At 28.7% G+C, this 61,782-nt stretch overlaps 4 protein-coding genes and 1 long non-coding RNA gene across 9 annotated transcripts; 4 read left to right on the top strand and 1 right to left on the bottom strand.

Moving 5' to 3' along the window:
- Nucleotides 1-1,435: 1,435 nt before the first annotated feature.
- LOC149947348 (peptidyl-prolyl cis-trans isomerase D-like) lies at nt 1,436-5,592 on the top strand. 2 transcript variants are annotated; one of them, XM_090171952.1, is made up of 11 exons: nt 1,436-1,596; nt 1,659-1,796; nt 1,859-1,965; nt 2,029-2,235; nt 2,290-2,412; nt 2,471-2,577; nt 2,639-2,728; nt 2,793-2,850; nt 2,917-3,003; nt 4,826-4,868; nt 4,931-5,592. In XM_090171952.1, the coding sequence occupies exons 1-11, from the start codon at nt 1,533-1,535 to the stop codon at nt 5,017-5,019; spliced, it is 1,113 nt and encodes a 370-aa protein (XP_090028078.1). In that variant the 5' UTR covers nt 1,436-1,532; the 3' UTR covers nt 5,020-5,592. The 2 variants fall into 2 exon arrangements, with proteins under 2 accessions (XP_090028078.1, XP_090028079.1); XM_090171953.1 differs by having other exon boundaries at nt 2,029-2,220; nt 4,931-5,590.
- A 251-nt stretch (nt 5,593-5,843) lies between these two features.
- LOC149947347 (uncharacterized) lies at nt 5,844-7,062 on the top strand. 2 transcript variants are annotated; one of them, XM_090172518.1, is made up of 6 exons: nt 5,844-5,935; nt 6,009-6,129; nt 6,201-6,421; nt 6,476-6,589; nt 6,652-6,803; nt 6,866-7,062. In XM_090172518.1, the coding sequence occupies exons 3-6, from the start codon at nt 6,275-6,277 to the stop codon at nt 6,903-6,905; spliced, it is 453 nt and encodes a 150-aa protein (XP_090028644.1). In that variant the 5' UTR covers nt 5,844-5,935; nt 6,009-6,129; nt 6,201-6,274; the 3' UTR covers nt 6,906-7,062. The 2 variants fall into 2 exon arrangements, with proteins under 2 accessions (XP_090028644.1, XP_090028645.1); XM_090172519.1 differs by lacking the exons at nt 5,844-5,935; nt 6,009-6,129 and having other exon boundaries at nt 6,311-6,421; nt 6,495-6,589.
- Nucleotides 6,704-37,244, bottom strand: LOC149947345 (NEDD4-binding protein 2-like). Of its 3 annotated transcripts, none has more exons than XM_090172516.1 (8): nt 13,000-13,240; nt 12,154-12,297; nt 9,423-12,083; nt 9,126-9,360; nt 8,746-8,896; nt 8,461-8,673; nt 8,108-8,400; nt 6,704-7,627 (listed from the first exon to the last, which is right to left on the bottom strand). In XM_090172516.1, exons 1-8 carry the CDS (start codon nt 13,025-13,027, stop codon nt 7,582-7,584), a joined length of 3,771 nt encoding a protein of 1,256 aa, XP_090028642.1. In that variant the 5' UTR covers nt 13,028-13,240; the 3' UTR covers nt 6,704-7,581. The 3 variants fall into 3 exon arrangements, with proteins under 3 accessions (XP_090028642.1, XP_090028640.1, XP_090028641.1); XM_090172514.1 differs by lacking the exon at nt 13,000-13,240 and adding an exon at nt 12,489-12,720; XM_090172515.1 differs by lacking the exon at nt 13,000-13,240 and adding an exon at nt 37,078-37,244 and having other exon boundaries at nt 6,705-7,627.
- On the top strand, nt 15,462-19,375 carry LOC149947346 (uncharacterized). Its single transcript, XM_090173121.1, has one exon. It carries the CDS (start codon nt 15,462-15,464, stop codon nt 19,341-19,343), a length of 3,882 nt encoding a protein of 1,293 aa, XP_090029247.1. The 3' UTR covers nt 19,344-19,375.
- Nucleotides 37,245-41,556: 4,312 nt separating the features above from the next.
- Nucleotides 41,557-42,884, top strand: LOC149947344 (uncharacterized). The gene is made up of 3 exons (XR_016480450.1): nt 41,557-41,802; nt 42,112-42,237; nt 42,302-42,884. It is a non-coding gene; the product is annotated as an uncharacterized LOC149947344 (long non-coding RNA).
- Nucleotides 42,885-61,782: the final 18,898 nt, after the last annotated feature.

Here is a 61,782-nt window from a genome sequence, read left to right as displayed (position 1 = left end):
ATACCAAGAGGGATAGAACCAGGATTACGTTTTTAGTAAATAACTCTGAAATGCGGAAATATATCTTTAGTGGTCATCTCGAGAATTTAATACCACTAGGGACAATTCTTCCGAGGAGAGGTATATTTTAGCAAGCTTGCCAACTTGTTTCATTATGGTAACACAGCAATTACATTTTTACCTCTTCGAGGGGACTTTGTACCCTAGGAGGGGTTATACAACCACCGTGTCTGTCAGGCCTGCGAACGCGTTCGCATTTTCGGGGCAAAGGGTAATCACTGCGTACCCAGTTTCTTAGAATCAGGGAAAAGGTTTTTCCAAAAGCGCCCTCTTTTTGTCATTGGGTGTAGTATAATTTTTGAATCAGCCGGGACTCGAACCCGAGCCCTCTTACACGACAGGTGAGCGTTCTACCGCAGAACCACGGATACAATTACGCTTCACTGAAAATTAAAAACTCTTCCGAGGAGAGGTATATTTTGGCTTGCCAACTTGTTTTTATCTAATCCTGTTGAACGCTTTTTTACGATTGTTGTAATTTTTATAAAATATCGTCTGCTGTGTCGTCCGCAGCTAGCCTTCCCGCGTGCTGTGACGTCGCGATTCCGTTTATCAACAAAAAAACTCTGCTCTTTCAATCGTTGAGTTTGTTGAGTTAACGACTTTAACGTTGTCAAAAATCGTTCAGTGAAAAAAAGTTGTCAACGTTGAGGGCTTTGAGCTTCATTGAACGTAGCCACAAACAGACTTGGAAATAGTGATATTTTTTACGGGGGCACTGCGGGCCCCGGACCCCCCTTAAGTTTATTTTTATTGAGAGCCACTGGCCCAAGCGGTGGGGGGGGGATTAGGGGGGAAAAAATTAAAATTAGGTAGGGAAAATAGGAAAATAAAAATTGGTTACGTTACTTACATAACATTTATTAACTTTAAAACAAACAAGTATATTATAATATCACACATAATCATTTGTAACGCTAGATCCCGCTCTCGTATAGGGTAGGAAAACAGAGTTTCAAAAACGGCGTACAAATCAATATGTTCCAGAAATTTCCGTAAAATGTTTAATAAATATTTTTTAATTAAATTGAGAGCCCCGGTGGCCCGCAACCCCCGTTCGAATGATTTATTTCAAGAGCCAACTGATTTTTATTAAGAGCCATTGGCCCCAAGACTCCCGCTAATTCCAAGTCTGGCCACAAACTCGTTTCGCTTGCGTCATGGATTATAATCTAATCCATGGTTGCGTATAGAAATGGCTTTCAGTAAAACAGGCATGGCTCTCAGTAAAACCGTCACACTTTAATTAATATAAACTTATGACATCAAAATTCAAAGATTTAACGTCGCCATAACAACTCCACTAGTTCTTAAACTCGCCGCTCGGGTCTAAAGGCGATAATCAGGGTAATTTGGTTATTAATTTGTTTTGGTACCGAGCGGAAAACTAATAATAGTTACTTAGTGGAGGTTTCTGTAGAAGAAAAATAGGATTTTCCAGAAAAGTATACTTTTTGCACTTTTTTTTCAACATGGAAGCACCAATAAATGGAAATCCTCACGTATTTTTTGACATAGAAATTGGCGAAGAAAAAGGTTATTACATTTATTTCAAAGCCACATTTCATTTCAATTACTTGTAACCCAATATATTTTAGCTGGTAGAGTTGTTTTTGAATTGTTCCAAGATGTCACACCCAAAACAGCAGAAAATTTTCGTTGTCTCTGTACTGGTGAAAAGGGAATTGGAAAAACAGGGATACCTCTGTCATACTTGGGATGCACATTACACAGGGGTTTGACAAAAACATTATTAAGTAAAAATAACAATACTTAATGGTTCCTAATACTTTACTAGTGATACGCAATTTCATGGTCCAGGGAGGTGATTTTGTTAATGGCGATGGCACAGGGGGTGAAAGCATTTATGGAGAAAAATTTGAAGATGAAAATTTTGAGTTAAAGGTGTTATAAATATTGTTATTTTGGTCCTTATAGTTTGAGTCCTAATCAGTGTTTTGTAAACAGCATGATAAACCTGGTTTACTCAGCATGGCCAATGCAGGAACAAATACAAATGGCTCGCAGTTTTTCATAACTACTGTTCCAACAGCCCATCTTGATAATAAACATGTAGTTTTTGGAATGGTTAAAAAAGGGTTTGGTATAATTCAGTCATTAGAAAGTGTCCAGACAGACAGCAATGACAAACCTTTTCAAGTACAAAAACAAATTGTATTTAGTTTCAAGTGGAACTTTTTCTTAATAAATATAAACATACCTTTACAGACAATTAGAATATATAATTGTGGCCAGTTTCAGCCTGGAGAAGACTTTGGTTTGGTTGACAATGATGGCACGGAAGATGTTTATCCACTTTATCCTGATGATACTGATATAGATTTTTCCAATGTAATATATCCTTGTTTAGTTTAATGCTTAATAATTAATATTTAAATGGTCCTTGAAGCCTGACTTAATTATGCAAGTAGCAGAGAAGATTAAAGCTGCAGGAAATATCTTCTTTAAAAAAGAAGAATATTTAACTGCTTGTGGGAAGTACAAAAAAGGTCTTAGGTAATATTGAAAGAATAAATAATTTTATTACAAAACTGACTTAATTTTAAAAAACAAATAGGTATTTAAATAAACTGCACGAAAATAATGAATTATCACCAGAAGTAGAGAGAAACGTCCTAACAGCTGTTTTACCTTGCATTTTAAATAGGTTAATTCTATATTTTGTTCATATTTGTGTTAAAAAAATATTAAATTATTTTCTAATCTCACAGCGCAGCTTGCAAACTGAAAATGAAGCAATACGATTCCGCTTTAGATGATTGTGATGAGGTTCTTATTTATATTTTAAATTTATTTTGGGTTATTATTTCTTATATTCTCTAAATATTTTAACAGGCATTAGATATAGAGCCAAAGAATCCTAAAGCATTGTTTAGGAGGGGCCAAGCCTACCATGGGAAACGTGACTATGAAAGAAGTTTAGTAAGTATCTGGATCCCGACACAGTTGGCATTACAAATCTAAATCAGCATTGACAGGTTTTGAAAATCCAATGATAGCTGAAGATAGCAATAGCTATGAGAGCCATTTTCACTATGCGTCCCCCACTTTTATAATAATAAGCTAGGCTATTCAGGGGGGGGGGGGGGGGGCATAATCCCTGGAGCCCAGCGAAAAAGGGCCTAGCATGCCTTTTAGGGGCCAATCGCCTTACCCTTCACCCCCCTTCCCTTGAAAATTTCAGTTAGAAGGGCCCCAGGGCCTGAAATGTCACTGCATGGCTAGCGACTTTTAATGCGTTTAAATCGGGTGGCCAGGTTACTATTTTAACGAAGGTTGTGGCAAAGCCCTTCATGCCCCTTGAGCAAACAGCACCAAAGAAGTTGGGGGGGAAAAGCTCTTTGACCGTTGGTCTTGCAAACTCAACGCAGAAGGAGTTCTGAGATTTCTATCAGTGCCACAAGCTGAGATCAAACCCAGCTCTTCTTGCTTGCGAGGCAAAAGTGCTAGCCACCCTGCCTTACTGCTTTCACGCCCCCCTTTCTAGCCATATCTCAAAAATGTCCTCTTTACTCTCCGTGAGAGAGGGGGAGTGACAACAGTCACAGCAACAGTAAAACCTTCCCCATTGAGACTAGTCTTTCTTTCAAACATTGGATCATACTCTTTAACTGGTGAGATTAGTCTGATGCGTGCACTTCTCTTCATCCAATGCACAGAGTAAACCACTCACATAGAGTGGAAGGCCCTATGGAAGTGCATGAAACAATTTTCCGAATGGGCCAACTTGTTTTCGAGGCGTGAATAAATATAGTCCAAAGAGCGATGGTATAGTTTTTAAATTTTTTAGAGTATAAACTTACTTTTTATCCAGATATTGTACATAAACTTTATTTCACGCCTCAAAAACAAGACTTAGCGTACGAAAAGTGTTAACAAGTTTCCCTAATAGTCTCCCACTCTATGTGAGTGGTTTACTCTGTGCATTGGATGAAGAGAAGTGCACGCATCAGACTGATCTCACCAGTTAAAGAGTGGGGAAAATTACAAAGGCACGATTCTTGTTGTATGTTTATTTATAAGTCGTACTATCATAATAAAAACCTTTAATAACTACGATATGATAATCTATTTACATTGTTGGGATAGTACTTATATCTCATACCAGGGGTTTGGATAATTTTATAAAATAACGCGTGAGGCACCAACGGGTGCCTTAAGATATCGGAGATCACTGAGAGTAGTATGACAATGTAAATAGACTATCTATGTAAATAGATTATCATATCATAGTTATTTAAGGTTTTATTATGATTGTACGACTGATATTGTTGTATTACTCTCAGTGATCTCAGACATCTTAAGGCGCCCCTTGGTGCCTCACATGTCATAATCTACAATTGTCCAAACCCCTGGTGTGAGATATAAGTACTATCCCAACAATTCTATAACTGGAAACGTCCTGTTCATGTTAGGGAAAATGCCTCTTAAAATTTGAATCTATCGAACTTATACTGAATATGTTATATTCTAACTTATTCTAATTGAAGATTCTAAACTTGCTTCAAGCCATTTCAAATATGAAGCCCATATTGTTAATAACAATTAAATATGGTTGAGAAAAATAACAAATATCAAAATTATTGTATGTTGCAATACATTCAGGCCAAATTATCAAAAATGGTATTCCATTTGAAATTATTGTATGCACCAAAAATTCAGTCTTAAGATATAATATAATTGACTGGCGACATCAGTTTCTGGAGACATTAACCTAAATAAAGTTTTGCACTTCTTTTATTAGAAAAGTTTACAAGAAGCTCTCAATTTATCACCTAATAATAAAGGTGAGTTTCGTTTAACGACATTTTTTAATCGGAGTTGAAATATTGAAACTTGTTATTCTTAGCTATAATTGCGGAACTGGCAGCTGTTAAAGGCGAAATTCAAGCATATAAAGCGAAAGAAAAGAAGGCTTATTCTAAAATGTTTAACTGAACTTTTAGTATGTAGTACTGTTAGTGTTTAATCATAATTTTTGTTGGTTTTTTTTTATATTTTTTAACTAGGCTTATTAAATTTTGTAAAAAAAAGCAAATTTGTTCAAAAAAAAATTAATTGAAGTTTTATATTTAGGCTGCAAAATATATTTTCTATTCAATTTGTAATTTGGGAAAATGTCACATTTTAAAAGACGGGTGATAAGGTTTTTTTAATCTTGGCAGCTAAATTTATTTTATTTAAATACATTTAGTGACATTTTATTTTCACTGCTCTAAACAAAACCAAAGTAATAAAATATATGCAAAACAATACATTTGACTTAAGATATATCGCAGCTGAATGTGTGACAAATTACATAGTTAAGTGACAATCTACATTCCTATTTATCTATGCATGTTGAAGTTCACTTCTTAAAAGTAATAGCTGTAAAATTTTAATATTACAGTACAGTTATCCCTATTTGAAATTGTTTTTAGAATATCCTGGTTGATTTAATTATTTGCATTAAATTATCAAATTATATTGTATATATATAAATTTTATAACAAAACATTTTCTCGAGTTGTAAATATATATAAAAAATTTACTTCAGTTGTGTATTTACCTCATAAACAATAAAAAGTTAATTTTTTCTGCTTGTACAACATTCTTAGAATTAAATAAAAATTTGGTATACAGATGTAAATTTAAACAGAAGGAAAAAGGATGCTTCCTGTCTTACATTCCAGGGAATTATTTCAAAAAGGAAGTAAAGAATTTTTGTATAAAACAGGATGACACATTAGAACCATTTAATTATATTTCTCAACTTGCAAAATGTTCTTTAATGTGATACTGATTTTAGCTCTGTATATTTCATGCAGTAACGAATCAAATCTAATAAAACATGAGCTACATAATATTGTAATATGTTTCATTACATTAACAATTATTTTTGTACTTGGTGTAGAAGCTCAATAAAGTTATTTTATAATAATAGTCAGCAAAGGATTATGAAGATTTCATAAAAGATTACCTTAATGCTATGAAGGAGGATTATGGAGATGATTTTCATTTGGAGGCATTCAGTGAAGAGCTGAACCGTCAGAAACGATTTAGTAATATGTATTATTACGATTTTTTGTGAGAGTATGTAAGAATCTATAGTTAAAAATTGTCTTGAATTATAATTTCAGATAAAGAGTGCCAGTTAGAGAAACTATATAATGTTAATTCCGCCTGTATCTGCCAATCAGGTCCTACTAAAACAATGGTGGAGTTACCCATGATTAATGGTGATCACTCAGGAAGTACTCTTCAAATTCCACGCTGCATTGCGATTGAGCGATGTAGCTCATCCTGTTCTATGCCGACTCAAAAATGTGTTGCCACAAACACCACAACTGTGAAAGTTGCGGTATGTTTGAAATTCAAAAATAAATTAAAATAATTATTAAAAAAAACAATTAAGGTTTCAGTTATAAGCACAGGAGAAATTAGTCAGTGCAAAATGATTGATGTTGAAAAACACTTAAAATGTGCCTGCAAATGTGACATGACAGAAAAAGATTGCAAACAATATCAAGTATAAAATTATTTTTAAATATGGCAGCATATAATTTTTATTACATGTAAAGTTTATTTCAGAATTTTGACGAACAAGCTTGCAAATGTCGCTGCAAGTTACTACCACGCATGTGTCCAAGACCTAAAACAGTGAACAGAAACAAATGCAAATGCGAATGCCCAATTATTAAGGAATGCTCAACTGGAACATATTTTGATGAAAACAGCTGCGAGTAAGTCAATCCTATTTATTATTTACAAAGTTACAAACTCATTATAAAATTTTTATTAACAGATGTATTGAGGAAGAGGATAACAATATAGATTATAAGTAAAAATTACTGAAGGTGTTTCAATCCAGTCACCATTATTATTTAAAAAAAAGTTAACAAAAGCAATAAAGAAACTAGTTAAAATTGAGGAAATAAAACCTGATTAAATTAAGATTTAATACTTTTTGACATATTGAAATTTAAAAAATAATCTGTTCATTGACAATGATTGCATTATAACGAGCAAAGAATGTTAAAGCTTTAAAATGAATTATTTCATTATTTGAAGGCACATTTCTTAATTAAAAGACTAGATACATTCATGTCAAAACTCTCCTAGATAGCCACTTGCAAGTGATTAAAAACAATACTTAATTTTGCTTTTGCAAAGTATACAAGGCTTCAAAATCTTAAAACTTGGCTCTATAATGAAATGGTATTTAGATTGTTCTCTAAAAAATTTTGACATTTGGTCTTATCAAAATAGTTTGTACAAAACTAGCATGTCGATTTTGTATAAAATTTGTATTATCTTATGAACAATCTCTAGGTTAAAATATAATTATGCCTCTGAACAATGGATACAAGATTATCGTTCTTATTATAAAATTAAGGGGTGCCATGATAAGTGATATCAAATTAACATGGATGATGACCATCATAAAATTTTTTTTCTAACTACAATAAAATTTAATACTTATCTATATCTATACATTTTAAAAATACATAGCAAATTTGACTATGAAATAATAACTTTAAACAATCCATCATGAACAGATTCAAACCTAAAACAAAAAATGACAAACCTTAAAAATAAAGTTCCCAAACCATATTTAGAATACTACAAAATAGATCTTAACTTCATGGCCACATAATTCTACAGGGTGGATTTGGACAGTAGAGTAATACCAACCACCTGTCTAGACCTTCACTGCTAAGGTTATACTCCCTTTAAATTGGGTTAAGCTAGCTTTAACTTTACTCTAGAAATATAGATTCAAATTTACATTATCAAAATTTGTTACTTGACATCAAACGTATACACAACATTACCGTGACCCCCTCCATTTCACAAAATATTAAGTCAATGGCAAAATAATCCAATTTATATTAATACTTTAATAGGCAAAGGTCATGGCATAAGATAGGGTTGTTTTTCTATATGTAAAAATCTAAACCTAGTTTTATAAATATCTTAAATGGCAATTGCCAAACATTAAGATAGTAAATGGAAAATATTACAAATTAGCAGAAGCATTTCTTACCTGAATTGTCCACGTATGAGAAAATCTTCCACAACAGGTTTTACTTTGGGTTGGTTATTGGTGCTGTGTATTCCACGTCCAGTAATTATGAATAAAACCATTTTATTCAACTGTGAGCTTTTCAATTCTTCCTTCTTATTATTTATAAATGAATTCAAAGCAATTATAGCTTCATCCCGATGAAGTCCATGTAAATCCAAAACGTTTGGGTCATGGTGAGCATTTCGAATTTCAAGAATTTTATTAGAAGCTCGCCTATTAGCCTCTTTAAGTTTTTGAGTGTGCATATGTCCCTATAAAAATATAATTAATTTTTTTTTTCAATTTAATGAGATGTAAAGATTTGCCCTCACTTGTTGAGAGTAGAAAGAAGCTACTGTTTTCATGCCTCTGTTATACGCTTCTTGCCCCTTTTTGAAGCATTCCATTCGTAACTGGTGATAAGTGTTGGCTTCCATTCGTAGGTCATCATAACCAGTATTTCGAAAAAGATTTGTTTGAAGCTTCTTTAACTCTGGATCTTCAAATTCTTCTACAGCTACCCAACTGAGCCAATCATCCTCCATCTAGATGAAAATTAAATCTTACAGATACTAAATTAATCAAGAACTAATGAAGCTATGAGTCATTAAACTAACGAAGCATAATTCTTGGCGGCTTTCTGCCAGGGCTTGTTCCATAAGCTCATCTTCAGCTTGTTTAGCAACATCTGCGCTAAAAAGTGGAGACCCATTTGGACCATGACCTAAAATTTCCTCCAAAACAGCTAATGATTGAGGAAGGCTATAGCTAAAAAAGTAAGCAAAAATAATCAAAAACTAATATGTAGACGCAAAATAATTACATAATTTTGGGGGATTAGGCTGCAGGCAGAAAAAAGCTGCACAATATCAAGTCAGATAGAGATAATACTTTTTTCTTTATAAAATGGTCTACTAGGCTTTTTTATACCCTCGCACTCACAGCATTCGGAGGAGGGTAGAAGCTGCAGCCCCAAATTAAAGTATAATTAACATACTTATTTGAATCAAAAATATCATCTAAAGCTGTTGGATCTACACCCGGGAAAAGATTATACAGCTTTTGTCTTTTCATTCTTGTGGCCAAGTCCTCTCCATTTGCTATACGTTGTTTATCAATTTCCTCTCTTTTTTTGGACATCTCTAATTCTAGAGCCATTATATCTTTCAACAACATAACATCAGTTCCAGAGGAATTATGATTTTGAGGAATCAAACTAGGAACACTCTCATCTACAAAAGTTATTAGAAATTAAAGGTGTTTATGGCAATTTAGAAAAAGTTTTCAACCTTACTTAATTTATCCTTAAAAACAGATTTCTTCCATAAATTATGAATTGTTCGAGCACCTTCAATATCAAGACGAATATTTGCCTGACCAGAATTAGGTTCAGAATTACTAGAATTTTGAATAACGGGTCCAAACATTTCTTCCAATTGCATAGCAAATATAGGATCCATGGACAATACCAAAGTGACATTATTTGGATCAGCAGTACATTTATTTGGGGATGGAGATGGTTTTGAAATTTCTGTATCAGTTCCTATGCCTTCGTCACTTCCACTTGTGGGTGTAGTCTCGGGACTAGAAGGAGGTTTAATTTCGCGTTCACACTCAAAATTGTCAGTCTCTGCCATGTCATTTTCCTTGATTTCTTCATTGATGAGTAGCTCGAGAGTAGGCGGTTTTACATTTGGATCATTATACTCATGACCAAAATCCAAAAGACTATTAATAGCCCAGTTATGATCTCCAAAACATTTTTCCAAAATATATTCCAAGTCATTCTGCATTACTGATGGAAACATGGTGGATAAAAGATTAATTTTTCCTTCCTTCTCTAATTCTTCAAAATGATCAGTCAGGGTGCTTTTATCAAACATAACTGGTTGTCGTACCAAATTAGTGGTATATTCAAGATCCACCTTCGGTGTATTACTAATGGCATTCGCTTTAAGTACAATTAAAGTATTATCCGACATTTGAACACTCAAACAGACCTTCTGCAAAAGAGCAAAATCTTCGGGTATTGTTTGAGATTCATTATCAACTGATATAACTTTTCGAGTATTCTCTTCAATATTAAATATTTTGGGAATTGAACTTTTGGAGTTTTTCCTCTTTCTTTGAGGCTTGGGTGCATCACTTTCCTCTAAAAGATCGCTACTGCTACTCCAATCACCCACTTCTAAAACTTCCCATTCCGACCCATTCTTTTCCTTTTTACATAGTTCATTAGCCGTGAAAGAATTAGCTATAACATTGGTCTCAATATTTTCACTCAACTCACACATAGTGTCAGCAGTTATGGGACTTGTTTCTTGTTTTTTAATAAAATCTTTTGATAGCCATTCCTTTATTTTTTCACTACTATTTTCCATACCAATTGTAGGTAGCTTCTTTAAAGCAGACACTGAGGGATCGTTGGTCTCAGCAAAGTCACAATTTAAATCGTCAGATTCATTTTCTTCAGGTATATCATCTCTTAAGTAGTGGCCATAAGTTTCGGCAATTGCCTGCGCTTCATCATTTGTCCAAGTAAACTCTTCATCACATTCCCAACCTGAAGCATCTTGGCTAGAACTCGCTGATGTTCTCCGACTAGCGCTTTGTGAATCTTCACTGTCAAGCTGAGCTAAGGCCATTAAGTCCTCTAAATCCAGTCTAACAGACGCTGATGATACAGACTGCGAATCTGGAGCAGCTGCCATAATGCTTGTCATGCTAACGGATTTTGATTTTGTTCCTAACACTCCATCTTCAGAAATTGGTAAGATTTTGTTAGGTGAATCATCAACGGGACCATTTAGAATGGTCTCTCCAGATTTTACGGGATTAACAAGGTCCAGAATAGAATTTGTTGGCTGTTTAACTGAGTTTTCCAAGGGAATAGTAGGCTTGTAGGTTGGATGTCTGTGATTTATCACATCATCTACTGTAAGGCCATGCTCGTAACGTTCAAGCATTTTAGTAATGGTTTCTTTTGCGACATTATGTCGATTTCTACGAACAAGCTCGGACACTTTAAACTTCCACGAAGTCTCAGGTTCCAATATTTTAACAATGAAGTTATTTTTCATTCCTAATGATATGTATGGCAACATTTCCCAGGACTCGGTGTTTGTGTTATCAATTATAATGGGTGATATTCCATCCTTCAGAGCGGCTAAAGTTCGGTCTTTATTCCAGCTGTGAGCTTCAGGTAATTTGGCAGGTTCAAAAAAATAATTGCCTTGCTGGCAAAAGTAATCATCTGTACTAAGTATAATTCCATTGTGGACAAGATTTTTGGCTAAAGTAGTTTTGCCACTTCCAGGTAACCCTCTTAAAATTATCATTATTTTCTTATTTTGATTGATCAAAGTTATTGCTTCAACAAAAGGATTAGTTGGCAGGTTTGTATTTGCGTAAGTAGGCTGGGCCATAGTTACAGGATATAAGGTTTCATAGTCATTTGACGAGTTTGAGGCTTTTACAACATTATTACTAGTAGCACTAACAACTGGTCTGATGCAAGGGATATTTTCATAGTTATTACTACTAATTAGCGATCTGCTAGGTTCTTCCAGTTTCTTAATGCTACCAATTGTATCAGGTTTATGGCAAATAACATCAGCTATGTATCTGTGCCTGAGATCACGAGAATTTTTCCTTGATATGGGATCGGAAAAATCAGAGTCATTTGCTGAAGAGTCGGACGAATTTGAAATGCCTTGCCAACTAGATCGGCTAGCTGCAAAATCACTTAAACGCTTATTAATTTTATTTGTTGAAGAAAATGACTTGGAAGGCTGCAAAGGCACAGAGTAAACTGATTCGGTAGATATGCTTTGTCCACAATTATACAGAGCATTTGGTCTAATCTCGGAATAAAGAGGAAGACCACTAGCGCAAGAACTATCGCATTTTTCATTTTCCGTTGTAAGAGTAAATAAGGACTCTAAGGCTTGCTCCACTGTAAAACATTTAATATTTTAATTTTAACATATTCAAACACAAAGAAATAGCCACGAAATATTTATTACCATTGAAACCACATTCAGAAAAAACAAGTTGAACAACATCACTGTCTACTTTTCCACGAAAGATTTCTTGAAGCTGTTTAAGTGATTCAACTGGATTTGAGCCATCACCCGACACGAACTGATTTCTTATGACATCTCCAGATGCTATTTAAACATAATAAATTGAATTACAGGGTAAATATATTGCCATAATTTTGTATTCCATTCATCGTAACTCTATCAAAATATTTAATTAAATTTAAAATTGTTGCTATGATAAATAGATATTATAAATCAAAGCATCTGGACCAAGGGAACAGAACTTAGCCTTTTTAGGGTATGGATTTTTGGATTACTTAGAATGAGATTTTGGTAACTGTCCACAGAGATGTTCTGTTCCATAGTGTGATAGGATAAATACGCCTTAAACATGAGAAGCAATTTCAGCATCCTAATTTAAAACAAAAGGCACCCAAAATCTCGAGCCCACTTTGCAGTGTTCTACAGTGGAAAAATCCGAGTGGCCAATAGTGTGGAAAATAGTGGAAATTCTGGCCTGGACAAAAGTGAATTTAGCGGCTAATTTGGCCAAAAGTGGTCAATAATGTTTTTACTATAGGATGGTCAGATTCTGATTAGTCTGTTTTGTTCTTGGGAAAATATTAATACTAACATTGTTCAGTGCAAACTAAATAAAATTCAAAATAAAATTTATGAAAACTGAAATATACTTTAAGCCACTATGTTTGACAATCAATAACAAGGATTATAATAAATTATGACTATGCTTCGCTTTCTCTTATATTTTGAGGGGCTAGGTAAAGTACGTAACATCTCTGGTAACAGTCATAAGTTTGGGAAAAATACCTAAAAGTCTGCAACAAAGACCAAACATTTACTTAGGGCCGAGTCTAGATTCACACCCCGTGAACGTAGCCAACTTTCTGCGTCCACACCCCGTGAGCGTAGTCAATTTGCTGCATCCACACCCCGTGGATCTAGCTCGTATGCTACGTTCACAGTCCCAACCACGTGACCTTGCATTGACCAATGAAATAACTTCTTTCAATTCTAATTGTTTGGCCGTTTCTTTAAAAATATTTTTCCACGTTTCTGTCTTCTCTTGACCGAATTTGAGTAAGTTAGACGTATATTTTTTAATCTTCTCTAACAATGGTTTTTTTAACTATGTATATTTTAATACCATTCCCTTTTAAATTTTTATAAGTACTTTAAAATAGCCTGTAAGCTTAGGTTGTATAATGTAGGTATTATTTTAACTCACAAGGAGTTAAAAATAATTAAATCCAAACGATTAATTTCCGCGGAACTCACGCCACGTGTAATATATTCGAATTAAACAAAGGACGTTTAATTATAATTTACTAAATTCATCCTTTATTATGTCTATGCCTTTTTACATCCTTAATTATTTATATTTAAAACTCCTTGTAGTTTTAAAATGAATAAATCCAAACGATTAATTTCCGCGGAACTCACGCCACGTGTAATATATTCGAATTAAACAAAAGACGTTTAATTATAATTTACTAATTTCATCCTTTATTATGTCTATGCCATTTTACATCCTTAATTATTTATATTTAAAACTCCTTGTAGTTTTAAAATGAATAAATCCAAACTATTAATTTCCGCAGAACCCACGCCACGTGTATTCGAATTAAACAAAGGACGTTTAATTCTGATTTACTAATTACATCCTTTATTATGCCTATGCCCTTTTACATGATTAATAATTATTAATAAGTCTAACCAATCGCGTAAGGAGGCGCAGTGTAGTTGAATCGAAACAAAGAAATTTAAATTCTAATTTACGGTACTTTAAATCCATTAAATTCGCTACGGTATCAAAGCTAAAAACTCGTTCTTCTAACGGCTTATTCAAATGTTTACTTTGCGCGGAACCCACGCCACGTGTATTCGAATTAAAACTAGGGTATTTAATTATAATTCTATATAATACTATATGCCCTTTTACACCCTTTAATCTCTTTTGTTTTAAAATTAATAAATTCAACCCTTCAACTTTTAATTCGGCCATTTAATTATAATTTACTCTCGAATGTTTTATTGCGTAATCAGAATTGTGATTTTTAACTTGGATGTTATTTATTCCTTTTAAATCCGTATAAACTCGCTACAATACCAAATGAAACCCGTTATTCGAACGACAAATGTTCACTTTCACCCATGACACGTGTAGTCAAATTAAAACGGCATTTAATTATAATTTACTCTCCCTAGGTCCTTTACGTACTACGTTTTACAACAAATATATCCGTCCCCTTTACAACCTAGGAGTAGTAAACAGTGGTAGGGGTGTTGTGTTTACTACTCCTAGTTACAACTTAGGCTAATTTTCACTCCGCAATTTTTTCTTCCTTGAACCGAACAACTTGGTCGTTTTAAATCCTCTTGTAAATCGCTCCGTTTTAATAGCATTCTTCCCCTTAACAGTTTTGTTTTCCTTCTTTCGTGATTGTTAAGCCAATTTTCAACTGATTTGGCTAGTTAGGTTAGTTACTCTGCCTTTTAAAACATTGAAATCGGTCTCATTAACGACCAGTCGTTACCGTAGTTCCAAAACTCGGTAACTCTACTTCATTTTCGCGATTTTCGAAAGAGTATTTCATGCTTCCTTCATTTATAGTTAAAATATTGTCTATATATAATTTTTTACTGGTTTTAAAACGTATTGCTTAATACCATTTCTTATAAAACTTAAGTAATTTCCTAAAATTTATGTTTTTGAAAACTTTTATTTAATAAATAATTCTTGTAACATCTGTAGTTTCTAATGATTCAAATTTTTATCTTTCAGATTTATTCCAACTTTGGCCTAAGGAGTTTTTTGGTGCTTTTTTGCACTGCGTTTTTGGAGCTTTTTTGCACTGCGTTTATAGTAGTGTAGAAGTTTAGTTAGTGATTTTGAGCGTAGGAGTGTAGTTAGTGATTTTGAGCGTAGGAGTGTAGTTAGTGATTTTGAGCGTAGGAGTGTAGTTAGTGATTTTGAGCGTAGGAGTGTAGTTTGGGATTTTGAGCGTAGGAGTGTAGTTTGGGATTTTGAGCGTAGGAGTGTAGTTTGGGATTTTGAGCGTAGGAGTGTAGTTTGGGATTTTGAGTGTAGGAGTGTAGTTTGGGATTTTGAGCGTAGGAGTTTAGTTTGGGATTTTGAGCGTAGGAGTTTAGTTTGGGATTTTGAGCGTAGGAGTTTAGTTTGGGATTTTGAGCGTAGGAGTTTAGTTTGGGATTTTGAGCGTAGGAGTTTAGTTTGGGATTTTGAGCGTAGGAGTTAGCTTTTATTAGATATGCCTGCTTTTTGTCTTGGTCCTCATCTTGCTCCCAGGGGGCTGGTTCCTGGTAGGACTTCCTTGGTCGTTCCCAAAGGAATGTCCCCAGCATCAGTCCTATGGGACCCTGATTTCATGGAGACTAATGAAGCTTCTTCTTTTTTTAGACTGTTGTCTATAGAATTCAATGCAGATTTTTCGCTGCATTTGCCTGTTCCTCGTCGAGTTGCCTATAGGGGTTCCTTTCCCTATGGGTATGGGAAGGTTCATCATGAAGCTGATAACTCTTGGCCAGAAGGATTGCTTTCCCTTAAGGTTCTGGTTGAAAAATGCCTTGGCGTCTCATTCAATGCTGCTGTCATCAACCTCTACAGGAATGGAGGTGACTCGGTAGGATGGCATTCAGACGACGAGCGTGGTGTCCACAGTACCATTGCATCACTCTCCTTTGAGGTAAGTAGAACCTTTCAACTACGTTCTATTGGTAAAAGTGCTTCTGGTGTCAATGTATTGCTGAATGCGGGTTCTCTCCTGGTAATGGAGGGAACATGCCAACAAGCTTGGCAGCACTGTGTGCGTAGGGAGAATGTTGAGCTTCCACGGCTTAATATTACCTTTAGGTACATGGGACCTGCCATCCTTGGACCCATTCTACGTAATCCTGTACCGGCTATTGCCGAGTCATGTATTTCTTGTAGCGTTGCGGAGTCTCTGGTCGTTCCTGGCGTTGCGGAGTCTCTGGTCGTTCCTGGCGTTGCGGAGTCTCTGGTCGTTCCTGGCGTTGCGGAGTCTCTGGTCGTTCCTGGCGTTGCGGAGTCTCTGGTCGTTCCTGGCGTTGCTTGTTCTCCTTGGCATGGGCCCCTGCCCATGTCAATTTTGTCTCCCTTTCCACGTCTTGTGTCGTCTCCCCCAAGTAGGTCTACTCGTTCTAAGCGGGTAGCATCTGCTTCTGTATCCCTTGCTCCTAAACCTAAGCCTCCGTGTCAGTTCTCTCCTAAGTACGCTGACTCTTGGTCAGTTGTACCTGTTCGTTCGTCCAAGCCCCGTGGTGTGTCCAGTTCTCTTCCCCTAGCGAGCCCTTATGGCTCCCGTTTTTTTCCTCTTTTAGCACTTTCTCCTCAAGGTCAAGTGTCGGCAACAGTACCTCCTCGTTCGTTGCCTGCCAGTGGTTCTCAGAGAGGGACAGTCCCTGCAACAGCACCTCCTCGTTCTTTGCCTGCCAGTGGTCCCCGTAGAAGGTTAGTCGCTGCCACAGCACCTCCTCGGTCGTTGCCTGCCAGTGGTTCTCAGAGAGGGATAGTCGCTGCCACAGCACCTCCTCGTCTGTTGCCTTCCAGCGGTCTCTGTAAAAGGTCAGTCCCTTTAACAGCACCTTCTCTTTCGTTGCCTGCCAGTGGTCCCTGTAGTAGGTTAGTCGCTGCCACAGCACCTCCCCGTTCGGTGCCTGCCAGTGGTTCTCAGAGAGGGACAGTCGCTGCCACAGCACCTCCTCAGCCGTTGCCTGCCAGTGGGACAGTCCCTGCATCAACGCCTTCCTGCGGATTGGATTTTGCTTCTTTTTGGCAAGTACTTACACTTTTGGGTTTACTAATATTTTTGGTTTTAATCTCTTTCAGCTACCTTTCGGTTGTGGGTTTTCTTCTGCCAGTAATTTGTTATTACTTCTATTCTCAGTGCCGGGGTTGCTTTATGTTTCCATCAGATAGTTTAGCTTATCCAGTGTTTTCGTCAGATTGCATAGTTAGTGAAACAGTGAGATCTTGTAGTTTAGAGAATAATTTTACATTATATGGGGGAGGTGGTGTTGAAGATTCGGTTATATATAGGGGTGCCTGTTTTGAAACAATAGATAGCCTTAAAACTGTGCTAGATGAGTGGGCTAAAAAGAATTATCATTCAATATCAAAAGTACGTAGTACTATGAAAGGGGGAGAGTGTGATAAAGTAACTTATAAATGCGTCAACTGGAGAGATGAGAAGAATCTTGTTAGTAAAAGTACCGGTGTTAGACCGCATCAAACCTTTAATTCCACTGGTTGTCCTATGAAAATAAACATTTCTCACAGAGCAGATAAAAAATATTACATTAATACAGCTTGCTTAGAACATAATCACGTTGTAGATGAAACATCGTTTAAGTTTAACCCTAAGCAAAGAAAATTAAATGCAGAGGAAGTAGAAAAAGTAAATGATATGTTAGAATCAAAGGTTCCCGTTAGAGTTATTCAAGAGCGTTTAAATAAAGATAGTGGAAAACATATACTTAGGAAAGATATTTATAATCATAAACAGTTAAAAACTAACATAGAAAATAATGGTAGAAGTAAGGGCCAAATATTAATAGACATACTTGGGAAAGACTTGGGAGAAAATGATTTGAGGGAAGTAAATATGGACGATGATGGGAATTTTAGAAGTTTAATAATTCAGACTAAAAGCATGCGCGATTTGTGTGAACAGTCTCATGATATTCTATTTATGGATGGCACGTATAAAGTTAATGTAGAAGGATATCCCCTGTATGTCTTACTATGTGAAGATCAATCTACAAAAGGCAGGCCAGTCGCCTATTTTTTTGTTAGGCAGGAAAATACAGAGTTTATTGGGGAATGTATATCAATTTTTGTGAAAAATAACCCATTTACTGCAACAGGCACGAAAATAGTAGTTTTAGATAAATGTCAAATAGAAAAAGCTGTAGTTTTAGAACATTTTCCTGCAGCCACAATTAATCTTTGTTCTTGGCATTTCAAAAAGGTCTTTAAGGAAAGGGTTAGTCAAGGTAATCATAAAGATAGGAAAAACTTAATCACACATCTTGAGGGTACGTTAATGGCACGTGAAAAAGAAAATTATGACAAACATAAAAGTAGCTTAAAAGAGATTGCCAGCGAAGATTTTTTTTCATATTTTTTAAGGAATTGGGATAGTTGCAAGGAAAATTGGGCTCACGCATTTCGTCAAGACAAACCAAACTTGGGTAATAACACTAATAATAGGTTAGAGAGTCATAATCAAAAATTAAAACTAATTCTTAAGTCCACTAATAAGCTAGAACAGACAGTTAAAGATTTAATTAAATTTACCAAAGCCATTGAGGATGACATAAGTTATCAAAATTATAGGGAGACTAAGAAATTTATAGATGTTAGGTATATACAGAGTACTGTTCACAAACAAATTGCGGCATGCTGTTCAGCTGAAGTTGCGCGAATGGTTTTTAAACAGTTAGAGTCAGGAAATTCAGCTGATTCTTACACATTACACGAAAACAATGAACCAATTACAGTTAAAAGTAAAAAGGGGGTTGAATATACATTGACCAATCAGATAGACGAATGCTCATGCTCATTTAATAATCAAAATCAGCTACCATGTAGGCATATATTTTTTGCTCGGAAACATTTAGGAATGGCCGAGTTTACTGAAAACCTCATTGGTAAGAGATGGCAAAACAATAACAGTAATACTAGCAGTGCATTAAATAACAGTAGTTTCCCAATCTATTCCGTTTCAAAGAAACCTGCTAAAATTAGAAAGAATATAGTACTTGGACAAAATGAAAAATTCAGTAAATTAAAACCTATTATTAATGAAATACATAATTTAGCTTCTCGATCTGGTATGAAACAATACTCTGAAACTTTCGATCTACTTTTGAAACTTAAAACAGCTTTAGAACTAAATAAGGACATACCATACCTAGCTTTAGATAATGGTGGGAGTGATTGTGATGAGGAGGGTAAGGATTTAGAGAGCGAAGAGAATTCTGTAATAGAGCACGATGAATGCTATCAGGGGGGTTTTGACAACCATGTAGTTTGGAATGTAGATAGTTATTTACTCGAGGAATATAGTTCAATTGACTATGGAACAGGACAAGCAATAGGTAGTACATAAGAAAAACAGCATAGACTAGATAACTATACACTTGATAACCCCAAACTACAGTTGAATTAGAGACCCTATCTACAGTTGATAACCTTTTAGAAACCCTATCTACAGTTGATAACCTTTTAGAAACCCTATCTACAGTTAATAACCTTTTAGAACCCCACAATATGGTAGATAACCTTTTAGAACCCCACAATATGGTAGATAACCTTTTAGAACCCCACAATATGGTAGATAACCTTTTAGAACCCCACAATATGGTAGATAACCTTTTAGAACCCCACAATATGGTAGATAACATTTTAGAACCCCACAATATGGTAGATAACCGTTTAGAAACCCAACAGACAATTGGTAACATAGTAGTAGAAAGTCAGAGGAATGAAGTTTCACAATCAGATTTTATAATCCCAGAGGACAGTCTTAAGACTGTCCTCTGGGTTTAGCAAATGCCGCACACTTACAATCCAAGAGAGATTAATTAAAAATACCTATAGTTCAAAACCCCAGGGGGAGACCAAAAAAAGGTTCGACCAGAAGCAGAAATACAGCTAAACCAAAGCCTATTCAGGAAATAATTAATGTAAATAAACGTCGGGCAGTTTCAACTATAAGCAGATCTATTGGTAAGAAACCTAGATTATTAGATGACAGTGAAACCAACATAGATAGTTTAATTGTAAAAGGAGTTCAGTTTACGGTAGAGGATATAGAAATATTACATAGTGAAACACAGTGGTATACTAATAGGATTATTTATGCATTTAGTTTATTATTAAAGGAAGCTTACCCAGACAAAAATTGTTTTCAGGATACTATGAATGGTTTTGGTTTAAGCTTCGAAACTGTTCCTAAGGATATGATCCAAGTTTTACATTGTGGCTCAAAACAACATTGGCTAACTGTTTCCACCATAGGGTGTGATATTGGGGAGATAAAGATTTACAATTCATTACCTAGTATATTTCCAATCGAGTTTTTGCAACAAATATGTAATATTTTAAAATGCCCAAAGGAAACTTTATCTATGGAAGTGGTCCAAGTTGATCGTCAATCTGATGGACATAGTTGTGGCCAGTGGCGTAGCTAAGACCTGCGAGGCCCCCACGCAAAACTATATTCGGAATTTTATCCGGTATCTAGTATATACTTTGATATGAAATTAGGGGGCCCCTAAAGCTCCGGGGCCCCCCCGCACTGCGGGGTCTGCGGGGGCCTTATCTACGCCACTGGTTGTGGCCCATTTTCATTGGCATTTGCTTATTGCTTAGCAGCTGGTTTGGACCCTAAGTCCTCAAAATTTATTGAGCCAAAAGACATAAGAGCTTTCGTTAAAGATTGTCTATTAGAAGGAAGGTTAGTAAAGAAACCCGAAGAAATTATTAAAAACACTAGGCCACGTAAAAATCAATTGATTAACCCCATCGTATATGAGCTTTATTGTACTGATAATTGTAGACAAATTTTTATTCCATCAGTTAAATCAACTGTCAAACATTATGAATATCTGGAAAAACTAGTAGAATGTAATAAGTGTAAAAAATGGTTTCATCTTAAATGCACTGGAGTTAAACGTAAAGATATGCATTTATATGATAAGAAAGATACCCAGTATTTTTGTAGTGTGATATGTCGCAAATAATTAGCCTAAAGTGTATCACGGTCAAATTAATCTTAAATGTTAGAGCTAGGTTTTCGTAACTCTGGTGACAGTTAGCCAATGATTTTGATTATGTACAGTAAATTTAGTTCTATATCCATTGGGAATGGTTTTATATTTCAATGCTTATTTATTTAGTTGCTTAAATTTATTATAAAAGGAGATTATTTTTACCCCAGTTTTTACTTCACTTAAAAAGTAGGATTTGAGATTAATTAATCTTCGTATTATGCTCTCCCAAGTGCAGCCTCCCCGTGGCGAAGAGTGGTAACACTCACTATAGAGTACAGGGAAAATTTTTTATTCTTTTTTCAGTTAAGTTGACATTACTCTATTGTGAGTGGCTAATGGCACTTAATGAAATTAATAACGATGTTTTATTTAAAAACTATACCTAATATTGAATTAAAGTATTTGTATAAAAGTTTACAAACAACTGCGAAGTAAAAAATTAATACTCTAACAGTATATTAAAATAATTATATTTATATATATATTAAAATTAAATCTCGATTAGAATGATTATATATCGATTGGAATGATTAAATTTCGATTTAAAATCTATATACAATAATTGATACATGTATTTAGGGTCTTGCTGTGATAAAAATTGTATATTTACTCGATATTTACCTGAAAAATTATTATTAAACCCTTAGAAAAACACTTGTCTTAGTATTTTACGGGGTATTTCATTAAGTTCATTGATATTAAAAATTAGAATATGAAATCGAGATTGAAAAGATAAAATCGTGATTGAAATGATTTAATCATGATTACTAGGCCACTCTAAAGCTTGGCGATCTGCTCCTAGATTAAATCCTATCTTTTATTAGGAACCCTATACTTAACTTCATGTTGTCAGAAGTAATTCCCAAACTTTCCACTCAAATAACATTTTCCATTTTCTGTACCTTGACCAAGCGTGGAGCTCCGCCTTTTGACATGGCTATGTCTGCTACATTCTGAGGCCCAGAATACTTCAACCTGGGGACAAAGAATCCAGCAGCAGCATGGGAAGACTACAAGCGACTGTTTCAAGGTTATCTACTAAGGATCCAGGAACGCAAGTAGCACATTTTTATATATTGTTGGCCCCAGCTGGCCGTACGGCTTATGGCAATCTAACCAACCCGCAACCTGTTACTTTAGACGATAACTACGCTGCATTTTTAACTAATGCTCCTGGTGAAATTGTCCTGTTGGGAGACTTCAATTGCGACCTTAGACCGCGATCTAAGTCCAACAACACTAAAGTTCTCCAATTAAGTAGCCACTGCAACTTTAAAACAAGTAATTAAAGAAGTTACACGACCAATATCCGGAACATTAATCGACCATATTTATATAAGTCACCCGTCTCGAATCATTGATAGTGGCGTGCTTCCTTTCTGCGCCTCTGATCATTTACCTGTATACTGCGTTCGAAAAATTACCCTATCTAAACAACCAACTAAATTTGTCAAGACCCGGCACTTATCGCTGATAAATCCTGAAAACTTTGTTGTCACCTTACAAAGTCAACTAAAAAACAAAGATAAATCTAAATCTCTCTGTTGGAATCTTCAATCCGCAGTAACTGACACCTTAGATATTTGCGCTCCACAAAGATCTATTCGGGTGCACGTCGGTCTCCCACCGTGGATCAACGACGAAATAAAGCAACTAATGCACCTAAGAAATCACCATGGCCACAGAAGAAATCCTAATGATAATAATCAACATAATGATCTTTATAAAATCTTTCGAAACCAAGTGACTAACCAACTACGTTCTGCTAAAAAATCATATTTTAAAAATGAAATTAATAAAAGCAAAGGAAATAATGCTAAAACTTGGAAAATCTTGAATCGGCACACCAAGCCTAGATCAAAGAGTAACAAAACTGAAATCAAGGACCAAAGTGGCAACTTATACACTTCACCCGTACAAATAACAAATACTCTCCTCTTACATTTTACTACGGTTGCGGAAAGATGTCTGTTAAACCAAGTCTTGACAATTACTACAAGTATCCCAACCACAATTCTAAGCAACAATGTAACATTTACCTTTAATGAAATTGACATGCAGACAGTGATTAAACTACTGAAGCGTATCGCCCCTAATAAAGCAACTGGTCGTGATTTGATTCCCCCAAGATTATTGAAGGCAATGGGTCCGATATTAGCCCCTTTTCTTCTTTCTATAATAAACAATTCTTTTAAAACCTCAAGCTACCCTGAGGAATGGAAGCTTGGACGGGTGATTCCACTTCATAAGGGAGGAGATTCTATGGATCCAGATAATTATCGCCCAAGCGTTATCCCCTCAAGGCTTTCGATACAGTTAATCACATAATACTTCTTTCGGAACTAAAAAACCTTGGTTTCTCTGAGGAATCGCTAAACTGGATTGAATCATACTTAAAGGGCAGAATGCAAAGAGTAGACCTATAGGAGAACACTCGTCCACTTTTCTTCCAATTAACCATGGGGTCCCTCAGGGAAGTATCTGGGACCAATACTTTTCTCGATATATATTAATGGGTTACATTTGGCCATATCCCAGGATTGCACCTTACTACTCTACGCCGATGATCAGACTCTTAGTGCCTCTACCCGGACCCTCAACTTTTAATTAACAATCTCGATGATAATTTTCTTAAGCTACAGGAAAACCCGTTCCAGAGAAAACGAGTACTTAATTCTACCAAATCATTCTTTATGCTCTTTCATAAGAAAAATTCTTTTGACTTGGACGGTTTTCTGACTCTCCCTAATTCTACACTAAAAAGGGTGACAACATTTAAATACCTCGGCTTAGAATTTGATGAACATTTAACTTGGGGTCAACACATAATTAATACTTATGAAAAAGTAAATAAAAGGTCTTGGATTATTCGATCTTTACGACCAAGCCGTGATGTAGCAACGTTAAAAATGCTATTTAATTCTATTATACAACCAATTTATGACTATGGTGATGTGCTGTATGGTTCTGCCTCATCAAATAAACTAGAAAAACTACAAATACAACAAAATAATATATGTAAAATTATTAACGGTTAGCCTCGACGATCTTCCACTACTACGGCCTGAAACCAATTATCAATTCTTCCTCTTGATCAGCAAAGGTATCTACATCTTACGGTCTTTATGTACCTAATATTTAATGATCTGGTCCCAGACTATATTTCTGAACTTTTTCACAAACCAAATTCAATTCATCATCACAAAACCAGCGGTAGCCAGCGTAATTTTTTTATGTTGAAGAACTAGATACGAAACTTCGTAATATTTCCCTCAAGAGCAGAGGCATAACACTATGGAAAAAGCTTCCTTCATTTATACAAGAGATCAAGGGAACTAATTTGTTTAAAAAAAGAATTAACGCAACTATCACAAATTGAATGTGTGTATACTTTGTAAAACATTTAATTTAATAATATTTTTTTTTATTTATGTATAAATGTAAATGTAAAATAGCTCTGGACCCCCTTGGAAATCAGTTCGCTGAAGGGGATATCCAAAATAAAGACATTATTATTATTAATATTATTATTATTATTATTATTATTATTATTTGATTACCATTATGCTCCATATAACAACGCTGATAACTATCGATATAAATTTTTTCATACAAAGCAAATTGAACACCAACCATTTGGGGATTTCCTGGCTGATATACATTCTCAAGCAAAGAACTGTGGTTTCGCCCAACTGTTTGATTCACTAGTACGTTACCAAATCCTTGCAGGCATTAACCATTCTGAACTTTGGAAAACTCTTTGGGCCAAGCAGAATTTAGCCCTTGCTCAAGCAATAACTATGTGCTAACAGGATGAAACGGCTATTGCACACGCTGATCTCGTACACAATTAAGATAACTTTATTTCACATAGTTCTATTCCAGACACTGTCAATGCTTTAAACCGAGGACACCACATTTGACAACAATACACCCCTCAAGCTCCAGCTAATGTTCATCTGTGTGGTCCAGCTTCCGTCTCTGGGCGAGGATAGTGCCATCCTTACAGAACTAGACACGGTTTTCAACACTCACGAAGACCATTCCTCCATCAAGACCTTCAAGATATCTCCCTCCAGCTAATCGTCACAACCATTGCCCAAACTGGACTGCTGCACTTTCGCCAGACTAGATGCCCAGCCACGGATTCCATCTGTCACAACGGTAAAAACGAGGGCACTGGGCAAGCCTGTGTCGATCTAATTCATCACAATTTCTTGCAGCTCTTCAGACTGAAGGAATGCCGAAGAATTATCATCGCATTATTTGAAGTATGATACTGAACTTATTTTTCCACATATACCGCAGAGGATACGGAACACCGTTTGTCTGTCACCAACCTGGATGTGGAACAACCTTTGCCAACCTCCACCCTACAACTAGGATCACCGATATGGGTACTCTAATTTTTGGGAAACCCCTTCTGTAGTACAGGATATAGAATACTCAGACCTATCACTGCATACTATAATGGCTCTCCACACAAATTACCAGGAAATGCATCTTTAGTCATCTCTGATGAGTGTTATGAACCAATTTATATTTATAACGAGAAAATTTCATTTAAATTGGATTCAGGCTCACAAGTTAACAATTTAACTCTCATCCCTATGTTGCTTTACCCGGCTGTTGTATATTAAGCCACCAGATGGGGCGAAAGAAGTATGAAAAAAGAACAGACATGTAATTGTAACCAGAAGAGAAGGTAAAAGAATAATCTATGTTATTATTAAAGTATAATGTATTTAAGCTATCAAGCACAGTTAAATTAAGTAACTAGAATAAAAGGTAAAATAATAAATTACATCACTGTCAAACCAACTCTTAAGCAGCCAACATGCAGAATTATAGCATTTACCGGTCAGTGTTCCAATACTATGTGCAGCAGAGATTCAGTGTGCCTCCTTTGCGAAAACTAAGTGTTTAATACTTTTATGTTACTACAAGCAGTATGACCCTGATACTGGGTGCCATATCACTGGGAAATTCTCAAACTAGTACAGCTGATAAAGAAATCACTATTACGACTGTATATCCCTCCATCTACATGAAACAATTACCAAAGACGCATCAATGCAGGAAGACCTAACGGAAATTATACACCAATTATACCCGTAAGTTTTTGATCGAATCGGAAAACTCCCAGTAAGATATAACATTGAACTAATATCTAATGCAATACTACCTTTTGTAGCCACACCTCATAAACTCCCATACACTTAACAACAACTGGTGTACAATGAACTTCAAAGGATGTTCACCGAAGGCATAATTACCTCAGTGCAAGGCCCAACCGACTGGGTACATCCGAAGGGAGGCATAGGCATTGGCCTTGATCGACAAAAATTGAATCCGGCCATAAGACAACATACCTGGCTAATCAACACTGCCCAACTGATCTTCACACATTTACATGGAAGGTAATTTTTTTCTGTCTTGGATACCAAAAACGAGGGGTAAGACACTCTGCGAACTCGGTGTACACTGCCGTACCTTTGACAGTGCTAAATGGAACTCGCGAACTCTTGAAAATATGTACCTCTAACAGTGTTAAATGCACGAACTCAGTGTACAGATTATCTGAGACTGTCTTACCCCTCGGCCAAAAACGCCTTCTGGCAAGTAGAATGACTTATAACCAATGCTAGCTCATACTTATGTACTTTTACTACCCCATTTGGCCATACGGTATCTGCACAACTTCTGAGGTGTTCAAGCAGGTGATGTCCAAGTTTTTTCCCCATGATGAATTTCCAGACACTGAGATTGCAACCAACAACTTTCTACTATTGGATAAGGAATTAAAATCCCAAAAAATAAATGTGTATGGTATAATAAAAAACTTGGACTAGTTTTTTACAATTGTTTATATATATATTTGGCACAGTTGTAAATATACCTTATACCAATGAATAAATCTTAATCTCTCTGGTTAAATCTTATGTTTTATTATGAACCCTATGCTTTACTTCAAATTGGTCTTTATTTATTAAGTTTAAAGTAAAAATATTTAGTAATATACTTTTTGAGGATTTCAAATTGGTTTATTTTTTATGCGGATCTGCAGAGATCCTCAATTTTTCCTAAAAACTGTAATACGCTACTTTTACAATTACATTGGTGGGGAAACACATGTCAATAGATAATCGTCAGTTGTGGAATGCCATTTTAACTGGAGACATTACACCTCTTGATGACATTCCTGAGTCACTTATTCTTTAAGGTATTTACACGGTTCCCAGCCTATCACTAAATTATATTGGATCCCCCTTACAAAAATAACAGTAGTTTTTTCCCACATGGTGCCATATGTTTTTTTTTTTTATATTGACTACCTCTAATGGTATTATATTCACTGGTACACGCTCTTAAAGGTTTTATCTTACTTTCCCCTATCCTTACAATATCCTCTAACTATCCCTACCAATTCATTAATACCAGAAATTCATGTTTGAACGTGCATTTTGCTTAGTTCCTGTAAATGAATTGTATTTAAAATTTATAAAGTCATGTATTTATTTTTTTTCTTTTAAAACTTTTTTTAAAGGCCTTAAATCATACATTTTTTCTGATATTGTTTTCTTTACATCATTCACGGCAGACTGCTGGTAACCTTCATCAGGTTTATAGTCAAGTGTAAATTTAATTTATTGCCTACTTAGCAGATTAAATTCCAGCAGCTAATGAATTACTTCTCACGATTTTTGGATATCATCATAAGTCTATCATAAGGACCTTATGATATCATAAATAAAAATGGATTTGGAAGTGTTTTTTAGATATGTTCGGGATATTCTTTGAATATCCATATATTCTGGGGTCCCTTGGACATATTTGGATATTATTAGAACATCTGAAGGGGATTAGTATTATAGTTTTTATTTTTTACGTTTATTTTATAATTTAATTTTACATATTTAATACATTTCATAACTGTTTGTATAAACTATGACTTATTGGTTGCCTGCAAAGCTCTTACGAAATAATAATAATAATGTCTTTATTTGCCTTGGCAAAAAGGAAATCTCAGTTCAGTTTAAAACTATTTTACAATGAGGTCCCGTACACATTAAATTACTATATAAATTACCTGAAATGGGCAATCAAGTACTTTTTACATATTTAGTTATTTCAGTTTCAATAGTTCAGACTAGTAATAATTTTTAGTTTGGTTGGTAATTTATTCCATATTTGTTTTCCTAAATATGTGAACAAGCGTCATTAAAGATAGCTAAAATATTGTCTGGAAAAATAATATTGTCAACCTTATACTTATAAGTAAATTAAGGTCGTAACGGTGTTTTAATGTTAGCCAACCCAATTCATTAATTGATGTTGTTGCAGAGTCATATTTACTTTTATGTTGAATTATTTTGGTACACTGGTTTGAAGTTTTTTTAAGTGGCTATTCGTACACATGTTATAAAAGATTGACCCATAGTCAAAAACTGGTTGAATTATCACATTATATACTTGAATAGCTGACTCGAGTTTAAGGTTGTGTAGTAGTTGGTATAAGCACCAGATTTCTTGGGTTTAATTTCGCGATAGTATATTCTACATGGGGTTTCCAAGTCATATTTTCATCCAAATATATAAGTATTTAATTTTATCAACTGGGTTATGCTTTTTAATTTTTCAGTATTTTTTAAGGGAGAAAATAAAATTAATACAGTCTTTGTTAAGCTTAGGTTTAAACTCAGTTGATCGAGTTCTTTACCAAGAGACTTAAAATCATCTTGTAGTTTCAATAGAGCAGTATCAACTAACTCGTCAGAGGCGAGTAGTGAATTATCATCCGCATACTCGAAAGATGTTGAGGATTTTAAACATTTATACAGGATTTAGTATAGATATTAAAAAGTAAGAGGCCAAGAATTCTTCCCTGTCGGACACCTGAGATTATAATAATCTTATTAGATTTAATTCCGTTTATACTGACAGCCTGCTTTCTATTTGATAAATATGATTTGAGCCATTTTGAGACGTCAGGAGACACATTACATTAATTAATTAAACTTAAAAACTTCTTGTGATTTACACAATCAAAAGCTTTTGATAAGTCCAGAAAAACAATACTAACAAATTTATTCCTATCTAACTCTTTTTGTAAGTTCTCGTATAAATTAGGTTATACATGAAATAGTTGATAGCATAGGGATAAAACCAGATTGATTACCATATGAAGCATATCATTTTGTATCACAGGTTAACAGTTGGTCGTTCGCTATTTTTTCAGGAATTTTTGATAAGTATTGTAGAATAGAGATAGCTCTATATATATGAGTTGGGATTTTCATCTTTCCCAGATTGACTTAAAGATAGGGACTAATTTGGCTTCTTTCCATAGGATTATGTAATGTCTTAATTAATTTAACTCGCACTACAATCATAAAGGGAAGCTTTATTAAATTAGTAACAATAAAAATACGTGATTACATGAATCACTGCGCTTGATGATGTTGATCTGGTTATGTCAACTTCCATCCATTTGGAATTTGAATCAACTGTAATCAATAGATACCTATTTTCTATAGGTCCCGCAATGCACCCGCTGCCATGGAACTTCTGCTTCCGGCCAAGCCTTGTATCTTGCTGGTGGCATTGAAGCACATGTTGGCATACTTTACATTCTTTTGTAGTTGTTTCAAGGTCAATATCTATGTTTGGCCACCATACTTTTAACCGAGCCACCTCTTTCATGGCTACTATACCCTGATGTGAGCTGTGTAATTCCTGTATAAATTCTTTTCGATGTTTGTCAGGAATTACTACCTGGTTTCCCATCACAATTAATTTCGTTGATGTTGAAAAGATCAGTACGCCTGCAATGATATGGGATTAATTTAAGATTACTATTCATGAATTTCCTAGGCCATCCTTCTGTCATGCAGCTGCAATGTGGTATCATCTTTTGTAGATTCTCCCAAAAGTTGTATGTGCGTATTGTCGATAGACTCCACCATAAACACGTACTCTGCTGGTAATGGACTTGAAGCCTCCTCCCTTATTGGCAACGGCAGCGAATGCTGAATGTGAAACACTTTTGATGATGATACCTAAAGATCCCAATCATCGTATTTCTGTTTCCACAACTTCCTTCATACGAAATTGGCCTGGCGTGACAAAATTTTGGCATAAGATCCTTTTTTTAACAAAAATCATACTTCGACACCCTTTAGTTCTCCTAACACTTCAGAGAATAATTCTGTTTGTTTGTGAAGAATATCTACTAAGAAACGTTGTTGTGGAGCTGTTACTACGTTAATACGCTCGTGTTTTCTTAATACAGATGGTATCACATCGAGTTTGGAATATAACCATGTCCTTCCGTAAAGATTTTCCTGATTGTGGCGTATAACCAAAAGTGGTAATGTTTCTTCTTTATTGTCGTATTCAACATAGACCGTGCTTTTTCCTAATACATCCAGAAACTCCCCAGTAACTGACCTTAACGTCTTTGAGAATGGCTCAATACCTGTCGTGTTTGGAATACGAATGTATTTCTCCTCAGAGCCAGAATCAACTTCAAAAGAAAATTCTTTTCCATTTAAATGACAACAAATAATTTCTCTAGGTGGTGGTTCGTCGTCATTAAGTTTACGTTGGTCAAACTGAACATGGTGAACAGGATATTCGTTGATTGATACAAACTCCATATTTGATGAGATTGCAGCATCTATTTTTACTTAATTCGTGCGGATGGTTATATAAAAGCTTCAGCAACATCAAAAGGTTCGGTTATACGTACATTTACACTTAAGGTTAAATAATTTAAATTGGTTTTAGCATGCACCAATATGGAGCGGGTGTTGGCCTTTTTTTCAATGTTAGTTAGTTTTTCCAAAATACTAGATCCGTGGTGCTGTCCTTCTTGAAATTTATTTCTAAAATTAAGGTAAGTTCGTAACTCAAATTCAACTGAAGGGAAGCAGTGCCATTTTCTACGTCTTAACCCTGCCAGGATGCATTTGTCGCAACCAAAGTACCCATTATGGCCTTTCACTTTACAAATAAATGCCCTTGCCAGGGTATCGCAAATAAACCCAAATATTTCATTTCATTTTTGCACAACGTCTATTATAAGTCCACTATCTATCAGAACGTTAGCCTCTGTTACAAATGACGACAAATACAAATCAGAGAACTTTGGTTTGTTTAACCCGTGATATATAACGAAGGGCTTGGAATTTTCCATGGATGAAATTACTCCCAATATGGGTCAAAGTTGCTGGTAGTACTTGTTCCTATATAAAGGCAAAACATCGATGTTTTTCAATATATTGAAGACTGGTACTGTAGCAGCTTGTTCGTGTTGATGAACAAAACCGAAAGGACTACATATTGCTCATGTAAATATACATGATGTTTGAAGAAACACTTATTATTATTTTCCCGATGGTATGCTCTTCCTGATGAAATAATTTAAATTTAAGCTTAAGGATCTCTAAAATTTGTAATTAATCCTCATTTATAATATTACTGTTTATTTTTGTTTATAATGCTTCCGTATTCTTCAGAATATCTTAACTTTAACTACCGAAAGGCGACTAAACAGAACTAAATATAAAACAAATTACTGCTAGCTTATAAACAAGTTATTTCAAATTCCCGCCTAATAATTCAAAATTGTTGATTTCTCTAAATGTTAATTAAAGCCTCAATTAACTTAGCTTAGCATTCATAAACGAAATTTTGAGGCGCGTTAATGAAGTAGTTAAATTTATATACAAAGAAAAGCATTTAATCGTCAAATTAAGTTTAGGAGCGATTTTAAAATTTGAAATGTCGGCGGGAAATTTGAATTCGGGAAAATGTATGTGTTTAAAAACTATGATTAACGACTTAAATTGGCTTAATTTTTCGATATATTATCTAAATTAAACTCAAACTGGGATTAGTATCGATAAAAAACCGAAGATATTTAAATAAAAATAGTCTAAGCCCGAACTCGTATTTTGAACTTTTAACAACAAACATAACAGGATTAGAGGTTTTACAATTAAAAATGTTCGATCCTCAAATATTTTCATTCTTCGCGTTTTAGAATTTTTACTTAGTTTTTTTAGATTTCGGTTATAGTTTCATCTCAAACCAGTAGACTAGACGTGATTTATTTAGTTTTACATTCAATATTATTAATTTTAAAGCGGTTTAACCATTAGAATTCAAAATTCCCGTCAAATTTTCAAAATTTTCGTTTCGCGGGTTAGCTTAAATCTGCAATTAATAGAGTCTTAGGATCTCTAATTACCATAGTTAATTGGGTTAGTTGGATAAAATTTCTATCGTTTCCGTAAATCGTGAAATTTCACCCTTTTCGACGGTAATAAATTTCTGTGGAAAAATTTACTATTCCTTTAGATTCCAGCACTAAATAATATTAACTAAATAGTTTAGAGGCTAAAGAAGTAGAAACAAAAAATTAATCTGCTAGAAAATAGCATTTAAAAATTGGACAAACGCCTGTAATTTCGTTCTTCACGCATTGGATAAGCGTGTCGAGTGAAGCTTACCACCAGTGTTTAGCTTAGTAGTGCCTTCGCTATAGAACCCCTGTAAAAGTGTCACTTTTGCCGCATTTCGCTGCTCGAGGAGAAGTTGGCATACACGTACTTTGAGCGAAATTTCGCGTTTTAGGAAAACGATAGATACCACTGCGGCTATTTCAGCTCATCTATAAATTATTAATTTGTATTGCTAAAGAAATAATTTATTTTTTAATTATAATTATAAAATATCAAGGAATTATAACCAAAATGATTATTAAATTTATTAAGAATTGTGTAAAATTAATCTTGGAAAATGATTACGTTTCATATCATTAGTAATGATTACAATAATACCGAAATATTTAATTCATCAATTACAATTGGCTGTAATGATACGTTCACGCAGTTTCCAATGCATACCAAGCTCATTGAATCAGCATCTATTTTTGCAATCAGTAATAATTAAACTTTGTTGTTTACCGAATTTCAATTACCTATAAATCGCGTGTAGCATGCATGCAGGGCCCCCACTCAAATATTAAAATTTTTTATAGGATTATATTTATAAAAATATAGGACTATTTTTTCAAATTATAGGATTTTATAGGACTAAATATGTTATTTCACTTACTAACTTTATGAATTTAAAAAACAAAATCTATATTTAGTGAAATAAATCTTTGATTTTCACTTGAAAAATAGAAACTATTGAACCATTTCATCACAAATATATACTAGTAGCTAACCATGTTAACAATAACAAAAGTATAGACTAGAGTGACTTTGTATAGGAATTTATCTAGCCATTTAACTGAGTGGTTGGATTTGAAATGGGCAAAATATCAAAATTATAGGATTTTATAGGACTTTTTAGGGATTTTGCTAAAAATATAGGATGTTATAGGACATTTTTGAAAATATAGGATTTTATAGGAAATATAGGACCTCTGGGGGCCCTGTGCATGTAGTCATTATACTTGACGCGTTATATATATATTAACTTAATAAGTTCATTAGTTTTCAATTATTTATATTTACCAATATAATATAACAACTATAAATAGTTACTTCTTCAATTGTAAATTAATTGGGCTAGTTTGAAGCCTCTCTATCGTTTTCATAAAACGCGAAATTTCGCTCAAAGTACGTGTTTAGCCTCTAAACTATTTAGTTAATATTATTTAGTGCTGGAATCTAAAGGAATAGTAAATTTTCCAGAGAAATTTATTACCGTCGAAAAGGGTGAAATTTCACGATTTACGGAAACGATAGAAATTTTATCCAACTAACCCAACTAACTATGGTAATTAGAGATCCTAAGACTCTATTAATTGCAGATTTAAGCTAACCCGCGAAACGAAAATTTTGAAAATTTGGCGGGAATTTTGAATTCTAATGGTTAAACCGCTTTAAAATTAATAATATTGAATGTAAAACTAAATAAATCAGTCTAGTCTACTTGTTTGAGATGAAACTATAACCGAAATTTAAAAAAATAAGTAAAAATTCTAAAACGCGAAGAATGAAAATATTTGAGGATCGAACATATTTATTTGTAAAACCTCTAATCCTGTTATGTTTGTTGTTAAAAGTTAAAAATACGAGTTCGGGCTTAGACTATTTTTATTTAAATATCTTCGGTTTTTTATCGATACTAATCCCAGTTTGAGTTTAATTTAGATAATATATCGAAAAATTAAGCCAATTTAAGTCGTTAATCATAGTTTTTAAACACATACATTTTCCCGAATTCAAATTTCCCGCCGACATTTCAAATTTTAAAATCGCGCCTAAACTTAATTTGACGATTAAATGCTTTTCTTTGTATATAAATTTAACTACTTCATTAACGCGCCTCAAAATTTCGTTTATGAATGCTAAGCTAAGTTAATTGAGGCTTTAATTCACATTTAGAGAAATCTACAATTTTGAATTATTAGGCGGGAATTTGAAATAACTTGTTTATAAGCTAGCAGTAATTTGTTTTATATTTAGTTCTGTTTAGTCGCCTTTCGGTAGTTAAAGTTAAGATATTCTGAAGAATACGGAAGCATTATATACCAAGGGAAATAATAATATTTATTTCGTAAGAGCTTTGCAGGCAACCAATGAGTGATGGTTTATACAAACAGTTATGAAATGTATTAAATATATAAAATTAAATTATAAAAGAAATGTAAAAAAAACTATAATTACCCAGCAAACACTAATCCCCTTCAGATGTTCTAATGATATCCAAATATGTCCGAGGGACCCCAGAATACATGGATATTCATATAATATCCCATTCATATATAAAAAACACATCCAAATCGATTTTTATTTATGATATCCAATGGACATACAAAAATCGTGAGAAGTAATTCATAAGTTGCTGGAATTTCGTGATGCCAAACATTATCCGTTAATGGCAAATTAAATGTCAAAATTCACGCATTAAAAACCGAATTTCGGAGTTTCACGGGGTGTGGACGTAGCAATTTGTCTACGTTCACGGGGTGTGAAGTTATTAATTTCCCTTTTACGGTTACTGCAACGCGCAATTTAATTCCAAAAACCCTTTAAATGCATTAAATACGAAATTAAAATTAAGGAAGATACTTATTGTTCCTTCGTATTGCCAAAAATTATCAGTTAATTGCAAATTAAATGGCAAAATTCACGCAATAAAAACCGAATTTCGGAGTTTCACGGGGTGTGGACGTAGCAATTTGTCTACGTTCACGGGGTGTGAAGTTATTAATTTCCCTTTTACGGTTACTGCAACGCGCAATTTAATTCCAAAAACCCTTTAAATGCATTAAATACGAAATTAAAATTAAGGAAGATACTTATTGTTCCTTCGTATTGCCAAAAATTATCAGTTAATTGCAAATTAAATGGCAAAATTCACGCATTAAAAACCGAATTTCGGAGTTTCACGGGGTGTGGACGTAGCAATTTGTCTACGTTCACGGGGTGTGAAGTTATTAATTTCCCTTTTACGGTTACTGCAACGCGCAATTTAATTCCAAAAACCCTTTAAATGCATTAAATACGAAATTAAAATTAAGGAAGATACTTATTGTTCCTTCGTATTGCCAAAAATTATCAGTTAATTGCAAATTAAATGGCAAAATTCACGCATTAAAAACCGAATTTCGGAGTTTCACGGGGTGTGGACGTAGCAATTTGTCTACGTTCACGGGGTGTGAAGTTATTAATTTCCCTTTTACGTTTACTGCAACCCGCAATTTAATTCTAAAAACCCTTAAAATGCATTAAATACGAAATTAAAATTAAGGAAGATACTTATTGTTCCTTCGTATTGCCAAAAATTATCAGTTAATTGCAAATTAAATGGCAAAATTCACGCATTAAAAACCGAATTTCGGAGTTTCACGGGGTGTGGACGTAGCAATTTGTCTACGTTCACGGGGTGTGAAAGTTATGTTGTTTATTTGATTTTCAACTATATAATTTTGTTATGTAGGCATACGTTATAAATTTTCATATTGAAATTAGTTAATATGTTATAAAATAAGTATTTAAATGATTCCCTTTTAAAAATGTATTTTTATTACAGTTGCTTATTTTAGTTTTTAACTAATTAAGGAAAACGAACTAAGTTTGGATTACTATTTTGTTATGTAGGCATACGTTATAATTAATTAGAAATGGCATAACTAATTATATTATATTAGGAAAACGAACTAAGTTTGGATTACTATTTTGTTATGTAGGCATACGTTATAAATTTTCATATTGAAATTAGTTAATATGTTTAAATGATTCCCTTTTAAAAATGTATTGAAATTAGTTAATGTTTAAATGATTCCCTTTTAAAAATGTATTGAAATTAGTTAATGTTTAAATGATTCCCTTTTAAAAATGTATTTTATTACAGTTGATTATTTTTTATTATAGAAAACACTAAATGTGTTACCACCTGACACTAAAAGCAATGAAATACGATGGTACTCTAGCCTTTGGTAGTTATAGCAGGTAACGTTTGGGTGGACGTAGAACTTCAGCTATATCCACGGGATGTCGCTGCAGCATCGTTCTACGTTCACACCCCGTGTAAGCAGCCCGCCGTGCTACGTTCACGGGGTGTGAGAGTAGCAATTTTGGCTAGATCCACGGGGTGTGGATGTAGACACTCTCTTTACTTAGTACATAAAAAACGGGTCCTAAATTCTTGTTCATAGGAGAAGGGAGCACATCTTAGTTTCACCTATAATATTTTGCAATTCTTAAATATTTAAAAATAACCAACTGAAAATGTTTTTCGATAAACTCCGCGATTTGGGGTTATGCTATAAGTAACATAATGAGTGTTAAATCCCTTGGATATAATACAAATTGTAGTAAAACATGTGTAACCAGAGTACCCAACATATAATGCAAGACTGTTGAACAGTTCAAAACTAAATGAGTTTTAAATGAACTGCCATGCTAAGTAGAAATCCAATACACCGAAATAAGATACATTAATTATCATGCTCAGCAATCCAAGCATATGTTTGCAAAGATTTTATCATATATTAATTTGACCATGAAACAAAGGCTTTATATTATTATACTTAATATGTACCATGATCCGATCCATAGCCAGGTAATTTTGATTTCTTTTTCTTTGGCATCTTTAATTCTTTCAATCTTTATGTCATGTACTATTAATTACAAAATAAGCATTTACTAAATATTTCAATTCTTCCAAAGCGCAAAGTACGACGCCATCCAACCAAAACATTTTAAAAACTCCCTATGCTCTCTTTACATTCCAACCTAGGAATGTTTTCTTTTTTTTTTTTGACATCCACACATCGGTGTCGACCCAAGGCCTTAGACACCAGCACACAATAACTGATTAATCAGGGTGAGATATCTGTACAGGGGTGGGGACCTCACACGGCCATCCACAAACTCTGCCTCCCAGACGCTTGGGATTACAGGAGTACGCCACTACTTCCGGCAGAAGGTGTCTGCTCCCGGCAAGTAAACCTTCTGGGCTCCTGAAAGCTTTTTTTTTATTTTTTTTTGACATTCACCGCAGAATGATGTACTTTCTGTCAATCTCGTTGGACTTTGCGCTGCCGCACTGGGGAGTTTCTCCATTTTACCGTTAAATTTTTACATCTCCGAGTGGACAAAGTACCCTAGGAGGGGTTATACAACCACCGTGTCTGTCTGTCTGTCTGTCTGTCTGTCCTGCGAACGCGATCGCATTTTCCGTGCAAAGGTTAATCATTGCGTACGCAGTTTCTCGAAATCTCTGTGTTCTGAGTTGCTAACATCAAGAATGTATTAAAGTTACTAAGAATATTTGAGCATAGCATTAACCCCTGGTACCATCCTCACAGCTTTTGTGGAGAAAGTTCGTCTGCATTTAAGGCGCATTCAAGGTTATAGGAAATTTGGAAGACTGGTTACACTAGCGCCACCTACCCGCCAGCGCACCGTACTACAAAAATAAATACGAATATTATTTTTTTTTCATGGCGGATCTGCCGTCTGACGGAGTTTTTAAAATGGAGGGATTTACGAATCGCTCAAAAGAAATAATTCCTTCGGAATAGTAAAAATTCGATTAATAATTACTTAGAATTACATTTCATAGTTTCCCTAAACATCTTTTAATGTAATTATTACTAATTTCGTTGTTAAATGGTTTTTTACTAGTTTTATTCAACTAATACAACTAAGCCTTGGTGTTCCAATTTCAGAATCCAAATATCCTTAAATTTACCTAGAGCTGCATTATATCATAGATTAAGAAATGCTTTGTTATATGATTATATTTACTGGAAACTTTAATTAGTACCTGAATTAATGGCTTTAAAAGTCGCTTGGTGACTTAGGCCTAAGGTGGTACCTTGGGTATTAGCCTAGCTGATTATTAAATTATATGTTAGAAAGCAAAATTTAATTAATAGAAATATTTATATTCTTAAAAATATGTAATACAAGAATGATAAATTTAAACATTTGAAAATTCAAAATACTGTGTGGTTTTTAAATAGAAACTAATACCACTGCTTACAAATGTAAAACTTTAGCCAGTTTTCTATTCCTTCTCTCGTTACTGTCAGACTTGCAGTCATTTTTTCTCATAGCAGCTTTTGTTGCAGCGTGCTCTTCATTATATGAAAGGAGTGAACGATGAATGGAGCATTTTATAAAAAAAATGTCGGGCTTTTGTTTTGGTCTCTTCACACATTAAATTTGGCATTGGGATTTCTTTTAGTTTATAGTCCAGTTTTGCCATCAAGTTTGTTTTGTACATGGTTCTATTAAAGAGCTGCTCAAAATATCTATCAAATTTCATGATTGCATCTGCAAATTCTGTAGTTGGCATTTTTAGATTTCCACATTCTTTCTCAGAATCATTAACATAAGCCCTTAAAATGAGAAGCATCTCGTTGTCACTTTCCATTTTAGTGGTTTCTTTCACCATTGATATTTTACAGTTTTCACAATTTGGATGCATCTCAATCATTTTTTTCCCAATGTACCCAGCAACATTAGTTAAAACATTTTTGTGAGCAAGTGGAAGGTAATCAACTGATCAACATCCTCAAACAGGTCAATTTCAGGCTCAAGATTAAAAATTGAAGGTTCAGCATTTTGCAACAGTTTGTTCCTTTAAAAATATTTACATCAATCTAGGAAAATTATATTGAAACAGATTCTAAGCTAACCTCATGAGGAGGGCCCTAGCATCAGTTGAGAGCTGGTGCAGGGAGGTCAACCTCATGGTTAATCCTAATAAAACTGTCTTGGTTCCTTTTACTCGTAGAAGGATAAAAGGTATGTTTGAGGGTATTTCCTTATTTGGAAAGGACCTAGTGGAGAGCACCGAGGTGAAGTACCTCGGGGTCATCCTGGATAGCAAACTAACATGGAAACCACACCTTGACTACATAGTCAAGAGGGGCAAAATGTTATTTTGGAGAACTAGAAGTGCAGTTAGCAAGACCTGGGGCTTAAGCCCCAGGACTGTGTACTGGCTGTACACCATGATCATCAGACCTATCCTGTCTTATGCAGCTGTGGTCTGGTGGCCAAGGGTTACTTTAAGGACTGTGCAGTTTGATCTGCGCACTCTGCAAAGGCTGGCTTGTGTCGGCATTACAGGAGCCATGAGAACAGCCCCAAGCGCTTCTCTGGAAATACTCCTGAATATGCTTCCTCTCCACCTTTTTATTGAGGAAGCTGCCCTTTTAGGTGCCTATAGGCTTAACCAAAATGGCTGGTGGAAGGCTAATAATTGGGAGCATAGCCACACCAAGCTCTTCCGAGATATGTCCAATCAGATGCCGATTTTAACAATGGGCTCTGATCTGATGGTTACTAAACTCCACTTTAGTAAACCTTTTGAGGTCAACTTCCCTAGCCGTGCGGAGTGGAGTCACTTGACCCTCGGTACCAGAGGAGAGATCGTCTGGTTCACTGATGGGTCTAAGACACACTATGGCACTGGTGCGGGGATGTATTGCCTTACTAATAATTTTGGCTTTTATGAAAGTCTAGGGATACACACTAGTGTATTCCAGGCTGAAATGTTTGCCATTTTCTCCTGTGTTGCTCACTGTTTACATCAGGGGTATCATGGGAAGGTTATCCAGATTTATTCAGATAGCCAGGCTGCTCTTAGAGCTCTCAGCCAGTATAGTATTCTTTCTAAACTGGTTTTTAGCTGCTTAGATCTCCTCTGCACTCTTGGGTTGCACAATAAAGTTCAACTTTGTTGGGTACCTGGGCATAAGGGGCATCTTGGGAACGAAAGGGCCGACGCCTTGGCCAAGGAAGGTGCGAGGGCTGGGTTCATTGGTCCAGAACCTGCTCTCCCCATCTCCCGAGGACTTGTACGCGGCTTAATCTCCAAGTTTATGTCGGATCGTCAACTCAGACAATGGTCTGAAATTGAGGGTCAAAGGCAGGCCAAAGAGTTCACTCTTGGCCCTTCTAGGGAGAGAGCTAGAGAATTACTCTCGCTCTCTAGGTCCAGTATTAGGATTGTTACTGGCCTACTAACAGGTCACTGCCATCTTAACAGACATTTAACGCTTATTGGGGTCAGTGATGACCCGATTTGCAGATCTTGTCTAGCTGAGGAGGAAACTGCCTCACATGTACTCTGTAGCTGCGATTACTATGCAGCCCAGAGGTTTGAGCATTTGGGTATGCATCGGTTGGAGACGTATGACGTCTCTAATATCACGGCCGGGCAGATTTTAAGCTTTATGTCGGCAATAGGACTTATTTAAGTCAACCAGTTTGGGGATGCACAATGGACCTTAGGTCGAAGTGTTTGGCTTGCCACCCCACTCAATAATAATAATAATAAGCTAACCTCATATTGATATGGAAAAAAGAATGTGGTTCAAAGTGACTCGAACATAAAACGACCCCAGCTTATTATTAATCCAAGGTTACATGTAAATAATTATAGTGACAAAGGCTTAGCTGATATATTTCTATAAAGTGCATAATACATGATTTAAAACCGTAAACAGTAATATTTACCTTAAAGAATCCTTAGGAAAACGAAAAAATGAAAGATCAGGGTTATTAACCCTCGAATTTCTACAGTTGTGGACTGCGCAATGTTGTTTATTCCACTTCGCCGATTTACTAAATCCCTCCATTTTTAAAAGTCTATCCCGCGGATACCGCCGGAAGTAAAAATAATATTCGTATTTATTTTTGTAGTACGGTGTGCTGGCGGGTAGGTGGCGCTAGTGTAACCAGTCTTCCAAATTTCCTATTAAGATGCCAATCCTTATGGCTGTATGTATTACAGGCCATGTTCCTTCATCCATGGTTATACCATATAGCAAACTTGAATTGGAAAGCAGACGAATTTAAGCTACAAAGGCTGCGAGCATAGAGTATACTCTATGATGTTATCGAATGAGAGGAACTGCGCGGAACTTTGGAATTTCAATTATTATCGCGTAATGTGTAATTTTTTGTAAAATATTTTTTTTGTAATATTTAAGTTAATTAATAATAAAAAAGTTAAACACCTCTTGAGATTTTTTAACGCAAAGTAAAGTTTTGAAAAACGTTATTAAAATTTGGTCATTCTGGAGCCAGAAGTCGCCGTCGACGTTTTCTGTATATAAATGTAAACATAAACACGTGGTTCTCCTTACAGCTGTAATTTTGCTATGTAGTAACTTCCAGAGGCCTTTGTTTTGTATTAATGTTTAAAAATTTATTTTAATTAAAGTAGTGAAATAAATGAATTTTAATTAACTAACTGACACTTGGAAGATCACTATGAATGAAAATAGTGATGGAAACTTGGAAGGTATTTAAATCTGATGAATATAATAAACCAATGTGAATTTCCCACTGAATGATACACGACTAAAAATTTAGAAAACTAAAATTTACAACTTGAGTACTTTTCAAGAAAGAGGCTTATGCACAAGTTCTTTCACTTTCTCAAATTTTGCGGACAGAGTTTTGGTAATATTTGTGATAATTGGAAGTACGACCTTTCAACAAATTAAATCAGCAATTTCATTCGGTGATTATTATTCAAATCACATTGGATGTAAGGGCATAGAGCAATTTTTGGCCACAAGTGGATTTCAATGTTTTTTTAAAATGGCAGGTGAATCCCGGAGATAGGGTACAGCTCTCTCTATGAATGTTGTTACTATAGCCATTAACATGATAAAGCTTTGCTGCGGATACCTAAGGTTTCCTCTGTCGGACAATTTTATCAATCCAACTAATGGTGAGTCAGAATTAGGCTGTGATACATTTTCAAGGCACAATTCGCAAAAATGTTTTTCCTCTAGGATTTGTACTACATAACCAGCCAAGTATGCGATACTTGCTAGCCGTAAGGTGCATCTCTGTGTATCTGGGTACTCATAACTTCAGATGGTAACGTAACTTCATTGCCGTTAAAAATAGTTGAAAATCCATCGAGTCTAGTATCAATCATGGCTGATAGATCTGTGAAGCTGTCTTGGGGAACGTTAGATGTTTTAGGTTTTGTTAATGATATAGTGCCTCTCTTAAGGTAGGATTCCAAACTGAATATAGTTTCTCTTGCATCAAGCATGTCATTCCCTCCAGCCATTTTCCTGAGAATGCTGAAAAACATTTCAATAGCATCGCTCGTTAAATTTCTTGTCAAGACAAACTGGAAACCAGATTTAAGGAGGTATGACACGCAAGATATTGTAGACAATGAAGTTATTCTAATAGATATTATAGATTCATATGTTTCCTTGGTCAATATTTTCTTTAATTTGCGGATCTTTAGACCTTGATAGTAATCACTTTCCTTAAAATGTCCCACTACAAACAAATCTTGCGTGATGCGTAAGCTTCATTGACCCCAAAATCTTTTCTAGATATGTTCTTAGTCCATAATTTGCATAAACTTTCATCAACTGGAAACTGATGAAATTATACATTGATATTCTTCTTAGATTCACAAAATGGAAGACAACAAATTTTTGTGGTGGACATTTTTGCAAATTAAAAATAGGCAATATTTTAAAACTTAAGTTTGAGAAATGTGAACTTAATTTAAAGAATAATAAAGGTATTTATTAAATAATATTGTGGTTATTTATTTAAAATTCTGATAAAAAATGCGAATACTGGTTTGAAAATTGTGAAAAACAAAAGAAACTTTGGTTAGGCTTAGCAATTAACTTATAAAACTCAATATAAGCATATTACTTTAATTAAATAAATGTTTTAAATGAAAACTTATTAGATAAAGATCAAATCATAAGATGTATATCCCAAACTTTCCAGAAGTTTTTGAAAAACAATGCAAAAAGGATTAACTAGTTGAATTTACCGCCATAGAAAACTATTAAATATCCCGCTAATTTTTTACATTTAACGGGGGGCTCAGACAGCGCTCCTAGTGTTAAAAGGTATTCGCGGAAATACATAGGAGAGGAAATCTTTGCCTGGGCCGCTATGAGCGCGAAGCAGATCTCGAGACGGCCGTGCACCGACGCTTGTTAAGCTACGGTGTTTTTTATTTATTCTACATAATTTTAAATATTTATAAATTATATTAATCTTATATTTTATTAAATATTTATAAATTATATTAATCTTATATTTTATTAAATATTTATAAATTATATTAATCTTATATTTTATTAAATATTTATAAATTATATTAATCTTATATTTTATTAAATATTTATAAATTATATTAATCTTATATTTTATTAAATATTTATAAATTATATTAATCTTATATTTTATTAAATATTTATAAATTATATTAATCTTATATTTAATTAAATATTTATAAATTATATTTATCTTATATTTATAAATTATATTAATCTTATATTTATAAATTATATTAATCTTATATTTATAAATTATATTAATCTTATAATTAATTAAATATTTATAAACTATATTAATCTTATAATTAATTAAATATTTATAAATTTTATTAATCTTATATTTATAAATTATATTTAATTTATATTTATAAATTATATTAATCTTATATTTATAAATTATATTAATCTTATATTTAATTAAATATTTATAAATTATATTAATCTTATATTTAATAAAATATTTATAAATTATATTAATCTTATATTTAATTAAATATTTATAAATTATATTAATCTTATATTTTATTAAATATTTATAAATTATATTAACCTTATATTTAATTACATATTTATAAATTATATTAATCTTATATTTATAAATTATATTTATCTTATATTTAATTAAATATTTATAAATTATATTAATCTTATATTTTATTAAATATTTATAACTTATATTAATCTTATATTTTATTAAATATTTATAAATTATATTAATCTTATATTTAATTAAATATTTATAAATTATATTTATCTTATATTTATAAATTATATTAATCTTATATTTATAAATTATATTAATCTTATAATTAATTAAATATTTATAAACTATATTAATCTTATATTTAATTAAATATTTATAAATTATATTAATCTTATATTTAATTAAATATTTATAAATTATATTTATCTTATATTTAATTAAATATTTATAAATTATATTAATCTTATATTTAATTAAATATTTATAAATTATATTAATCTTATATTTAATTAAATATTTATAAATTATATTTATCTTATATTTATAAATTATATTAATCTTATATTTAATTAAATATTTATAAATTATATTAATCTTATATTTAATTAAATATTTATAAATTATATTTATCTCATATTTAATTTAATATTTATAAATTATATTAATCTTATATTTAATTAAATATTTATAAATTATATTAATCTTATATTTAATTAAATATTTATAAATTATATTAATCTTATATTTAATTAAATATTTATAAATTATATTTATCTTATATTTATAAATTATATTAATCTTATATTTAATTAAATATTTATAAATTATATTAATCTTATATTTAATTAAATATTTATAAATTATATTTATCTTATATTTATAAATTATATTAATCTTATATTTATAAATTATATTATTCTTATATTTATAAATTATATTAATCTTATATTTATAAATTATATTAATCTTATATTTAATTAAATATTTATAAATTATATTAATCTTATATTTAATTAAATATTTATAAATTATATTAATCTTATATTTAATTAAATATTTATAAATTATATTTATCTTATATTTAATTAAATATTTATAAATTATATTTATCTTATATTTATAAATTATATTAATCTTATATTTATAAATTATATTAATCTTATATTTATAAATTATATTAATCTTATATTTATAAATTATATTAATCTTATATTTATAAATTATATTAATCTTATAATTAATTAAATATTTATAAATTATATTAATCTTATAATTAATTAAATATTTATAAATTATATTAATCTTATATTTATAAATTATATTTATCTTATATTTATAAATTATATTTATCTTATATTTATAAATTATATTAATCTTATATTTATAAATTATATTAATCTTATATTTAATTAAATATTTATAAATTATATTAATCTTATATTTAATTAAATATTTATAAATTATATTAATCTTATATTTAATTAAATATTTATAAAATATATTATTCTTATATTTTATTAAATATTTATAAATTATATTAATCTTATATTTAATTAAATATTTAAAAATTATATTTATCTTATATTTAATTAAATATTTATAAATTATATTAATCTTATATTTTATTAAATATTTATAAATTATATTAATCTTATATTTAATTAAATATTTATAAATTATATTAATCTTATATTTATAAATTATATTAATCTTATATTTATAAATTATATTAATCTTATAATTAATTAAATATTTATAAATTATATTAATCTTATAATTAATTAAATATTTATAAATTATATTAATCTTATAATTAATTAAATATTTATAAATTATATTAATCTTATATTTATAAATTATATTTATCTTATATTTATAAATTATATTTATCTTATATTTATAAATTATATTAATCTTATATTTATAAATTATATTAATCTTATATTTAATTAAATATTTATAAATTATATTAATCTTATATTTAATTAAATATTTATAAATTATATTAATCTTATATTTAATTAAATATTTATAAAATATATTAATCTTATATTTTATTAAATATTTATAAATTATATTAATCTTATATTTAATTAAATATTTAAAAATTATATTTATCTTATATTTATAAATTATATTAATCTTATATTTATAAATTATATTATTCTTATATTTATAAATTATATTAATCTTATATTTATAAATTATATTAATCTTATATTTATAAATTATATTAATCTTATATTTATAAATTATATTAATCTTATATTTAATTAAATATTTATAAATTATATTAATCTTATATTTAATTAAATATTTATAAAATATATTAATCTTATATTTTATTAAATATTTATAAATTATATTAATCTTATATTTAATTAAATATTTAAAAATTATATTTATCTTATATTTAATTAAATATTTATAAATTATATTAATCTTATATTTATAAATTATATTAATCTTATATTTTATTAAATATTTATAAATTATATTAATCTTATATTTAATTAAATATTTATAAATTATATTAATCTTATATTTATAAATTATATTAATCTTATATTTATAAATTATATTAATCTTATATTTATAAATTATATTAATCTTATAATTAATTAAATATTTATAAATTATATTAATCTTATATTTAATTAAATATTTATAAATTATATTAATCTTATATTTAATTAAATATTTATAAATTATATTTATCTTATATTTATAAATTATATTAATCTTATATTTAATTAAATATTTATAAATTATATTAATCTTATATTTAATTAAATATTTATAAATTATATTTATCTTATATTTATAAATTATATTAATCTTATATTTATAAATTATATTATTCTTATATTTATAAATTATATTAATCTTATATTTATAAATTATATTAATCTTATATTTAATTAAATATTTATAAATTATATTAATCTTATATTTAATTAAATATTTATAAATTATATTAATCTTATATTTAATTAAATATTTATAAATTATATTTATCTTATATTTATAAATTATATTAATCTTATATTTATAAATTATATTAATCTTATATTTATAAATTATATTAATCTTATATTTATAAATTATATTAATCTTATATTTATAAATTATATTAATCTTATAATTAATTAAATATTTATAAATTATATTAATCTTATAATTAATTAAATATTTATAAATTATATTAATCTTATATTTATAAATTATATTTATCTTATATTTATAAATTATATTTATCTTATATTTATAAATTATATTAATCTTATATTTATAAATTATATTAATCTTATATTTAATTAAATATTTATAAATTATATTAATCTTATATTTAATTAAATATTTATAAATTATATTAATCTTATATTTAATTAAATATTTATAAAATATATTATTCTTATATTTTATTAAATATTTATAAATTATATTAATCTTATATTTAATTAAATATTTAAAAATTATATTTATCTTATATTTAATTAAATATTTATAAATTATATTAATCTTATATTTTATTAAATATTTATAAATTATATTAATCTTATATTTAATTAAATATTTATAAATTATATTAATCTTATATTTATAAATTATATTAATCTTATATTTATAAATTATATTAATCTTATATTTATAAATTATATTAATCTTATATTTAATTAAATATTTATAAATTATATTAATCTTATATTTAATTAAATATTTATAAATTATATTAATCTTATATTTAATTAAATATTTATAAATTATATTTATCTTATATTTAATTAAATATTTATAAATTATATTTATCTTATATTTATAAATTATATTAATCTTATATTTATAAATTATATTAATCTTATATTTATAAATTATATTAATCTTATATTTATAAATTATATTAATCTTATATTTATAAATTATATTAATCTTATAATTAATTAAATATTTATAAATTATATTAATCTTATAATTAATTAAATATTTATAAATTATATTAATCTTATATTTATAAATTATATTTATCTTATATTTATAAATTATATTTATCTTATATTTATAAATTATATTAATCTTATATTTATAAATTATATTAATCTTATATTTAATTAAATATTTATAAATTATATTAATCTTATATTTAATTAAATATTTATAAATTATATTAATCTTATATTTAATTAAATATTTATAAAATATATTATTCTTATATTTTATTAAATATTTATAAATTATATTAATCTTATATTTAATTAAATATTTAAAAATTATATTTATCTTATATTTAATTAAATATTTATAAATTATATTAATCTTATATTTTATTAAATATTTATAAATTATATTAATCTTATATTTAATTAAATATTTATAAATTATATTAATCTTATATTTATAAATTATATTAATCTTATATTTATAAATTATATTAATCTTATAATTAATTAAATATTTATAAATTATATTAATCTTATAATTAATTAAATATTTATAAATTATATTAATCTTATAATTAATTAAATATTTATAAATTATATTAATCTTATATTTATAAATTATATTTATCTTATATTTATAAATTATATTTATCTTATATTTATAAATTATATTAATCTTATATTTATAAATTATATTAATCTTATATTTAATTAAATATTTATAAATTATATTAATCTTATATTTAATTAAATATTTATAAATTATATTAATCTTATATTTAATTAAATATTTATAAAATATATTAATCTTATATTTTATTAAATATTTATAAATTATATTAATCTTATATTTAATTAAATATTTAAAAATTATATTTATCTTATATTTATAAATTATATTAATCTTATATTTATAAATTATATTATTCTTATATTTATAAATTATATTAATCTTATATTTATAAATTATATTAATCTTATATTTATAAATTATATTAATCTTATATTTATAAATTATATTAATCTTATATTTAATTAAATATTTATAAATTATATTAATCTTATATTTAATTAAATATTTATAAAATATATTAATCTTATATTTTATTAAATATTTATAAATTATATTAATCTTATATTTAATTAAATATTTAAAAATTATATTTATCTTATATTTAATTAAATATTTATAAATTATATTAATCTTATATTTATAAATTATATTAATCTTATATTTTATTAAATATTTATAAATTATATTAATCTTATATTTAATTAAATATTTATAAATTATATTAATCTTATATTTATAAATTATATTAATCTTATATTTATAAATTATATTAATCTTATATTTATAAATTATATTAATCTTATAATTAATTAAATATTTATAAATTATATTAATCTTATATTTAATTAAATATTTATAAATTATATTAATCTTATATTTAATTAAATATTTATAAATTATATTTATCTTATATTTATAAATTATATTAATCTTATATTTAATTAAATATTTATAAATTATATTAATCTTATATTTAATTAAATATTTATAAATTATATTTATCTTATATTTATAAATTATATTAATCTTATATTTATAAATTATATTATTCTTATATTTATAAATTATATTAATCTTATATTTATAAATTATATTAATCTTATATTTAATTAAATATTTATAAATTATATTAATCTTATATTTAATTAAATATTTATAAATTATATTAATCTTATATTTAATTAAATATTTATAAATTATATTTATCTTATATTTATAAATTATATTAATCTTATATTTATAAATTATATTAATCTTATATTTATAAATTATATTAATCTTATATTTATAAATTATATTAATCTTATATTTATAAATTATATTAATCTTATAATTAATTAAATATTTATAAATTATATTAATCTTATAATTAATTAAATATTTATAAATTATATTAATCTTATATTTATAAATTATATTTATCTTATATTTATAAATTATATTTATCTTATATTTATAAATTATATTAATCTTATATTTATAAATTATATTAATCTTATATTTAATTAAATATTTATAAATTATATTAATCTTATATTTAATTAAATATTTATAAATTATATTAATCTTATATTTAATTAAATATTTATAAAATATATTATTCTTATATTTTATTAAATATTTATAAATTATATTAATCTTATATTTAATTAAATATTTAAAAATTATATTTATCTTATATTTAATTAAATATTTATAAATTATATTAATCTTATATTTTATTAAATATTTATAAATTATATTAATCTTATATTTAATTAAATATTTATAAATTATATTAATCTTATATTTATAAATTATATTAATCTTATATTTATAAATTATATTAATCTTATATTTATAAATTATATTAATCTTATAATTAATTAAATATTTATAAATTATATTAATCTTATAATTAATTAAATATTTATAAATTATATTAATCTTATAATTAATTAAATATTTATAAATTATATTAATCTTATATTTATAAATTATATTTATCTTATATTTATAAATTATATTTATCTTATATTTATAAATTATATTAATCTTATATTTATAAATTATATTAATCTTATATTTAATTAAATATTTATAAATTATATTAATCTTATATTTAATTAAATATTTATAAATTATATTAATCTTATATTTAATTAAATATTTATAAAATATATTAATCTTATATTTTATTAAATATTTATAAATTATATTAATCTTATATTTAATTAAATATTTAAAAATTATATTTATCTTATATTTATAAATTATATTAATCTTATATTTATAAATTATATTATTCTTATATTTATAAATTATATTAATCTTATATTTATAAATTATATTAATCTTATATTTATAAATTATATTAATCTTATATTTATAAATTATATTAATCTTATATTTAATTAAATATTTATAAATTATATTAATCTTATATTTAATTAAATATTTATAAAATATATTAATCTTATATTTTATTAAATATTTATAAATTATATTAATCTTATATTTAATTAAATATTTAAAAATTATATTTATCTTATATTTAATTAAATATTTATAAATTATATTAATCTTATATTTATAAATTATATTAATCTTATATTTTATTAAATATTTATAAATTATATTAATCTTATATTTAATTAAATATTTATAAATTATATTAATCTTATATTTATAAATTATATTAATCTTATATTTATAAATTATATTAATCTTATATTTATAAATTATATTAATCTTATAATTAATTAAATATTTATAAATTATATTAATCTTATAATTAATTAAATATTTATAAATTATATTAATCTTATAATTAATTAAATATTTATAAATTATATTAATCTTATAATTAATTAAATATTTATAAATTATATTAATCTTATAATTAATTAAATATTTATAAATTATATTAATCTTATAATTAATTAAATATTTATAAATTATATTAATCTTATATTTATAAATTATATTTATCTTATATTTATAAATTATATTTATCTTATATTTATAAATTATATTAATCTTATATTTATAAATTATATTAATCTTATATTTAATTAAATATTTATAAATTATATTAATCTTATATTTATAAATTATATTTATCTTATATTTATAAATTATATTTATCTTATATTTATAAATTATATTTATCTTATATTTATAAATTATATTTATCTTATATTTATAAATTATATTAATCTTATATTTATAAATTATATTAATCTTATATTTAATTAAATATTTATAAATTATATTAATCTTATATTTAATTAAATATTTATAAATTATATTAATCTTATATTTAATTAAATATTTATAAAATATATTAATCTTATATTTTATTAAATATTTATAAATTATATTAATCTTATATTTAATTAAATATTTAAAAATTATATTTATCTTATATTTAATTAAATATTTATAAATTATATTAATCTTATATTTTATTAAATATTTATAAATTATATTAATCTTATATTTAATTAAATATTTATAAATTATATTAATCTTATATTTATAAATTATATTAATCTTATATTTATAAATTATATTAATCTTATATTTATAAATTATATTAATCTTATAATTAATTAAATATTTATAAATTATATTAATCTTATAATTAATTAAATATTTATAAATTATATTAATCTTATAATTAATTAAATATTTATAAATTATATTAATCTTATAATTAATTAAATATTTATAAATTATATTAATCTTATAATTAATTAAATATTTATAAATTATATTAATCTTATAATTAATTAAATATTTATAAATTATATTAATCTTATATTTATAAATTATATTTATCTTATATTTATAAATTATATTTATCTTATATTTATAAATTATATTAATCTTATATTTATAAATTATATTAATCTTATATTTAATTAAATATTTATAAATTATATTAATCTTATATTTATAAATTATATTTATCTTATATTTATAAATTATATTTATCTTATATTTATAAATTATATTTATCTTATATTTATAAATTATATTAATCTTATATTTATAAATTATATTAATCTTATATTTAATTAAATATTTATAAATTATATTAATCTTATATTTAATTAAATATTTATAAATTATATTAATCTTATATTTAATTAAATATTTATAAAATATATTAATCTTATATTTTATTAAATATTTATAAATTATATTAATCTTATATTTAATTAAATATTTAAAAATTATATTTATCTTATATTTAATTAAATATTTATAAATTATATTAATCTTATATTTTATTAAATATTTATAAATTATATTAATCTTATATTTAATTAAATATTTATAAATTATATTAATCTTATATTTATAAATTATATTAATCTTATATTTATAAATTATATTAATCTTATAATTAATTAAATATTTATAAATTATATTAATCTTATATTTATAAATTATATTTATCTTATATTTATAAATTATATTTATCTTATATTTATAAATTATATTAATCTTATATTTATAAATTATATTAATCTTATATTTATAAATTATATTAATCTTATAATTAATTAAATATTTATAAATTATATTAATCTTATATTTATAAATTATATTTATCTTATATTTATAAATTATATTTATCTTATATTTATAAATTATATTAATCTTATATTTATAAATTATATTAATCTTATATTTAATTAAATATTTATAAATTATATTAATCTTATATTTAATTAAATATTTATAAATTATATTAATCTTATATTTAATTAAATATTTATAAATTATATTAATCTTATATTTAATTAAATTTTTATAAATTATATTAATCTTATATTTAATTAAATATTTATAAATTATATTAATCTTATATTTAATTAAATATTTATAAATTATATTAATCTTATATTTAATTAAATATTTATAAATTATATTAATCTTATATTTAATTAAATATTTATAAATTATATTAATCTTATATTTATAAATTATATTTATCTTATATTTATAAATTATATTTATCTAATATTTATAAATTATATTAATCTTATATTTAATTAAATATTTATAAATTATATAAATCTTATATTTAATTAAATATTTATAAATTATATAAATATTATATTTAATTAAATATTTATAAATTATATTAATCTTATATTTAATTAAATATTTATAAATTATATTAATCTTATATTTAATTAAATATTTATAAATTATATTAATCTTATATTTAATTAAATATTTATAAATTATATTAATCGTATATTTAATTAAATATTTATAAATTATATTAATCGTATATTTAATTAAATATTTATAAATTATATTAATCGTATATTTAATTAAATATTTATAAATTATAAAAAGCGAAATAAATTACAAAACGCTAACGGGTTCTACCCTTTAACCATCTTATCTGATGACTGCGCTAAAACAAGATTTGACCTTTAAATTTTCATTCGTAAAAAAGTTAGACTTTAACAAGTTCACAAAAATTAAAAAACAAAGTTCAATAAACAATGTCCACAGATATTGTATTCATCCGTTTAGTAAAATAACCCGCCGTATCATAATGGTTCCTTTACTTTAATATTTTCCGTAAGGAAGTCAATGGCTCGGCGGTGAACTATCCGCATGGTAACAATGCGACCCGAGTTCAATTCCTGATCACGAACAAATTTTACATTAAAATATTTAAATATTTAATTAAATATAAGATTAATATAATTTATAAATATTTAATTAAATATAAGATTAATATAATTTATAAATATTTAATTAAATATAAGATTAATATAATTTATAAATATTTAATTAAATATAAGATTAATATAATTTATAAATATTTAATTAAATATAAGATTAATATAATTTATAAATATTTAATTAAATATAAGATTAATATAATTTATAAATATTTAATTAAATATAAGATTAATATAATTTATAAATATTTAATTAAATATAACGGTAATAGTTAGTGTAGGGAGCTGTTGGCTCGATCGCGTGGCATGAAGGGCTTGCCACCACCCTCCTACGCATTGTAACCCGGCCACCTGAATTAAGGCTTCAAAAGTCGCTTGACGACTTAGGCCTAAGGTGGTGCCTTGGGTATTAGCCTAGCTGATTATTATTAATATAATTTATAAATATAAGATTAATATAATTTATAAATATAAGATTAATATAATTTATAAATATAAGATTAATATAATTTATAAATATAAGATTAATATAATTTATAAATATAAGATTAATATAATTTATAAATATAAGATTAATATAATTTATAAATATAAGATTAATATAATTTATAAATATAAGATTAATATAATTTATAAATATAAGATTAATATAATTTATAAATATAAGATTAATATAATTTATAAATATAAGATTAATATAATTTATAAATATAAGATTAATATAACTTATAAATATAAGATTAATATAATTTATAAATATAAGATTAATATAATTTATAAATATAAGATTAATATAATTTATAAATATAAGATTAATATAATTTATAAATATAAGATTAATATAATTTATAAATATAAGATTAATATAATTTATAAATATAAGATTAATATAATTTATAAATATAAGATTAATATAATTTATAAATATAAGATTAATATAATTTATAAATATAAGATTAATATAATTTATAAATATAAGATTAATATAATTTATAAATATAAGATAAATATAATTTATAAATATAAGATTAATATAATTTATAAATATAAGATAAATATAATTTATAAATATAAGATTAATATAATTTATAAATATAAGATTAATATAATTTATAAATATAAGATTAATATAATTTATAAATATAAGATTAATATAATTTATAAATATAAGATTAATATAATTTATAAATATAAGATTAATATAATTTATAAATATAAGATTAATATAATTTATAAATATAAGATTAATATAATTTATAAATATAAGATTAATATAATTTATAAATATAAGATTAATATAATTTATAAATATAAGATTAATATAATTTATAAATATAAGATTAATATAATTTATAAATATAAGATTAATATAATTTATAAATATGGAAATAGAAATGGAAACTTGTTTATTGTGTATCAAAACAACACTATTACAGCGTCAGCTAGTTGACACACATTGCATAAAAAATTATATGTACAAAGTGTTTAAAAATGACCGAAAGGTTAAAAGCATAATATAATTTTAATTGACAACAGTTTTCATGGCTCCTACGTATTAAGAGCCGGTAAAGTTTTAAGTTCAGATAATTTACAGCTAAATAAATCGACTACTTCAGTATATTTGTTTGCAGTTCTTAAAATTCGGTTAATGGGGTTTAAAAGACTTTTAGAAATTTTGAACAATTGGGGGTGCCTTGTATAATAGTTAGGGACAACAAAGTTTATATTGGAAAGTAAGTCCTCGCTAGGAATCTGATTTTTTAACAATTTATATAAAAATATTAGTTCGGATTTTTCCCGGGTTACAGATTATTTATCAATTTGCAAATCTCCTAGTAATGTAATATAATTATATCTATGACTTTTTATAAAGTTAGTATGTAAATATTCGATAAATTTCTTTTGTACTGATTCAATAATTAAAAGTAGATAAGCGCTACAGCCTCCCCACGCCAACGAACCGTACATGAGTTTAGACCGAATTAAGCTTTTATACAGAAGAATAAAGTGAAATTTGGAATTGATTTTTTGGCAAGTTTTAAGATAACACCTAATAGCCTTCTGCAGCTATTAACAATATGATGGACGTGATCTCGGAAGTATAACCCTTTATCAAGGTATATTCCGAGGTCTTTGGTCGAGTCTTTGCGCGGGACTGTATCACCGTTAATTTTGAAGACGGATCGAATTAATTCAGTTTTTCTACTGAAAGATATTACAGTGGATTTGGAGGGGTTAACGGGTAAATTGTTTTTAGAACACCATATAGAAATTTTGTTGAGATCATCTTGTAAATTTAAAGAGTCGGTCACGTTGTTAATAGTTTTGCATAGCTTGTTATCGTCTGCAAATTGATAGAGAGTGGAATTTTGAATTAAAAATTGTAGGTCGTAGATGTAAATGTTAAATAAAAGGGGTCCCAGGGAACTACCCTGGGGTACCCCGCAGTTCGTATCGTAACTTACATCAGTGACAACACCGTTACATTTTAAGAGATTTGCACGAGTAGATAGATAGTCGCTTAACCAGCGTAGTAGATTACCATGGACACCGAGACATTCTATTTTTTTCAAGAGAAGTGGATGGGACACGCGATCAAAAGCTTTTGCTAGGTCTAGAAAGATTACGTCAATTTGTTTTTGATTTTCAACAGCGTCAGATACTTGATTTAAGAAATTTACGTGGTTTGTCTCCACGCTTTTGCCCTTTAAGAAACCGTGTTGGGTAGAATTTGGAAAATTATTAAACCAGTTAGATATATATTTGTGCATAATTCGGTCAAAAAGTTTCGCGAATACGCAGAGGAGTGAAATAGGCCTGTAGTTTATTGGATTTCCGGCAAAACCACCTTTGAAAATTGGGCTAACGATAGACGTCTTCCATAAAGTGGGAAATTTGTTAAATTTAATGGAGAGGTTAAATAAGTATTCTAAAAGCGGTAGAAATAGGTCCCCGCAACCTTTAATTATAAATGCTGGAATATTATCAATGCCAGTCGAGAAAGTTAATTTAAGGCCCAATATGGCCTCTTTAATATCCAATGACGAAATTTGAACGTGATTAAAGGCATCTGAATGTAAAACAGTTGTATCGTAGTCGAAAATTTGGTTGGCCGGAATGTTGTCAACAGAGATTTTAGAGAAAACACTAAGAAACTCATTCGCGAGATCGGTAGGGTTGGTCATCAAATTAGAGTCTTTTTTGAGCCGAATGTCCATGGGTTTCCCCTTAATGTTATTATTTATATAGCTCCAAAACATTTTTGGGTGTTGAAGAGCCATATTGCAGATGGTTTCCGTATTTTCCTCGCTGTCTCTCTGTAACAAATTTTTGGAACACGAACGAAAGTGTCGAAAAAGATCAAAGTCGCGGGGATTTCTAGTCCGTTTGTATTTTTGATGATAATATTTTTTGCGCCTTAGAGCCGCTAATAATTCCGCGGAATACCAATTGGGGAATTTTTTACAGCCTTTGTGTACAAATTTAGGGATTGAGGTGTCCATGGCGGTGATCACAACGCTGGTCAGCGTGTCAACACATATATCTACATCGGTTTCACTATAGAATGGGGACCAATCATAGTCACGGATGTAGGTATATAGCTTAAGGTAGTCGCCTTTGGCAAAATTGTACGATTTGGAGGTAACAGGAATAGCCTTGTCAAGGTCAGAAGAATATTCCAAGGAAAAAGGTGGGTGGGCTTTATCGATATCAACAAAGGGGGTCGCCATGCGCGAGATTTTCAAATTATTGACATTAGTTAAGCACAGATCCAGAGTATTCCCGCACGTGTTTTTGAAATTAGAGATTTGGCGAAGGTTGTTTGAATAGCAAACGTCAAAAATATGGGCCGCTTTTTTCTTAGTGTTGTGAAGGCAGTCAACTGCGCTGTTATACGACCAATCAACCCTCGGTAAATTAAAATCCCCGAGAATAATTATATCGGTGCCTAAATTTAAGTTATTAGTGTGGAGTTGCCAATGGGAGCTAAAGGTTTCGTAGAGTGTGTCACTGTCACGTGGGGAGAAATAAACGTTGCCAATAATGAGAGAAGTTACCGAGTTAATTTTGACCTCTATAAAAACACATTCCGGAATAGCCTCTAGATCTGTGCGACGTAAAACCGTAAATTTGTTATTGATTGCTATTAAAGCACCTCCACCTCGAATATCAGGATTATTAGAGTTGTCTCTGTCGGAGCGAAAAATGTTAAAGTTACTGGGGAAATAGTCCGAATTAAAATGAGTAGAGTTAAACCAGGTTTCAGTTATACAAATGATGTCAAGGGAAGTTAAATTTACGTTTTGGAAGAAATTTTCCGATTTAGTGCGAAGACCGCGAACATTTTGATAACCAATATTGATAGATTTTGCCATTACCGGGAATTTCATTTTGAGCGTCTATGTGCTCATTACGCAGTCTACCACGAAACTCTTTAAACAAACAATTAGTTGGCCAGTTACCTGGTTCCTGCAATTTTGAAAATTCGGGTAAATCTACGCTAATATGAAAAGAAGAGTAAGAGTCAAATTTAGTTTTGAGTTTAGTGCATTTGATAGATTGTAGGCCAGTTTCATCTTGAAGGATTTCCAGAATGTCCTTTTCCGATGTTTCGGGAGATAGTCTAGTCACAAACAAGGCTTTCCTGGGAGGTCTCAGGTGCGTGGTAGCAGACTTTAGTTTTGACTCAGTTTTTGTCCCTTTGAAGCTGTCGCGTGTGGGTTTAGAAACGGGAACACCCCACGAAGCAGAGATGACACGATCACTATTTGATGTGATTGCGGAAAGTGGTGAAGATTGACTTGCAGTGAGCGTGGCAGATTTGACCATAGAAGAAAACGATTGATGGGTATTAAAGATGGGAGGATAGCAGTCGGGAGAAAGATTTCCCGGAGTCGGCACCGCGAGTGTTGAAACATTGGGGCAGGTTGATTGTTGTACGGTAGGTATGTTTTTTAGAGTAGCGATTTCAGAACGAAGACCACTTATTTCAGAAGTTAAAGCCAAGATGGTTGCTTTGGAGCTGGCATTGTCAGAGGCGAGTGAAGAGACAGTCACTTGAAGGTCTCTGACCAGGTCAACGAGTAAGATGATGTTGTAATGAGAAGAGTCAAGAATCGACTGCTTGTCACGTGAAAGACTGTCGATTTTGAAAACCTCGTTAAGAATATCGTCGAAGTCGCTAAAGTCTCGCTCCCTAGAAACTCCTTTAGGAAGAGTAGATCTTGAATTGTTTGAACCATTCATTTTCGAGGTACTACAGTCTGTGGCATGCGAGGAGTCCCCCTCCCCCAAAGTACCAGAAGTAGTGTTAGAGTTTGAAGAAGAGACACTCGCGTTTAACAGCTTCTGGCGTTCCTTTTTAAGTTTAGTGTGACAACGTGGACAAATATATTTGCTCAGTTTGGGATCAGATCCGTCCCAAAGGTTATCGAATTCCTCGTGTGTGAAGTGCGAAGCGCAACCTCGGTGAATGCGTCTTCCGCAGTGACCACAGGGAACACGACGCTGCTTTCCAAAAAACCGTTGTTTACACTTCAGGCAACTGTCCGAGGATGGGGCCATGGAGAAGGCACGAGCGTCGCCAATCGTCGCGCCGATTTTACTGAACCGTCAATCCAAATTTGCGGGCGTATAATTCGTCAAAAAGCCAATTACAGTCCAGAGTAGCGATATACGTCGTCACGTATCCAGTATCACTTAGAAATGGAAAATGCGAACTGGAGAATAAAAACGTCGGCAGCGCGAGAATTGAAAAACAATTCCGTGCGCTCACGCGCTCCCGAAATAAAATAAACCGACTTTTCAAAACCCGTCAGGCCTAAAAAGGCAAAAAACGGAAAACAAACTAACTTTAAAGTTAATGATACTCGCACAAAAGAGAATAATACGCGAATAAAAATATCTTTTCTGAAAGCGCGGATGACCCCTCTTCCGAAAAATATAAAACTCGATACCGTACGTAGCGAAAAACTGGTTAAAAGCATGAAAAAACACGGAGCGGAAAACGACGTGCCTCCACCGTATAGAGTGCTATTAATATAAATATTATTATATTATTAAATATAAGATTAATATAATTTATAAATATTTAATTAAATATAAGATTAATATAATTTATAAATATAAGATTAATATAATTTATAAATATTTAATTAAATATAAGATTAATATAATTTATAAATATTTAATTATTCAATTCAATTCAATTCAATTCGAGTTTATTACCTGCATATAAACATGTTAACAAAAACACTTTTCAGATATATACAGGGTGTTCATATTACATTACATTACATTAAAGGTTTATATTAATAAAAGAAATTGTCGACTTTTCAAGCTTCGTTTTGACATAAAACATATTACATTCGTTTAAAATATGAAAATTTTAAGATATTGCACAAAAAAAAATAAATAAAAGAGACTTGTATTGAATAACGTATTTGAAAATTATGTAATTTCGCAATTCTTATTTGCTATACCGAACTGGTCAGAAGTGTTTTTTTAAGAGCGTTTCTAAACAATGACTTATTATTACAGAAGATATCTAATTTAGTACAAACATGATTATAATCAGTCTGACTGCGTCTTATTGCATCTAGTCTTGATTTGACATTGGATACATAAAATGTTTCAGTATTTCTAGTTTTACATAGGTTTGTATTTAAATTCACACTTGCAATAAATTCCATACAGTCTATATTATTATGAACGATGTTATACAGGAACATAATTTCTAGAAATTTCAGTCTGTTAGGTATCGTTAATAAGTTACATTTTTTTAATATGTTTTCATAGTCATATATAATATAAGATTAATATATTTTATAAATATTTAATTAAATATAAGATTAATATATTTTATAAATATTTAATTAAATATAAGATTAATATATTTTATAAATATTTAATTAAATATAAGATTAATATAATTTATAAATATTTAATTAAATATAAGATTAATATAATTTATAAATATTTAATTAAATATAAGATTAATATAATTTATAAATATTTAATTAAATATAAGATTAATATAATTTATAAATATTTAATTAAATATAAGATTAATATAATTTATAAATATTTAATTAAATATAAGATTAATATAATTTATAAATATTTAATTAAATATAAGATTAATATAATTTATAAATATTTAATTAAATATAAGATTAATATAATTTATAAATATTTAATTAAATATAAGATTAATATAATTTATAAATATTTAATTAAATATAAGATTAATATAATTTATAAATATTTAATTAAATATAAGATTAATATAATTTATAAATATAAGATAAATATAATTTATAAATATAAGATTAATATATTTTATAAATATTTAATTAAATATAAGATTAATATAATTTATAAATATTTAATTAAATATAAGATTAATATAATTTATAAATATTTAATTAAATATAAGATTAATATAATTTATAAATATTTAATTAAATATAAGA

The sequence above is a fragment of the Leiobunum rupestre genome, chromosome 4 (genome assembly GCF_980474605.1).
Source record: "Leiobunum rupestre chromosome 4, qqLeiRupe1.1.hap1, whole genome shotgun sequence".
Taxonomy (NCBI): domain Eukaryota; kingdom Metazoa; phylum Arthropoda; class Arachnida; order Opiliones; family Sclerosomatidae; genus Leiobunum; species Leiobunum rupestre.
Note: the sequence above shows the minus strand (reverse complement) of the source record. Positions and strands in the feature narration are given on the sequence as shown.

Bases quoted from the DNA above. Each gene is read 5' to 3' on its own strand.
- LOC149947348 (XM_090171952.1), top strand. From the start codon at position 1,533: ATGGAAGCACCAATAAATGGAAATCCTCACGTATTTTTTGACATAGAA. The intron at 2,851-2,916 runs GTTCTTATTTAT...ATATTTTAACAG, and splicing joins CTTTAGATGATTGTGATGAG to GCATTAGATATAGAGCCAAA. The intron at 3,004-4,825 runs GTAAGTATCTGG...TTCTTTTATTAG, and splicing joins GTGACTATGAAAGAAGTTTA to AAAAGTTTACAAGAAGCTCT.
- LOC149947347 (XM_090172518.1), top strand. From the start codon at position 6,275: ATGGTGGAGTTACCCATGATTAATGGTGATCACTCAGGAAGTACTCTT. The intron at 6,422-6,475 runs GTATGTTTGAAA...AAAACAATTAAG, and splicing joins CCACAACTGTGAAAGTTGCG to GTTTCAGTTATAAGCACAGG. The intron at 6,590-6,651 runs GTATAAAATTAT...AGTTTATTTCAG, and splicing joins AAGATTGCAAACAATATCAA to AATTTTGACGAACAAGCTTG.
- LOC149947345 (XM_090172514.1), bottom strand. From the start codon at position 12,582: ATGCTGAAATTGCTTCTCATGTTTAAGGCGTATTTATCCTATCACACT. The intron at 12,084-12,153 runs GTAATAAATATT...AATGTTTTACAG, and splicing joins TTCTGAATGTGGTTTCAATG to TGGAGCAAGCCTTAGAGTCC. The intron at 8,897-9,125 runs GTATGTTAATTA...TTACTTTTTTAG, and splicing joins GATATTTTTGATTCAAATAA to CTATAGCCTTCCTCAATCAT.
- LOC149947346 (XM_090173121.1), top strand. From the start codon at position 15,462: ATGCCTGCTTTTTGTCTTGGTCCTCATCTTGCTCCCAGGGGGCTGGTT.